General features: G+C 47.9%; 2 protein-coding genes across 3 annotated transcripts in view; both read left to right on the top strand.

The window, feature by feature from the left end:
* Positions 1 to 694, top strand: part of LOC136772083 (SH3 domain-binding protein 5-like) — an 8,081-nt gene extending 7,387 nt beyond the window's left edge. The window contains exons 5-6 of the mRNA XM_066724775.1: positions 1 to 3; positions 173 to 694. The exon at positions 1 to 3 is cut by the window's left edge and continues 171 nt beyond it. Coding sequence (XP_066580872.1) covers positions 1 to 3; positions 173 to 694 — 525 coding nt within the window. The remainder of the gene's footprint in view (positions 4 to 172) is intronic.
* A 27,812-nt stretch (positions 695 to 28,506) lies between these two features.
* Positions 28,507 to 67,988, top strand: gabbr1b (gamma-aminobutyric acid (GABA) B receptor, 1b). 2 transcript variants are annotated; one of them, XM_066724148.1, is made up of 22 exons: positions 28,507 to 28,588; positions 29,108 to 29,311; positions 30,761 to 30,946; positions 31,349 to 31,366; positions 40,577 to 40,737; positions 55,217 to 55,351; positions 55,509 to 55,679; positions 55,838 to 55,939; positions 56,286 to 56,351; positions 56,690 to 56,881; positions 56,977 to 57,222; positions 57,677 to 57,740; positions 57,993 to 58,070; positions 59,498 to 59,648; positions 60,367 to 60,499; positions 60,661 to 60,777; positions 60,894 to 61,001; positions 62,732 to 62,825; positions 62,925 to 63,052; positions 64,635 to 64,763; positions 65,014 to 65,157; positions 65,507 to 67,988. In XM_066724148.1, the coding sequence occupies exons 1-22, from the start codon at positions 28,510 to 28,512 to the stop codon at positions 65,759 to 65,761; spliced, it is 2,961 nt and encodes a 986-aa protein (XP_066580245.1). In that variant the 5' UTR covers positions 28,507 to 28,509; the 3' UTR covers positions 65,762 to 67,988. The 2 variants fall into 2 exon arrangements, with proteins under 2 accessions (XP_066580245.1, XP_066580244.1); XM_066724147.1 differs by having other exon boundaries at positions 60,891 to 61,001.
* Positions 67,989 to 71,520: the final 3,532 nt, after the last annotated feature.

The following is a 71,520-nucleotide window of genomic DNA, read 5'->3' as shown; positions in this document are numbered from 1 at the left end:
GAGGTAAGCATCTCTCGCGCTCTCTCTCTGCCTGTCTCTCACTCTCGCTCTCTCTCTCTCTGTCTCTGTCACTGTCAATTTCTCTATCACTCTGTCTCTGTGTCACTCTTCCTCTGACTGTCTCTCTCTCTCCTCTGTCCTCTTTCTCCCTCCCCATCCCTCGCTCCCCCAGGAGCACAAGTCCAAGGTGATGGAGCTGGAGAGCCGGGTGTCCAAGGTGAAGACGCGCTACTCCGTCGCCCTGCGCAACCTGGAGCAGATCAGTGAGCAGATCCACGCCCAGCGCCGGCGCAGGGGGCGGCGCCGGCAGATCCGCGCCTGGGAGGGGGGCCGCAGCTCGCCGGTGGGGGCGGAGTCCTGCGAGGGAGGGGTGGCGGCCAGCGCCTCGGCCTCGCTCCCCCTGGGCACGGCCTGCGTCGTCAGCCCCTCCCCCTCAGGCCTGGACCAGACGGACTCTCTGTCGGTGCTCAGCCTGCAGACCATTGCCTCCGACCTGCAGAAGTGCGACTCGGTGGAACACTTGGGCGACATGACGCTGCTCGGGGACGCCAACAGCCTGTACGGCGATGAGCTGTCTGGGGAGGAGGGGTCCGCCAGGGGCGGGGGGGGCGGCTCGATCGGGGGAGGCGGCGGGCAGAGGAGGGAGAGGAGGTCCACGGTGTATCTCAAACACCACCGCAGTGTGAGCTTGTGAGGGGACAACACGCACGCACACACACACACACACACACACTGTGTCTGTGTGTCCCCCACATACAGACGCTGACCCCCTCTCTCGCTCTCTCTCCTCTCTCTCTCTCTTGATTAATTAACGGCATTGTACAGGCACTTTGTTTCCGTCCGTGTTTGACACCGTCTCCTCCGTGTCTGTTCCTCTGTCTCCAAACAAGGCATTTTACAGACATCACCTCAATCGGACTGACGCTGCGCAGACCGTCTCCGCACCTCTCTGTCTGTCCGTCCGTCCCTCTGCGATATTGTGAGGACGCCACCTCTTAGTCTCCCTGCCTGTCTCTGAATGGACCAGTGGTGTCGTACAGACACTGAGTTAATGACTCTGTAGGAATTAATATTGTACACACTGGTGGAAGGAGGTAGTGTACAGAGACTGTCTCTCTCTCTTGATACAGACTAGCTGACTGCGCAGGCACTACAGTACCTTAACGCCCGGCAGCACAAGGGTTTCTGATACAGACAGTGATGACCTGAACAATATGGCACGCTTGAACTGCGCCGGTAGAACGAGAGAGACAGAGGGAGAGGGGATGGGACAGGGAGGTGAAGGGATAATATGAATATGTATATGGATGTGTATATAATCTGTTAATAATGTGCAAGATTGGAGTTCCTGCCTGTACCGTCATTACCAGTTGACTCCAGTTCAGTTCACGCGGTGTCCTGGGTCCGAGTGGACAGGGGTGTCTGGCTGGCTCTTCTGATTTTAGTACCGCGGACTCAAAATCTCACATTCGTTCTGTTCAGAAATCATAATCATAATAATAATGTGACCCAGGACTGCAACAGGAGTCCCATGGCCCGGGTCCGGCCCGCCTTGCTTCCTGCGCTCTCATTGTCCAATTGTTTTGTAAATGAGGGAATTCCGCACTTTTCCTGGAGGGGCTGTGACGGGGGTCCCCGAGAGGGAGCGGCTGAAAAGTGCACTCTGAGTTTGATGGCTTTTTGGCAGCGTTTCAGCTCCATTGAGGCCCGGGGGATGTTGGGGAACTGCTGACGTAGTGCTTGTTTTTGTACAAAGATTCAGTTTCAGTTATGTAAATACTCAGTTCAGGTCAAGTCTCTAAAACTGATTTTTTTCCAAAACTAATTTGAGAACAGTTTAGGCCTCTTGACCGTTTTCTGCTTTGACTGCAAATTATTTATTTGCGAACTCGTGCAACTTGCAACTAATTTTGCTGTCATGGGTCACTTTATTATAATAATAATAACAACAACAACAATGACGAACCCACACTGCCAGTGGGTTCTGATGGAGTAGATAAACGATCTAATGTGTGAAGCGCTCATTAACTTTTGCCCCCTTCACCCAGACCCCCCAACCCGGATAGAGCGGGTTGGCCTGGGTCCGGGGGTGCTGCTGGGTCTGACCCGGGCTGGAAACTGTGAGTGAAGGGAGGGAGGAGCTCCGGAGGTATACAGAGGCATTACGCACAGACCCCCATTCTGATCCAAGTTATGAAGGTGTGTTTTTTGCTGCGTTTTACACTAATGTCCCTGGCTGTCTGTGGATGCTCAATGTCTTTATTGTGCTTTCAGTGCGATTTACTGAGCTAGCCTGACATTATTATTATTATTATTATTATTATTATCATTAACAGGTTTTATTTTAATATTTTTTATGATTGTATTTGTTTTATTGTTTTTAATTTATTTGTCTGATGCTGTTATCCGAGGCAGCTCACATTAAAGAAGGGAAAAAAAACATGAGGGCATTATAAACTGACTGGGAAGTGCGTGGCTGCACGGGGCAAGAGTCATGGTGTAGGGGGGTTCAGTACAGGATCGCATAGTACAGCACAGCAGTTGAGAAGGCAGGGACTGGGGTACGGCACGATACCGCACAGTGCAGTATTATACAGTAGAACACAGTCGAGTACAATACAAGACAATACAGTATACGGTGCAGTATATTCCAGTACTGTGCCATGCCTTTGCTGTACTGTATAGTATAGTTCAGTGAATATAAACCGGACCCTACAAGACATGCTGCTGTGGCGATTGAGAGTCCTTAGCTCTTTGCGGAGTTTCCAGACCCAATTAATTAGTTGCCTAGGGAACTGGGGTGTGGACGGGGGGGGGAGGTTTGCCTCTGCCGTGTTCTAACGATGGCCTGGGATTAATTAAAACCCCGAAATAAAGAAATGAATAAATAAATACATAAATTGGAAGATCATTATACTGGTGTTCTCAGATCTAGCTGGCGTTTGAAATCCGGGACGTAGTCGGGGGGATTATTTTATTTATTTATTTATTTATTTATGTATTTATTTATTTATTTATTTATTTATTATTTATTTATTTACTGCATGCGTCTGATTCGTAACGCAGAGATGAACGCTGTGGTTTTGGGGGCCCGTGTCAGTATAAGATGCACATACGTGTGTAATCCGCTGCTTGTGCGCACCATGCTCTCGGTTTAAGGTGCTATGATGCTTTAAAAAATCCCCCCCGCCTCCCCTGTTAGAATGTGAATGTGGATCTGTGAATGTGCAGTGTGGACCCTCTCGCGCTCTGGAGAGAAACGGAGGGAGAGGGAGAGCAGCGTGTGGTCTAGCCTCTACCGTGCTGGAGGGAACACAGTGCTGACTGCTGGGCTGGGTCTGACCGGACTGGACCTGTCCCACTACTGACTGACTGACTGACCGTCTGTCAGTCAGTCAGTCAGACAGACAGACGGCCTCGCACACACGCATGTAAACACAACTCCAAGACTGACTGACAGACAATGTTAGAGACAGATGGACATAGATGAGCTGACAGACTGCTGGTGTAAATGAAGTTTGTTTTGCACCCTGTACCACAATAGGCTCCTTCTATAGAGCACCATGTCTGAGCTATTCCTCTGCGACTATCTATCTATATCCATCCATCCATCCATCCAATCTGTAACATCCCTTCCCTCTCTCTTGCTGTCACTCTATATCTTTTTTGCTGCTCCCCCTGCCTCTTTCTCTCTCCCTCATTCCCTCCTTCCATCCATATCTCTCTTCCTCCTCTCCTTCCCTGCTTCCTGCTCTCATCCTCCTTTGCACCTCTCTCCTTTTCATTCCCTTTCTCTATCCTTTCTTCCATCTCTCCTTCCCTCTTCCCTCTGTCCTCTCTATCCCTCTCTTCTTTCCTACTCTCACTGCTCTCCTCTCCTCTTCTCCCACCCTCTCTGCCCCCTCCTTTCCTCCCTCCCTCTCCTCTCTGCACCCCCCTCTGACTCTCCTTCCCTGTCATTATCTTTCTCTCCCCACTGTTCTCTCTCACTCTCTCCTATATCCCTCCCCCCCATCCCTCTCTTCCTTGTGATTTCTGTACAGACCCCCTGTCTGAAGTAGACTTGTGTGAATATTGTATTTAATATACTGGCGAGAAAACCAAAAAAAAACAAAATGCATACCCATGAACATTGACAATAAAATGTTTATTTAAAAACAGTTCTGTGGAGGAGAAAGTCACCTCTGAGAGAGTCGCCTGCTCGTGATTAGCAATTCACACAACAATAATAAAGATTATAATTATAGTTCACATGCTGAAGCACAGAAAGGTACTGACTGAAGCACTTACACCTATACACAATACCCACCGATGCTCTCACACACACACTTGTACCGAGAGAAGAGAATCGATAATACACAATACATTAATAAACTGACACGCACACCTTGCTATGCCTACCAACACATTCACACTGATGCACCCGAACCCGCTTTGTACACAGACACACGTACACTAAAACACAACACTCGCACAGCGATAGTGACACACACTTTCTAAAGATGTGCCGAAGCACTCTCGCATATAAATACACTGATGTCTGCCTGAATAGAAACTTAACCACAGAAACGCACAGTGAGGAGTTTGTATAACAGGTGTTGTGATGTGTCGACAGCGAGACACACACACACACATGGGAGAGAGGAGGTAAAATACAGAGTGAAAGAGTTAGGTGGGTTTAATTGGCAGAGACAGGGAGAAACGACAGAGACGGGTGAACCCAAAGAGAAAGTGCTTGAGATTAATTTCGCCCGAGCCAGAAAACGTGGGGTTAAACTACAGAGAGGAGGGAAGAGAGAGGGAGAGAGAAGGGGGTGGGGGTTAAACTGCACAGTGACAAAGAGAGAAGGGTTAACTGCGAGACAAAAAGAAAGGTAGCGAGGGAGGCAGCCCCTATGAATTGATAATGAGAGACCATATTGGCAGTGGGGAGAGAGGGAGGGAGGGAGAGAGAGTCACTCTGTCTCCTATTGCACAGCTTCAATTATTCAATGGTGTTAAATATAGACTGGGAACAGCGAACAAGAACAAGAATAGACTGGAGACTTTGCACTCACCTGCTCCAGCCCAGGTCTGGAGGAGAAGAAGGGAAGAAGGAAGGAAGAGAGAGAGAAAGAGAGAGAGAGGGGGGGGGAGGAGGGGAAAGAGTGGGTCCAGATCTATAGGCTTGTCACCAAAGACATTAGGTTTGCTGTCGGTACTGGACTGTCTTCTCAGATGGGGTTTTCTTGTGCGGAGAGTTTGGAGGTGTTGTGTAGGGGCCCCGTTACCAGCCAGTACTGGACCAGTGGGACATCGGGACAATAGTGTGACTGTCCTGTCCTGTCCTGAACTGTCCAGCACTGATGGGAGTTTTATTTCTTGGTGAGGGGCCTCCATTCATCCAGCAACACAACGTAACAAGAGCACGTGCCCTGCCACAACACTGGCACGACAACACAGTGGGTGCAAGGAGAAGAGTGTAGTATAGTCCTGCACAGTATAGGACAGGATTTGTACTGTGCTGCAGTGAGGGAAGACACACCACACACACTTGGGGATACTAACATAGTCAAACACACACATTGAGAGACGCAAAGAATGAGAGACACGCTGAGAGATGTGCCGAGACACGCACGCATACATGGACACCAACAGAGAGAGAGACACACACAAGCACACACACACTGAGACCCACACTGAGCCGGCGCTGTGTGTGTGTGTCAGGCTGTCGTTTTGGCTTTGATGTGAACACAGAACTATTAGAGACACATTACTGAATCATCACTCACTGGGAAATCAATACTGCACTGAGAGGGAGAGGAGGGAAGGAGCGGAGGGGGGGGGGAGGTTTTAAAATGGAAAGACAGCGCGACCGAGGGAAAGTGCAGAAAGGAAAAAAGAGGAGGCAGAAGGAGGAGTGGAGAGGTGGGAAGTGGGGAAATTAATAGATCTCTCTCTCTCTCTCTCTCCCCCCCATTGTGTTGGGTTGTCTCCCCAGCCTGGTCCCTCTATCTATAGTATCTGCACATCTACCTATTGTACAGTCATATCTATACCGTCTGCTGCAGCTGCGTGTGTGTGAGGGAGAGTTAACACTATAACCCAAAGCAGTGACGTCTACCTAAGTGAGTGAGTGAGAGTGTGTGTGTGTGTGTGTGTGTGATGGAGAGAGAGAGAGAGAGAGAGAGAGAGAGAGAGAGAGAGGGGGCCGGGCCGTCTCTTCTGTGCTAAACGAAGGAGCGTATATACATTTTGTGCACTTGGCTCTGCCCGCAATATATTGGAGGCTGCGGGAGAGGCCGCGTTGACAGCAATACAACACACACACACACACACACACAGGCGCTGGTTGTGTCTGGGCTCTGGGGCTGCGCGCAGGAGGATGCTCTCTCCCCGGAGGATTTTACGCACAGAAGCGACGCGCTGCCTCCCGACCCGGCGGCTGTAGGGACCCGCGGTGCGGCCGGCTGGAGCAGCGACTGTCGCTCCTCGGCGCTTCGGAGGATTTGAAGACGATTTTGATTTATTTATTTCTTCATTGAGGGTAACTGGAAGGAGAGAGAGAGAGAGAGAGAGAGAGAGAGAGAGAGAGACAGGGCTCACCGTCTATCGCGAGTTGTATTTGTACACTAGCAGGGCAATAGAAAGCGCACACATATATAACCAGAGCTATAATAAGAAGGAAAAGCAATATATTTTTGTCCAAAACACGCTGTTGTGTTATAACGGGGCTACTGCCTTTGGCGTCTGGTCTTCTGATTGGGTGCTAGGTTGTTGTACGTTTCTAATTTTGTTTTCCGAGGTAAATACAATAAAAACATTGATTTTATTATTATTTATTTTGTCAGACATTGTAGCCAGATTGTATTCCCACCGTTAGAAATGTATTGAGTCATAATTGTTTCGTAATATATAGATATAGTATATTATATTCCATACACTGTTTATTTTTGTTCACACACAGACGCACAGGATATTATTTTGAAATTGACTATTTATTTTATTTGTTTTGCTCTTTGGTTGTCCGAACCTGGACTCGATTTAACAAAAAGGTAAGTGCAAATTATTATTATTATTATTATTATTATTATTATTATTATTATTATTATTATTACTGGAATCCCAATAGTAGTAGTAATAGTAGTGCTATCGCGACAGCTATTAGAGAGGGACCCAGTCAGTCGCTGCATTGGTCGCGACAAACCGACTGAATGATCGGTTACTGTATAAATAAATAATAAAAACGAGTGAATAAATGGCCGTTAACTGTACAGTAGCTAGACAGCTTTCGGTTCATTTTAGCGCCCTGTCGCTCCAAGCTGGGAAGGGGATGATTTAATATGGATTTGCGGTGTTTGAGTTTGGGGGAAATGTTATGTAAAAGACATGGCCTATAGTAATACAATTGCACACACCAGTACACACAAAATGTGCTTCACAGTGAGCAGCATAATCGTATGGATGGGGAGAGGCGTTAAAAGGCATGCATTATTATTATTATGATGATGATGATGATTATTATTATAATTCTGATAATATAAAACACATATTGTCCAGGTTATTGCATGGCAGGTGAATGATGTAATACACTGATGTATGCAATGTCCAGCAGAGAGTGTGTGTGTGTGTAAAATACAGATTGTGTTAATAATTGTGTTAATATTCTGGAGGTGGCTGTTGTCACTCAGTCATTATAAGATTAAGCAGGCGCTGGAGCACAGACACGCTCACCCACAGACATTACAACACTACAGTGCCAAAACAACACTGCTACAGCCGGCTGAGGTACAGTCCGCTAACACACTCACTACACTGCACTACACACTCCAGTGCACAAGTCAGTGCATTACACTTGCTCACTGGAGTCCACTGTAGTGCAGAACAGTGCAGTGTGCTTGAACAGCAGAACAGTTTCCTGCAGGAAAGTAATGTCAGAAGGCCCAGTTGAGTGTAGTAATGTGTGGTACAGTCTGCAGCGCTATTATACATGGTGTTATTACAGTAGAGTACAGTACAGATCTCTGTGGGATGCAGTTTAATACAGTGCACTGCTTTACATACAGAAGCCCCCAGCTCCTGTCAGTACAGTGCAGGGAATAGGAAAGTTCATCGCAGTGCTTTACAGCAGCGTTCAGTGCACAGGAAGGCACATTTGTAGGGGAAGTACAGTACCAGGCCAGTGCAGTGCAATCTGTTACAGTCCAGTGCAGCAGAGCACTGTTCAGTGATTCATTATTTATGTCCGTTGTTGTGCCTCGGTGGGAATCAGATGATTTCTCCTGCTATCAGTGATGCCTCTGATTGCATATCACATGGGCAGACCTTGCCTTTTACATGTGTGAGTGAGTGTGTGTGTGCGTGCCTCAGATGTGCCAGTTGATCTGTGTCTATAGAGATGGCAGAGATGATCACTTCTACTACTAAGAACTGCTTTTTCAATTTGGATCTCCACAGTGCTGGGCTTATGTGTAGCTATGAGAACCTTTTTTTTTTTTTGCATCAGTTCCCTCCAACATTTTTGCATTTAATATGGTAGGATGATGACGGATTGTATTACAGTGCTGCTGCTATTGGTAATCCCATTATTTTACTTTTCGTTTCGACAGTGCTAAGCCTATGTATGACTGTGTGTGTGTGTGTGTGTGCGTGTTCTTGGGTCCAAAATTATTTGCATTATATGGTGAGAATGATTGCTAAACACCTTCTATCATCCCATACCTCAGTCTCCAGTGTGAGGTGGCAAGGTTTCTGTGCCATGTTTAACTAGCAGCCGTCATTATTATGTGTCCGTGTATCGCAAACAGCCAAACTGGAGTTAGGGTCCCAACACTGAAACATAAAAGTCATGCACAGGAACATACATGCCATCAGAGAGCCGGGGAGACTGTTCTCGGGATTTGTCTGGATGTGTGAGTTGCGAATTGTATGACAAGAATATCATACAGGAGCGAAAAGCACCGTACGGGACAAAGAAAGTGTCGTGGTTGACAATGGTGCTGCAGCTTTATTATTGGGCCCACGTGTTGTACCAGTTTATTTCACCTCTACTCCACTGTGTGTACGTGTTTGTCATTCAGTGTGTGTGTGTATTGACGTCTGGTTTGCCAATTGACACTCTCCGACCTCCCCCCCGCCAGAGTACAGTGCGCACAGCGGGCAGAGGACGGGGCTCTGTGCATATCGCTGTCTCTCCGCAGTCGCTTTGTCGCTGTGGAATCCATTGCAAAAGGCCAGCGCTGTGGCAGGAGATGGAAGGAGGATAAATGCCTTTGTTTGGAGGAATAACTTTATTCTCCGTGTGACCGTTGTGTCATTGTATTTACAACCATGGTGTTTGAGACCATTCCCTTCGTTTTGTTGCAGTTTCATGTCAGTAGAGTTACAATTCCAAGTCCTGTAAGTAGCCAAACTATACCCACCCACTTTTACATGGTGCTTTTAATTGTACACGACCTGAGTGAAAGCGGAACAGGACCGAAAATGAAAACGTTTAATTGAAGCACCTTCCTTTTTAGCACACAAGTTGGGGCGCTTCTGACGATACATCTAACAAGATCAATTAAATCCCTCGGCGTTCCCAGGTTCACTCAATAAGAAGTCTGGCAGCGTTTCACATAGTTTAATATAATCCCATAATCTACTTATATGTTCAACTTTACATTACGTCAATAGCAGCAGAATTTTAAATGCTTGCTATAGTCATTCATTCACAGGAGATCAGGTCTGTTCATTGTCACAGCCTCAGGTGGGGTTATATAGCTGCAAATAGGTGTATCCTAAGTATAATTAAACAGACTCGTTGAAGGAGAGCAGGGCAGGGAGAATGAAAAATCAATAATTATTAGTGTATCTGTGGAATGGATGGAAGGACTGTATTTGACAGTGTTTTTTATGGGGAAGGGCTTTGGGTGCAAACACAGGGCAGCCCTCCAGTGTGTCTCCCTGACTTGGACCTGAGACGGTCATTTGATTGATATCTCTACACAAAGTGTGGTGAACAACAACTCGACAGGCAAACACAGCAATGTTTAACGAGGCTTTTTGTAGGTTGATTGGTCAATAAGTTCTCTGGAAAATAGGGCACAAATCAAAGCTGAAATTGTATCTACTTTTAGCTGCGTCTGCAACTGTTTATTAAGAATAGATTGAATGAAGTAATGTGGTTGTATTTTGGGAGTATTGGTTAAATTTCCATCTGAACAAGACACAGTGGCTTAAGTATGAGTGGGAGTCTTCACTAAAAGATTTAAGTGAAGGATGCTTTAATTCTACAGCCGTTAAGGAAATATATTTTAAAATAAGAGCTTCTACTCCGACGGCTATAAATCCTTACTGATGTCCCATCGATTGCATGACTGCTGATTGGGTAGCGACTGTATGACATCACAATTCGCTATGTAAGGAGTGCTATTCTAAGCGTTGCTTCTGAAGTAGGGCCTTAATGTGCTCTCAATAGTTTGTTTTGGTCGTGTAGAACAGCATCTGAAGTAGATTTGCTTGAGACTTTGCACAGTTACATTACTGCCATTGTTCCAATAAATGCTGTGTATTTGAAACTGTTTTCTTCCATAATTGAACTTGTGAAACCATTGCCGGGACGCAGGTGTTTCCAGAGTCCGGTCCAAAGTGATTCTGACTGTTAAAGTCTGAGAGGCTGATGAATTTTCCCATTTATGAGCCAAAGCGTCTGCTTCACCAAAGTTTTCGGCCCTCTATATTTATATATTTAATAATATATTCAAAAATTATGTGTGTGTGTGTGAAATGTTTGTATCATTTGTCTCTCCCTGTTCTGCATTAACAATGAACCGCAACGAGGACGGCGCCAGCTGAAAACACACGGCACCAACACACGCATCTGCTCACCTCATTTCTTGCATTAGTTGCCTGCATTGTATTCGCTGTAATGTGCTGCTCCTGATGACTCCCCTCAGTACCGCTGCCACTATTATTTTTAATGTGTTTGATATTGCTTGTCTAATGCGTGTGGATGTATGGATTTATATGCATGCTTTTGTTGCCGCCCTCATTTTGGCAGTCCCAGAGAGGCACAGACGCTGATGATGATTGCTTTTCTCATGATGATGATGATGACGATGATGATGATGGTGAGGATGAGAACAACACAAACAGTCTGTGCAGCGTTGTGTCTATAGAGCTTGTAGCTGCTGGTCTTCAGGATTGCAGTGACGTGTGATGAAGGACAACGGGGCGTGTGCTGAAGCCACTAGACTCTCTCTCTCTCTCTCTCTGCCCATCCCTATCCAGAACGGTTGAGTTCCCGTGCCATAGCGGCTCTGTTTATTCTCTCTGCTCTGGGGTCTGTACTGTGGGTTGTGCGTGCTCGCTAGATTGTGTTTTGACTGCGAGAGGTCTTTGTTATCGTAGACGCCCCGTGTGATCGAGGTACAAAGCTACGTACACACAGGGAAGCGCTGACTGACTGATTGGCACATTGACATCATAAACTACATCGGGGGCCCCTGAGCTGAGCTGAGCTGAGGCGACGGCTCGCTTTATCTGAGCTCTGCTGGGTGTCACTCTGATACCATCTCCTCCCTGGGTTGCCTCCGTTTTGCTATCTTTGGTTTCTGAGAAATGCCTTGTTAGTGTACATGGCGGTCGGCCTTGTTTACGACACGATGTGGCACTGCGGGGCGCAGATAGCGGCGCTGGTGACACTTTGACTGACGGATGGAGGGGAGCGCTGACTGACTGACGCAGGTAAATCAGTCGCATCCACTGCTGTTTTGGTCAGTCAGTCTGTGTGCTTCTCTGTGTCAGTCAGTGAGCATCGCAGTATCAGTCAGGATCTCGGTGTCAGTTAGTGTCTCCATTAGTCAGTGTATGTGTTGTTAAATAACTGTCCATTGGCCCCCAGGCTGTAGGGCCCCATCCTGCAGGGCAAGCCTGTCTTGCCATATAGATGTTCCTGTCATATTTTTATTGAATAGGCTGAGAATATATATTGAGCTTAATTTCTTTATAAAATGAATACATAGATTACAGACCTGAATCTATTTAAAATGTTGAAAAAGGGTCTCATTGTGAAATTTGAAGAATAGAAGCATCTCATGCTTCTACCAGGTATTACAAATTTGTTACAATATATTAAATATTAATTAAATAATATAATATTCATATAATATTAAAATATATTTGTTCTGTCTGACATACGGACACGGGCATACGGACTGACTGATGGGTCTTTCTGGCTGTGGAGTTGACTGGGCCCTTGTGTGCATTAATCGCAGGCATCCCAGTTCAGGAGATGGGGGAGTTTTATTGGGGCCTATTGACAGACTTACAGCTGTGTGGCTGCTCAGGTCTAAATCACCGCTTTTTTTTTTTTTTTTTGAGAGCCGAGGAGTGTTTTATAATGCCAGGCCGGATCAATACAGCCAAGGCCTGGCCATCGCTCTTCAAAGCGGTGCGGTAGTGTCAGCCGCACCCCCCCCCTCTCTTATCGGCTCCTCTGGCTCCTGATTGTTATCTGCAGAGCTCGCTAAGCACTGCCTCCTTGCTCTGAGCTGCCAGATGGATCACTGACACACTGACACGCTGACACACCGACTGACTGACTGGCTGACTGACTTGACTGGCAAACTGTCTCAAATGTTGACCAATGGACAGATTCACAACAGACTGACTGACTTATTTATAGGCTGACTGTCTGATCAGTGGACACGCATACAGAAGACCAGGCTGGTTGACTGACTGACTGACTGACTGACTTCTAGGCATTGGCCCAGTGTCTTCTCCTTCTGCCTTACCCACCCAAGTGAGTGGCGTGCCGTGGCATGCCGTGCCGTGCCGTGCCTTGCCGCAGTGGGAGAGGCGGACTGGGCTGGCGTGGATTTGAGATGCAGATGAGAGATCACTGCTCTCTTCCCTGCCTCACTGGGAGCTGACTTTCCTTGGCTCTGCGTCCCAGAAGACTTCTTCTTGATAATTAAACACCTCGCACTGCGCAGAAACACCAATTAACGCTGGGACTAAATGCACACACAAGCACACACTGCGCTTGAAACACCCTCTCGCACTTACAGATCTGAACGTTGCCAGGAGTGTTTCTGTGTTGTTGTCTGTCGACTTAAGGGGCTGAGTTTCTATAGTATTTTACAGCCCTATTGGCGTCGAACAAGAAGTGGTCTGAGATGGATAGTTTCTGTACCCTCTTCTATAGATCCCGTCACGTTGGGCGTGTCAGTCGTCTGTGAGTTAGGATGGGTTTGTGTTCAGTGCAGCTCCGGTGTCGCCTGCGTGTGCGTGGAGTTGTCTCCGGGCCAGACTCACTCCCTGCCCCCCGCAGCACGGTGTGCCTTCCTGACTCCGATAATGACGCTGATGGGGGCTTTAATTCGAGACTGTGGCGTAAGCGGGATTAATTTGAATTTCATCTCCTGCGAAGGTTGCCCCTGTTTATCAGCGCGAGGGGGCCGGGGTGAGACAGGAGAGGATGTATAAACTGCCTCACAGGGCTGTATGAATATGGAACGTTATTCGAGAGAGACGGTGTATTATGAATGCATGGAATAAATTGCCGAAGCCTCCCGTGTCATGTTGTAAAGGGGAGCTTTGATAATCCAGTGTGACGCTGAGAGAGAGAGAGAGAGAGAGAGAGAGAGAGAGAGGAGAGGGTGAGAGTACAGGTGAATATGCGGAGGGACCAGGGCGAGGGTCTACAGTAGTCTTCTGTGTCTGTTCTGTTCTTCTAATGCTTCAGGGTAGTGTGACCACCCTCGAACCCCACCCCCACACTCTTCTTCTCCGTGAGGAGCCGTGTCGAGTTGACGGCAGGCGGTCAGTCCGTCAAAGAGGCGTCTTTTGTCGGTGCGTCAATGTGTCAGGCAGTGTCTGTGTCAGGCAGTGTCTCAGCCAGTCAGTCACTCAGTGTGTCGGTCAGCGTGTGTCACTCATTCAGGCGGCCAGACACTGTGTTAGTCACGCCGGGAGAGTGGGAGAGAGGTGAAACCAGCATCCCTCAGTAATAAACACATACAACAGGACATGGAGGGGGAGAGAGAGAGTGAGAGAGAGATGGCTGACTACAGAGTGCCGTGCTGGACACACCTCCCCACTCGCTGACACTGGCTTCACACAGACCACTTCACCAGCTAATGGGCAGAAGTGCTTTTTTCCCTTTTTGATGCTCTCTCCACCTCTCTCTCTCTCGCTCTCTCAATCTGGTACATCCCTTTTACTTATCTTCAAAGAAAACCTAACGAGCTGCAGGACTTTTAGCTGTGTCTCCACTGGGGAGCTAATAAGCTGATCGGCTAGCTGTTGGAGGGACCGTGGAAACATTTCTTATTCATGTTTGGCTGGTCGATCTGGAAATGCCCTTGCAATCAAGCAAACACACAGTCAGAAACTCAAATGAACCAAAATACAAAACAAAAAAGCTTTCTTCACATTTCCGACCCCGATATGGCCTTCAGTGATAATCCGAAAGCCGTCAGGAAGCCGGCTTTGTTCTGACAGTGCAGCGGTGACTTTCTTGGCCCCAGTCTTTGAGCTGGGAGTTTGATGTTATTGATCCGTGGTGCTACGTGTTGGGGAGAGTGGCTGGAGCCGACCTGGTGACTGCCTGTGAGTCCGAGCAGGGTTTCATTAAGACGAGACCACGAGATCAACAGGCTGCACCCCATGCCATTGTAACCCTGACTCCATAAAGTGGACAGTGAGGGAGAGAGGGAAGAGGGAAGGTGAGAGAGGGAGTGGGATTGGCAGAGAAAGGGAGAGAGAGTTAAAGACAAGGTAGAGAGACAGAGAGACCCGGGAGGGAGAGAGAGAGGGAGAGTAGGAGGGGGAGGGAGAGAGGAAAAGGTGAAGACAGGGAAGGAAGAGCTAAGTTGAGAGAGGGAGTAAATGACGGGAGAGTGAGAGAGAGAGAGAGAGAGAGGAAGGGAGAGGGAGAGGGAGAGAGTTAGGGAGAGTGGGAGGGAAGGAGACAGTTGGGGAGAGGGAGAGATAGGGAGAGTAGGAGTGGGAGTGAGTGAGAGGTTTGTTTGGGGGAAAGGGTGTGACCTGCATCCCCAAGAGTGACGTCACACAGACGACTAGAATCTACCGATCGATCGTCGGACACATTCTCATTCTGAATGGGTAGAAAGGTTAAGCTGCAGAACCTGGTGCGGAAGAAGTAAATAAATAAATGAAATAAAACCTGACAGAAAATCCTCACAGTAATAAAACAGTGGTTAGTGGACTGCTGCTCAGTGGAGCTGTGTAACGTTTGAAAGTGTATTTGCGGTGTGTGTCGGCACGCTGCATAATTGATTGTGTTACAACATCCTTTACAGGGATCAGCTTGTAACCCTGCGAAGAAAATTGCCCACTCACCAGTGAAGTGTCAGCATCGACCGGCTTGGCCTTTCAGAGAACTAAAGAGAGCCCCTCAAAAACCCTCCCATGTGGAAAAACTTGCATTTTCATAGGTCTGTATATTCAGATTGTATTTGAAATGTATTGCCTATAATATAGTGTGCATCTGTGAGTTTTCGTTATGGGCTGCCAAGGCTAGCGTCAGCTGCCTTAATCACAGAACATGACATAAGTTTAATAACACCATCATAATAGTAACCATTTCACTGTGGCTCTGTACAACACGAACACAAGACACACAGGAGCAAATTTGAACATGTCAAGATTAAATATGAGAATAGGCCAGAGAATAGGATTAGTCTGTTATAGCTTTGGGGAGAGAGAGAGAGAGAGAGGGAGAGGGAGAGGGGGAGTACTGTAGTGTAGCAGCTCAATATGAATCTAACGAGCTTTCCCAATCCACTGACTGTAAGTGACTGCTGTTTGATAAGAGTACAGCTGATAAGTAGATGTTTGCAATGCCAGGCCCTGTAAGCCAGCAGCAGGGTTTTAAAATCAGTTACTTATTTATGCATTGATTTATTTATTGAACAGGCCGTCCGTGTACAGCAGCGATAGCGTTCTTTTCATTTCCTGTTGGTGTCGTTTGCGTACGCCGTTGCCTGGTGGACGGCTGCCTCGCTGTCCCGTCTCCGGCCACGCTGGTTAAGTAGGTTGGGTAGATTACAGTGGTGTTTAATGTTTTATGTAATCTCGCTGCTGCCAGTTGCCATCTCCCACTCGTCACCCGTTCAGAGCAAACCTATATTTGTGATATAGGGGAGAAATGTGGGATCCTTATAGTTTTCCTATGCTGCAACTGGCCCCTTTTTTGTATATGTACAATTATAGGGGATGTCTTTTAAATCTGTATTCCATCTCTAGTCACTTTCCTCCCCACCTCTCCCTCTCTCTCTTCCAGGCTAAACACTCTACTCTCTCTCCTTTAATCCTTCCACCTCACTCTCTCCTTCCCTCTCCCTTCTCTCCCTTTCCCTCTCCGTCCCTCTCCACCCCTCGCCCTCTTTCCATCCTTCACTGCCTCTCAGATTCCTCTCTCTCTCCCTCCCTCTTTTGCCATCCCATTGCCCTCTTTCATCCCTTTCTCTCTCTCCAGGCCCTCTGATCCCTCCCCCTCTAGTCTATCCATTGTATTGCCATCTCTCCTTCACTCTCCCTTCCCCTCTCCTTAATTTTCTCTCCCGGTCCCCATCCCCTCTCCTTTCCTCTCCCTCTACGCGTGTGTCTATCTCTGCGTGTGTGTGTCTATCTCTGCGTGTGTGTGTCTATCTCTGCGTGTGTGTGTCTGTCTCTGCGTGTGTGTGTCTGTCTCTGCGTGTGTGTGTCTGCTAGTGTGTGTGTGTCTCAGTGCGCTATGAGAAGGGAGATGCAGCCTGCAGATTGATTTTATATATATATTTTATTGTCGGTTCAGGCTGCCATCAGAGACGTTGACAAGTGAATTGCGGGCACTAAGTGTGCCACACGTGCTCTGGAAAATTGACAATTATTTTCCAGCATTTGAACACAAGGCCTGTTTATAGCAAAACATATTTCCAGCAGCTGCTACTGTAATTGCAATAATTCTGAAAAAAGATGTGGACTTTCCACACATAGAGAAAGACCAAGAGAGAGAGAGAGACCGGAGAGGGGCTAGGCTGCAGACGAACACACACAATATCAAGTTGTAAGAGACCCTGTACTTTGTACTGCTGGTGTCTACAACTTTAGTGGAAAGTATTCTCACCCTTCCTATGAAACAGGGCTGTTTGGTGATTTGTTTAATCCATTAAATATTGTCCTGTGCTTGATCTAGGTCATACAAATTGATTAAAGAGCACAATAACTGTTCGGTGCATCTCATATTGAATCGATCAACCAATTATTCCTGAAGTGCAGGCTGGGTCGTACCAACACTGGAGTCTGGGGTCAGTTTAAGGGGGTAGCTGGAATGTACCAAGACAAGTAATTGAACTTGAAAGAGCAACTTAAATTGTCTATATCTATTTATTGGCTTTTTATCCGTGTTTACAGATGCAATGTTGTCAAGCTACATTGACAAAACCAGTGCTTTATATCATTAGCGAGCCAATAGCGAGTGGAAAATATTGTAAACAAGCTCTCGATCACACTGTGTTCTTTGGGAGCTCAGGGGCTATTTTACCCATGTAGACCTGGGTCCCAGAATACACTGAACTCTGCCAACAGCCTGAGTTGAGCTGAATTTGTGCCCATTGCCATAAAGAGCGACAGACATTCCTGTAAACATGCCATTGAACAAAGATGGGGTATTTGAATCTGATGTATGGTTGAGGTCACAAGGTCACTGCCTTTTGGAACTTTCTGCAAAGTTTCACCCTCTGAAAAGACAAGGCCCATGTTCACATTCTTATATATATTTTTACATTCATAAATCATTTAAAACTGCCCTCCAGAAAACCAGTTATGAGGAAAAGATTGACTCATAATTAGTTATTTCAGGATCCTGACACGTAAGCATTTTTCCTCTATATTATACGGAGAGGTTTATATGAACTCCTTGAGGCAGAATCGTACATGGCAGAAGCTTCGTCTCAGGATGGACCAGTGCTGGGTTTGAATTGCACAGAGCCGAGGACCAACCCGCAGCGCTGTGCAGTACAGTGTATCTGCCGCGCAATGCATTATGTACTGACTGGGACGATCTTATGTCTTATTTATTTGTTTTGCTTGTTTATTTTATTGCTTATTTATTTATGTGCTTATTTATTTATGCATTTATTTATAGATCTCCGGGTTTATTGTTGTGCCTGCTTTATAGTCGTGTGTGCCTGCAGCATTCGCAAAGGCAGTGATCAAGTCTGCCTCAGCTCTGTGTCTAAATTCGCTGCCTAATGTGCGATGTTTGGCAATTAGCCAGTATTTGGGCTTGGCGGATTATAAAAAGAAAGAGTTTATTTGCAGTTACTTTATCAACTATCATGCTGGCCTTGCATTCTTAATAAAAGTGGCTTCTCGACGCAGTATTGAATAGCGCTGGTATTATTTTTGTAATTGTTTTTTATATATTCTTTCATTGTTTAGTGTTATAATTATTTTATGGCTGGCACTTGCATGTTCACGCAGGGTGTAAACATTTAATTGTTTGAAAATTAAAGTTTACTCGTTTAAATAATTACAGGGAAAAGCAAATCCCTCAGTTGATCTATTAATTTCTGTGGAGTGGCAGCCCAAAGTTTACCCCCCTCCTCCCCGACTTAACTCTGTTCAATTAACTGGAATCGTTACAGTTTTCTCCAGGGCGGAATCAGCATTCGACAAACCCTGTTAAGATCCATTTGACAAGTGTAGTTTAATAAACAATATTTATTGGGAGTCATGACTCACCAAATTACATTGTTTCTAATGAAGGGGAGGGGATGAGGGATTGTGTTTTACTACAGCGTGCATTTTCCCGTTCCTTGTATTGCTGCTCTGTTTTGGTTTCACTCTTTATTGGTGCCCATTAACAGTTTCCTACAGAAATCAAAACCACCACTTGCAGCTTTTCATTGTGCATCCTCTCGTTTCTATGGCCATGTCCCGAGGAGTGAGGTATACACAGAGAGAGAGAGAGAGAGAGAGAGAGAGAGATACACACAGTTCTATATTTGATTGATTGATTTTTTAACATAAACGGGTTTGGACAAGAACTGTCAGGTCATTTGCTGACAACAGAGCAGTATTCTGTTCTAGGTGCTTGATTTCTCGTTTCCTCAGAGCTTGAGTTGTGAGATGCCCTGTATTGTCCAGCCAGTTAGTGTGTCTGTATACACCCCTGAGCGCTCTTCCTCCCCTCTCCCTCTCCCTCTCTCTCTCTCTCTCCATGTCTGTACTGTAGTGTCCATTCAGTCAGAGCGGCAGTTTTCACCGCTGCTTCCCCTCCCCCCATCGCTCTGCCTTCCAGGCTCAGTAAAGCATTACTGTATTGTAGGGCACAGTCAGGGTCTGGCTCCCTCACTCCACTCTTTTTCTCCCTCCCTGTCTCTCTCATCTCTCCACCTCTGTCTCTCTCCTCTCTCGCTGTAAGATGAGCCTGGGATGCTCAGTGCCCTTCCCTTGTCCTCTCCTCCATTCACACTCTGAGCTCCCACTCATTTTCTGACCTGTCGGGGGTCCTGCAACACTTTCTCAGCTGAACGTCCACATTGACTGGCTGATTTACACCCTGCGCTGACTGCTACCTGGACTGACTTAAACGATTCAATCTGTTTCATTGATTGACTTCCTGCCATGTTGACAGACTGGCTGACACTCACTGACATTCTAACTAACTGACTGACTGACACAGTGACTGACAGACCAATGTATCGACTGGCTGACTAATTCACACACTGACTGACTGACACACGGCCGAGGCGCCGACCGACTGATTCACACACTGGCTGACTGACTGGTTCTTGAGTTGTAGGTGGGTGTGTGACAGTCAAAACTACACAATAAACTCTTATTTACAAATAGGTTTCCATTCAGAAATGCGTGCCGGCTCTCACTGGAATGATTCGATTGTCCTCATTACTCGATATGAATTCAAGGAGTTGTGGGAAGACAGTGACTTCTTCGAAGAGACGAGATCCATCTTATTACGGTGAATGTGCAGCAGTGTCTGCTCTCTCTCTCTCTCTCTCCTTCTCTTTATCTCTCTCTCAGCGCTGGAGGTACAGGACTAATGTATTAAGCAATTTGTTCCTGGCATCTCCAACTGGCAATAAAAATTGATTGCCTGTCACTAATTGACAACCGGAGCTGCAGACTGATTTCCGATCGGCAATGGAGTTGCTGCAGTGGACCGGTTTACGGCAATTATTTTGGCAGCTGTTTCGATCTGCCGGCGCAGCACGTACCGTCGGCACTAGTGTGCTCCGTTTGCATGCCCACACTCTGGGATCTGTGTTTATTAATCAGACCTGACCATGAAGAACCTGCATGGTCCAGACATGGCTTCCCCTTCCCACTGTCTGTCCGCACACAGCGCAACAAGCTGCTATTGCACTGTAGGGAGGGCTAATGCAGGTCTCATTGATAGTGCTGTAGGCATCTCAGAAAACCACAGGTGTGTGCTGTGCCAACGAGCTGAGGAGACCCTGCCCCAGACTGGAGCGGTGCTGTGTGGACTATAGGATAGGACCCAGACTGGAGCAGCGACTATAGGATAGGGCCCAGACTGGAGCAGTGCTGTGTGGACTATAGGATAGGACCCAGACTGGAGCAGCACTGTGTGGACTATAGGGCCCAGACTGGAGCAGCACTGTGTGGACTATAGGGCCCAGACTGGAGCAGCACTGTGTGGACTATAGGACCCAGACTGGAGTGGCGCTGTATGGACTATAGGACCCAGACTGGAGCGGTGCTGTGTGGACTATAGGGCCCAGACTGGAGCAGCGCTGTGTGGACTATAGGACCCAGACTGGAGCAGCGCTGTGTGGACTATAGGGCCCAGACTGGAGTGGCGCTGTATGGACTATAGGATAGGACCCAGACTGGAGCAGCGCTGTATGGACTATAGGACCCAGACTGGAGCGGTGCTGTGTGGACTATAGGGCCCAGACTGGAGCAGCGCTGTGTGGACTATAGGACCCAGACTGGAGCAGCGCTGTGTGGACTATAGGACCCAGACTGGAGCAGTGCTGTGTGGACTATAGGGCCCAGACTGGAGCAGTGCTGTGTGGACTATAGGGCCCAGACTGGAGCGGTGCTGTGTGGACTATAGGCCCCAGACTGGAGCAGCGCTGTGTGGACTATAGGACCCAGACTGGAGCAGCGCTGTGTGGACTATAGGGCCCAGACTGGAGCGGCGCTGTGTGGACTATAGGGCCCAGACTGGAGCGGCGCTGTGTGGACTATAGGGCCCAGACTGGAGCAGTGCTGTGTGGACTATAGGATAGGGCCCAGACTGGAGCAGCACTGTGTGGACTATAGGATAGGGCCCAGACTGGAGCAGTGCTGTGTGGACTATAGGACCCAGACTGGAGCAGCGCTGTGTGGACTATAGGGCCCAGACTGGAGCAGCGCTGTGTGGACTATAGGATAGGGCCCAGACTGGAGCAGCACTGTGTGGACTATAGGATAGGACCCAGACTGGAGCGGTGCTGTGTGGACTATAGGATAGGGCCCAGACTGGAGCTGGTGCTGTCCCGACTATAAGGCTCAAACTGTGGTCAGAGGAGGCAGTTAGTGTTGAAGTCTCTGGGGGCTCCAGTGTAGCTCTTGTTAATCAGCTCATTTCACTACTTAGGCCGTATGGCTGCAGACAACAGAATGATCTATTTAATTTTTATTCTCCTTCCCTAATAGAAAATGTTAATGGGATGTCAAGATGTGGAGAGCGCAGTAAACTGCACTGAGAACAGGAGGAGAATGAAAGGAAGTGGCGAATACCTCTGGGACGCCGGCAGTGGGAGTGAAATAGACAAACTGAACAACTCCGAGCCTGTTTGTGCAGCAGAGTCTATCTCTCTGGTTTATACCTCAGAGAGAGAGAGAGAGAGAGAGAGATGGTTTTGCGCAGAACCCAGTTTATCACAGGAGGGGGAGTTCAGGACTGTGTTACTGCGTGTGTGCATTTCCTCCATTTCTAAACACAGATCCCTGAACTGAGTTCCCACAACAGCCCCTCCAGGACCACAACCCCCGGCACTTAATGAGAGACAGGACTGCTGTGCTCTACTGATTCACAGAACAGCGCAGTGGGTTTAGACTTCACTGTTGTTGGGTTGTGTGCAAGGAAGATGCAGTCTTTATGAGCACGAATCCACGCAGAAGGTCTTGGCTTAAGATGGAAAGAGAATGGATTTACGGTCGAAGGGGGTGTGGCACGTCTTGTCTGTCATTGTCACATGACTGACCAGTGTTACCTCCCTTTAAGTGATATCTGTAGATTTACTACTTTTTAACAGGTTGGGAGGCAACAACCCCCCAATGCATGCTTTCTTACCGATCATAGCACACGCTTGGTTTTATCATTTCCAGAGAGAGGCTCCTCAGCCAGATCAGCACCCTGGACAGAGCTGCGCAGGTGCTCTCACTGCAGCCCTGAGCAGCTGGACTTCCTGTCCATTCTCTGTGTGCCCGCTCAGCACCGCGGAGAGCAACATGGCCCAGCAGACTGGACACTCACTTGGTCCATTGGCTGTTTCCTGGGCAGTTTAAGGCTGTGCTGCCCAGTGACGTGGGTGGAAGTGGACGGCAGCCACACTAAGGGCTGTTCCGATCTGTAGGGACCATAAAAGGGCTCTTAAAGTGGGTGTTCCCACAGTCTACTTCTGAGGAAGTATTTTCTTTCTAAGACCCAAGGGGTGTGACGTAAACTCCCTCCCAGTAATGCGTTGTCAAAGGCAGAACAAACGTCCTCTGCTCACAGCGCACATGCAGCCTGGCCGTCTGAAAGTGTAGCATCGACCAGCTGTCACATGATATACAATAATACACTCACCTGGCAAGGACACGCTCTGAAAGTCTGCGTTCTCTCTTTTTTAAATTTAGTTAACTAACCTAAAAACACCAGCATCTACTGCACTGTTTACCCGGGCCTTAACAGCTTTCAGTTCATAGCAAAAGTCGTATGAAAGTGAGGTTTTGGACATAGGGGAGGGGCTTAATTATTTGCCTTTTTAACACCAATCACCTCTGATTCTGTATTGTGATGTGCACTGTGTTCATTGTATTTCTGAAGTCCTCCTCAGACATTGCCATGGCCCACGTGACCTTTGACAACAAGTTTGGTGAAGACGTTCTCTCGAACGCACGGATATCTGCGTATTCCCCGTCGTCCTTGGCAGCCGGGCAGAGATCGGCACCGCAGATAGAGCCAGAATTGAGCCCTCCTCCGCGGCAGGAGCTCCAGACTGCAGACAGGCTGCTTTTGTGCAGAGCTGTGGAGTGCTCTCAATTAATTACTCCAAGCGGTTTATTTAGCACGAGGAGACAGGTGCCAGGAGTGCGTCCCGCTCTGAGGCAGATGGCCAGTGAGGGGAGAGTGGAGACTGCTGCAGCTCCCTGGCCCTCAGGACCGGGGCTCGCTGTCGGGGGGAGTGACAGACGGATTGTGGTGGTTCTGAATAAGGGCACACCGTTATACCAGGGAGATGGTGATGACTGGAGGTATCTTTCACAGAGATGGGTTCGAGCAAGGAGGCAGGGAACCGATTCACTGTTTGCCCAACTCTTCCACTCTCACCCTGGGACTGACACACTGATACACTGACTGACGGACATTGCCTTTGTGACTGATACACTGACCTCCTCACTTTCTTTCCTCTGTCTCCCTCTCTCTCTCTCACACAGAGTAATACACTGACTGGCTCACTGACTGATACATCGACTGACTGACAGATATGAAATAAGACAGAGTTACTGAAGTAATAACTGTATCCTTTCTGCATGACAGCTACTGCCCTGGGATAGGAAACCGGCCAGGACAGGGCAATGAATACAGTCTCGTCTCTCTGCGCTCCCCGTGGACTGCATGCTGATAATACACCTGTCTGTCTCGGCGTGCGTGTCCGTCTGTCTCCACGTGTTCCCGTCTATGTTAGTGCATCTCTGTCTGTCTAACTCGACCCATCTCTGTCTCCTGCTCTTAAACTCACACTCTCATTTCAAGAGTGATATTAACAATATTTGCCGAAGCCCTGACCGTGACAGTGCCAAACAAACAGGGAAAAAGAGATGAGAAATAAAACAATGGAAATGGAAGGCAAAATCCAACTAAGAAGAAAGCCTTTCTCACACCATGCTGTATCCCTCCTCTCTCTCTCTCTCTCTCTCTCTCTCTCTCTCTCTCTCTCTCTCTCTATCTCTCCCTCTTGCAACCCCTTCTCCATCTCTCTCCTCTTTCCCCCTGTCTCCCCACTCTCTCTCTCTCCCTTCATCCCCTCTGTCTCTCTGTGTCAGGGCAGTTCTCCCAGAGGTCTGTGTTGACAACCCACTGCTTAGCTGTAATGTCTCGAGCCACTGATTCACGACAACAGAATCCTCTCTCTCTCTACCTCTCTCTTTCTCTCTCTGGCCTGGGCTTTATCTCTTTGTTGCTCCCAGTTTCTCTCTCCCTTTCTCTCCGTCTCACAGTTCAAGTCGAATTCAAAAGTGCTGTATTGGCGTGCCTATCATTAGCACTGTTGCCAAAGTGATTCAACAATACATGCAGCCATACATCATGTGTAATAGTCATGTACATTTATTTTTCTTTTCATCTCTTTGTCACTTTGGCCCTGGTTTTCTCTCTCTCTCTCTCTCTCTCTGTGTCCCTCGCTTTTTCTTTCTCGTAATCAGTCTCCCTTCTCCCTCTCTCTCTCTCTCTCTCTCTCTCTCTCTGTCTCTCTGTCTCTTGAGGAAACACAGCGTCAGAGCGGCGTTCACACCCTGTTCTCTCTCTCTTCCTTTTCACGCTCAGCTGCATTGTACAGTGTTGTGTAGTGTGCTACAGTATTGGACTATTGTAGACTGCATTGTAATACAATGGGATGTTCTGTGATGTTATCCAGTGTAGTGCCCAGTGAGAAGTGCGACTAGTTTCATATATTTTAGTATGTCACGGTATAGTGCTGTGCACCCATATTGAACAAACAGATTTGTTTATTTTTCACATCCCAAAACTGGCCTCTTTTTGTATATTTATAATATGTAGGATATATTTTAAATGTTTTAATCTGTAATCCATGTATTTGTTGTATAGGTTGAAAATGAAGACTGACATTAATTTCTACCATATATATTCAACACATAAAATACATGTATGGATTCCAACATTGCCTCCTTTTTATATATTTAAAATACAAGAACACATATCGGCATATGAAAAATATATAGACCACACATGTGTGTGTGTGTGTGTGTGTGTGTGTACTGTTTTCGCTGCTTTATATCCATGCTTAAATACCAAAAGCAACACGACCTTCATTGCTAACAGACGACAGACCGAATCTCCCTGCCTTGCCGATCCATTTTCCTGGTGCACTAAACCTGGGATTCAGACACAATCCCAGATTATCTGACCCTCGCTCTGTAATCCCTGTCGGGGCGCTCGGCCCTGTAAGAATCTGCGTCTGTGTCCTCAAGATTATTTCTTACCTCCCGGCGGACATGTGTGTGCAGTTTGCGTGTGGGAATGGCAGCTCCAGAGTACTGCATGGTACTACACTACACTACACTGCCCTGCAGTTCAATACTACACTACAGTGCCTTTGTTTTATTACACCAGATTTACCCACGATGTGCCAAACTACACTACAGTATGGCACAGTACACTACACTCACACTGTGTTACTATACAGGACTACACTATACTGAACGTACCTAGAGACACCCAGGTGATGTTCGGAGAGGAGAAGGTATAGACAGCTGTGACACACACACCTCTATCTGTCCGTGCAGAGGGAACATGTAGTGCAGGAGCGAGAGCACAAGAGTTATTAGAAGAGTTATTAGAATTAATTAAACCCGCCGAGTTGGAAAGTGTGCTTCTGATTGCGTTTATTCATTTGCAGTGAGATGGGCTTTGAGATCTCGCCCTCTCCTCTCGCACTGCCCCCCCCACCCTCAGAACGCTGGCGATTGAAGTCAGGCTGGTAATAGACTGTAGTGCGCGGCTGTTTAGTGTAATGTGGGGTGTTGGTGGCGTGGCGTGGCGCTCCATACAGGGCGCTGTGTTTGTGTGTGTGTGTGTGTGTGTGGGGAGTCCTATAATGCGCTGTAGTGTAGTGTGGTGTAATTCAGTGTTTATGTGGGGGGGATTTGGCGCTGTGGTGTAATCTGTGTGTATTGGTGTCAGGATAAATACAGGATAGGGCTGCTTACAGCTGGAGGGGGGGTGAGTGGAGAGTGAGTGATGAAGGATGAGTGAGTGTGAGAGAGAGAGAGAGAGAGGGAGGGGAAGGAAAAGGCAGACATAGGAGATGGAGGGGATGCAGGGAGGGTGGGAGAGGGGGGGGGAAGGAAAGGGAAGGAAAGATTGAGGACTTGTAGAGGAAAGATGTAAAGGGAGAGACAGAGAGAGAGAGAGGGAGAATGAGGAAGGGAGGGAGGTGATTGGTTGCTAGGCAACAGAATTAGGCAGAGCTGCCTGCTTTCATTAACGTCTCGCAGTGAAAGAGAGAGGGAGGGAGGTAGAGAGAGAGAGAGAGAGAGAGAGCCTTCTGTTACAGTGTTTGTGTGTCTGTGTATATGTGCCTCGATAGACACACCTAAGTGTAGTTTAGTGTGTGTGTGTGAGTGTGAGTAATGAGACTGTGACTCTGCATTGCTGTTACTACAGCTTTGAACCCCTAATGCTGCAAACCAGTCTCTCTGTCACTTTCAAATTCTATACTCCTATACTACACTGCAAAAACAATACTATACTATCCTATAGTCCACACAGCGCTGCTCCAGTCTGGGTCCTATCCTATAGTCCACACAGTGCCGCTCCAGTCTGGGCCCTATAGTCCACACAGCGCTGCTCCAGTCTGGGTCCTATAGTCCACACAGCGCTGCTCCAGTCTGGGTCCTATAGTCCACACAGCGCTGCTCCAGTCTGGGCCCTATAGTCCACACAGCGCTGCTCCAGTCTGGGTCCTATCCTATAGTCCACACAGCGCTGACTAAAATCCAGCCAACACAAAATGGATAATACAAACCACATAGTGATTAAGACACATAGACAGGGAGTCACACATGCATGTACACACACTGGCAAACACTTCCACTAAGGCATTAACACAGTCAAGGAGAGAGACACGCACATAAAACACTCCCATTAAGACACACACACAGATGCTGAGAGGGAGGGAGGGAGAGAAAGGGAGAAAGGAATGGAGGGGAGGGGAGGGGAGAGTGGGAGAGAGACGGAGACGCAGACGCAGTAAGAACCAGAGGCAGTATGATTGAGGGAGTCCTGTCTTTACACTCCACTGCTCCTCTGTGTGTGTGTGTGTGTGTGTGGGGGGGGGGGGGGGGGATTCACTTATCCAGTGGTTTAGGAGAAGTCCATTGCTACCCACTGTCTGCTACACACACACACACACACACACACTCTACTTAGACTATACTATACAGACAGTTGTACCAGAGCATGATTTTTATGTTATTTGTTTTAGCAGACCCAGAGTGTCACGAGAAATGTTTCCAAACATGACATAGTGCTGTCAATAATTTAGTTTTAATATACCTTTACTATAACCCCCCCATGGTCACCACGGTGCCTTTCCTATAGCCCCATATTTAAACAGGACTCTTCTACTACACTTTGACTGCATCCCCTTGCTGTAAGAGTGCTATTCTACTGCACTATGTATATAGCACTGCAGGTTTACTACAGCCTCTGCACTTTCACCACACTCCCTTACTATAGTATTCTGCTGCACTTTGATGACAGCCCCTTACTGCAGCAGGACAGCTCCACTGCACTTTGACTACAGTCCCTCACTGTAAGAGGATTATTGTACTGCACTCCCCGTTGTAGCTGGACTGTTCTACTGCACTGTTACTAGACCTTTCTAGTGTCAGGGCTGTACTACAGCTCACCAGTGCTCTACAATCGGCTCGTCTGCCTGACTGGCCTCTCTCTCAGAGTATCCTGGTGTTTGGTGTCTCTCTCTGTTATCTGACCTCCAGTAACCCAATGACTAACCAGGAGTCCCCAGGCTCCCTCTGAGTTGTGTTTTGCTAAGCGTCTGCCGACACCTGCTGGACACTATGGGAAACTGCAGCCTCTAATTGTGCGTGCGTGCGTGTGTGTGACGGTTAGGGGTTTTACTTGAGTGCGTCGCAGGCTGAGGGCTGCTTTAATGTGCTGTAGTGTCCAGCCAGGCATGCGATTCCCACCCCAGACGTTCATGTAACAGTGAGTCACTGGCTGTAGCTCGATAATGTCTCTCAGGAAGGCTTAATGTTTCTGTGTGGTGTTTAGTAACACAGTTCAGCTGAACAGTGGATATTTGACTGTGTCTGCTATGAGGCTGTTCTGCTGTGCTTTCACCCTGGTCTCTGTTCTTCAGGGAGTCATTTACTTCCTGTACCCCCCCCCCCCCCCCCCACTGTGAGAGAAAGATGCGCAGACTCAGACATACTTCAGTGTTTCAGAAGCTGCTTCTCTTCCTGTAGAAAGTGCACTCAGCGTGTCATTAACCTGCTCCCTCTCTCTGTCTCTCCCTATCTGCAGGTGAAAAGATGGCGGGGTGGGTGCTGCTGAGTGTGCTGTGCCTCCTGCCCTCCCTCGCTGTGGCGCTACACAACATCACTACCGGAGGTACCGCCACACCTCCGTCTGTTAATCTGTCTCACTGTCATTCTGTCTGTGTGCCAGTCTGTGTGTCAGTCTGTCAGTGTTTCAGGGTGTCAGTCTTTGAGTCGTTGAGTCAGTCAGTCACAGAATCAGAGTGTATCAACATATCAGTCATTCATTTATTTATTCAGTCAGTGGGAGTCAGTTTGTCACTCAGTCAGTGTGTCACTCAGTCAGTGTCTCTGCCATTCAGTCAGTGTATGCGAGTGTCAGTGTCTCTTTCAGTCAGTCAGTCAGTCAGTGTATAAGAGTGTCAGTGTCTCGCTCAGTCAGTCAGTGTCTCAGTCAGTCAGTCAGTGTGTCGATCAGTGTGTCAATCAGTCAGTGTATCAGTGTCTCGCTCAGTCAGTCAGTGTGTCACTCAGTCAGTGTCTGTCATTCAGTCAGTGTATGAGAGTGTCAGTGTCTCTCTCAGTCAGTCAGTCAGTGTGTGGGAGTGTCTATGTGTCCGTATTATATTAACCCCCCGCCTCCCTCTTCCAGGCTGTATGATAATCCGGCCCCCTCGTGACGGGGGGATCCGGTACCGGGGTCTGACGCAGGAGCAGATCCGCAGTGTGCAGATCCTGCCGGTCGACTACGAGATCGAGTACATCTGCCGCGGTGCGCGCGTCATCGTGGGGCCCAAGGTGCGCAAGTGCCTCCCCAACGGTACCTGGACCGACATGAACCTGCGCAGCCGCTGCCGTGAGTCTGGGGCGGTGTGCGTGTGCGTGTGCGTGCGTGCATGTGTGTTGCACCTTGTGTGTATTGGAGGTGTGTGTGTGTGTGTGGGGCGGGGGGTGGGGGGGGGGCTGTGTGTCTCTGTGGGTGTGTCTTGTCTCTCTGTGGCCCTGTGTGTGTCTTGTGTCTGTGTCTCTCTCTGTGGCCTGTGTGTGTCTTCATGTTTCAGTGTCTCTCTGTGGCCTGGTGTGTGTCTTCATGTTTCAGTCTCTCTCTGTGGCCCGGTGTGTGTCTTGTGTCTGTGTCTCTCTCTGTGGCCCGGTGTGTGTCTTGTGTCTGTGTCTCTCTCTGTGGCCTGTGTGTGTCTTCATGTTTCAGTGTCTCTCTGTGGCCTGGTGTGTGTCTTCATGTTTCAGTCTCTCTCTGTGGCCCGGTGTGTGTCTTGTGTCTGTGTCTCTCTCTGTGGCCTGTGTGTGTCTTCATGTTTCAGTGTCTCTCTGTGGCCCTGTGTGTGTCTTCATGTTTCAGTGTCTCTCTGTGGCCCGGTGTGTGTCTTGTGTCTGTGTCTCTCTCTGTGGCCCGGTGTGTGTCTTGTGTCTGTGTCTCTCTCTGTGGCCTGTGTGTGTCTTCATGTTTCAGTGTCTCTCTGTGGCCTGGTGTGTGTCTTCATGTTTCAGTGTCTCTCTGTGGCCCTGTGTGTGTCTTCATGTTTCAGTGTCTCTCTGTGGCCCTGTGTGTGTCTTCATGTTTCAGTGTCTCTCTGTGGCCCTGTGTGTGTCTTCATGTTTCAGTGTCTCTCTGTGGCCCGGTGTGTGTCTTGTGTCTGTGTCTCTCTCTGTGGCCCGGTGTGTGTCTTGTGTCTGTGTCTCTCTCTGTGGCCTGTGTGTGTCTTCATGTTTCAGTGTCTCTCTGTGGCCTGGTGTGTGTCTTCATGTTTCAGTCTCTCTCTGTGGCCTGTGTGTGTCTTCATGTTTCAGTGTCTCTCTGTGGCCCTGTGTGTGTCTTCATGTTTCAGTGTCTCTCTGTGGCCCTGTGTGTGTCTTCATGTTTCAGTGTCTCTCTGTGGCCCGGTGTGTGTCTTGTGTCTGTGTCTCTCTCTGTGGCCCGGTGTGTGTCTTGTGTCTGTGTCTCTCTCTGTGGCCTGTGTGTGTCTTCATGTTTCAGTGTCTCTCTGTGGCCTGGTGTGTGTCTTCATGTTTCAGTGTCTCTTTGTGGCCCGGTGTGTGTCTTGTGTCAGTGTCTCTCTCTGTGGCCCTGTGTGTGTCTTCATGTTTCAGTGTCTCTTTGTGGCCCGGTGTGTATTTTGTGTCTGTGTCTCTCTCTGTGGCCCTGTGTGTGTCTTGTGTCTGTGTCTCTCTCTATGGCCTCGTGTGTGTGTCTCTTTGTGTCCCTGTGAGTGTCTTGTGTCTGTGTCTTTGCGTCTCTGTGTCTGCATGCCTGTCCCCTGTATTAACCCCCGCCCCTCTCTCTCAGTGCTGCTGTGTCCGCGGGTGTGGGTGTCCCTGGAGAATGGGGAGGTGCAGGCATGGCCCCCCGGGCCCCCAGTGGAAGGCACCATGCTGCAGTACCGCTGTCTGCCCGGCTTCAGGCTGGGGGGGCGCAACTCCTCACTGTGCACCAAGCTGGGCAAGTGGGACTCTCCCAAACCCGTCTGCCACTGTGAGTCTGGGGTTGTGTAGAGATGCAGGCTATACTATACTGCACTTGTTGTTCTCTGCTGTATTGCATTGTGTGCTGTTGTGCTCTGAGGCTCCACATTGTGAGCTGTGTCGGGCCTGCTGTACTGTCTGTGTGTTCTGTGGAGCTGTGCTGTATTGCACTGTGTGTAGTGCTATACTGTATTGCAGTGAGCCTCATGATTGGTTTGGCTGCCCAGTGCTGGGTGTGGCTTTGTGTTATGTTGTGTTGTGCTAAACTGTGTTTTGCGATTAGCTGTGCTATATTGCATTGTGTGTTACAATTTCTGGGATTGAGGTGTGTCGACATACTGTGTCTGTCCGTCTCTCCGTCTGATCCCGCTCTCTCTCTCTCTCTCTCCCTCTCTCCGTCTCTCTCATTCAGACGACAGACACTATACAGGTAAGATTTCACACTGCGACGCTCAACACACTCACTCACACTGACACACACTCACACACTTACTCACTCACTCACTCACAAACGCATACACACATACACACTCACACACTCACCCACCCACCTCAGACACGATGGCCTACGCAGCCATCTGATTGACCCCAGGTGTGATGGAGATTGCAGTGAATGGCGCCCCTGGATAGTTGTGTGTCTGTGTGAGGGTGGCTTGTGTGCCCAGCGCCCGCACTGGAGCCCCTGTCGAGTCTGGCCCGTGTCCGTCAACGTCCGTCCGCTGGGTTTCAGAAAGTGTGTTTGTTAATCGTACTCTGTGTCGTCAGTGCTGTTTCTCACGGTGTGTCGCGCTCCGATCCGATCTGATTCCTGTACATATAGTGACGCCATGCCCAGAGGGGCGCAGTGGGATGCCTGGGAGGCACCGTCTCTCCTCGGGTTCCGGGGGGCGGATTGAACGGCGAGCAGCGTCCTGTGAGTGGCTCCTGTCCTGTAGTACAGCAGGAAGCAGAGCGCTGTGATAGACATGACTGTTACGTGTGTAGAAAGGGGGGCATGAAAGAGATCCAGACATGAAAGGGACAGAGAGCAATAGAGAGTCTGAGCCCTGAGCCTCGGCTCTGTAACCAGCAGCCGCCGCCGCCGCCTGGGATTCCACATGAATGACTGGAGTGACTGGAGCGTTTCAGTCCCAGCGCTGGGGCTCTGAAAGGAAGTGGGATCAATAGAGATAATAGCAGTAGGTTAGTGTGTGTGTGTGTGTGTGTGCGTGTGTGCGCGACTTTGTTATATGTTCTGTGTATAATTATTGTGTGTGTCTGTGTGCGTGTGCGCATGTGAGTGTGGTTGTGTGTGCATGTGCGTGTGCGTGTGTGTGTTCAATCTCTCCGGTCACAAGGAGACCCCACAACCGACCTGAGGGCTTCCCTGCACTGTCCTGTCGCAGCTTCATTTCTGCTTAGTGAACTGGCCTATGTGCTCTACGTGAGCACTACACTTGTCCTGTGTGTCCGTGTGTGTACCTCAGTCTGGGCCCGCGCTGGTCCAGCACCTTCTGGTTTGCCGATGGTCTGATCTGAGTCTTAAATCTGTTCTAAATCATCATTTTGTATCAGTTTAAAACAAAGTGCAACCAAACGGTGGTGTGTGATTAGAATCATCTGCATCGTGTGAACACCATGTCAGGAGGAAGGATGATGATGATGATGATGATGATGGTGATGTGTTTTAGGAGCATGTATTATCATTATTATTATTATTATTATTATTATTATTAGTAGAAGTAGTAGTAGTAGTAGTAGGCTAGTAATAGCAGTAGTAGTAGTACATGTTATTGACATAGTTAAATAAAAAGGCAAATGTTGTAAAAGGAGTCAGATCAAAATAATAATAATAATTGGTAGGCTACTATATACTAATTTATTTCACATTATTATTATTATTTTGCCGAGAGCCATTATCAGTAGTATCAGTGTTGGTATTAATATCAGCAGTCAGGGCTCTGGACTCCTGAGCGAAGGGTTGTGGGTTCAGTCCCCGGTGGGGGACACTGCTGTTGTACGCTGGAGCAGGGCACTGTACTGAGACTGATCCACAGCTGAATAAACATATGTAAAGGTAATTGTTTGTACAAATAATGTGATATATTATAAGTTGCTGGATCAGGGCGTCTGCTAAGAATTCTTAGTATTTATTGATCATATCTGTACAATGTGCTATCAGCTTCATGGTGAATGGTGCAAGAACTATAAGAGGAGTTAGTCTGAATGGAATTATAATCAAAATCCACCTGGTCCACAGAGCCAAGATGGCTGCCTGTCACAATGGTGTGCTATTGCTATTTGCCTGAGATGTAAATTGCTTTGCTTGCAGGGCATTTTAGCAGATTGATAAAGCAGACTGAGTGAGCGCAGATTGGAATTCCCTGCAAATCTGCATAATCAATCTGCTAGGCTATGGGAATATATGAACATAAATACAATGCCCTTTCTACCCTTCAAAGAGTTTGGGTTTATATCTTTATATTTTACATTCATGTTTCACATTAAACTCTTCAGCTGAAGATATTGCAATATATATAACCTTTTCCACTCGCAGTAAAATAATTTGGTAGTCTGTGACATCAGTCCACACAATATAAAGTGCCATTATGTCCATTGACCACAGGGTGGCAGTGATGTATAATAAATAGTAGCTGCTGTTCTTCATTCCAACACCAGGCGGCAGTGCGTGTTATATATGGAGAGAGATTACAGTAGTGCCTAGGAATCCAGCGTCTGTTTTGGTTTCCTCTCTCTCTCTCTCTCTCTCTCTCTCTCTCTCTCTCTCTCTCTCTCCATCTTTCTCCATGTCTCCTGTTCCAGTGTTTTATGTTTATTACCAAAGTCATTCAGCCTTTCTCATTCTGTCCGCAATTTTCTCTGTTTCACAGCCGCACCATCGAACACCATCCTTCTGTCTCTGTCTCCCCTAACACTCCCTTCCCCTTCCCTCTCTCTCTCTCTCACTCTCCCTCTCTCCCCCTCTCTCTTGCAGTGCGTTTTAATAATTCAGAGTTGATCTTTAGGTATAAGCCGATGAGTGACTGACACACGCTGACATGCTCACACACAGGGAGTCTGCATTAACCTATCGCCTGCTGGGGGAGCGGTGGGATATGGAGCCTGCGACTGTGGGGAGGAAGAAAGTAAGAGACGGGAGGAGAGAGACAGAGAAAGAGGGAGAGATGGCGAGAGAGGAGGACGAGGGAGTGGCAGATGAAGAGTGTGGGGAGATGGGGTGATGGAGAGAGGAGAGAAAGTGTAGGGAGTGGGGAAAGATTGTGGGAAAGCGGGGGAGAGGGAGCAGGAGAGAGGGATAGACATTGAGGCCTTTGAACTGAACTGAGTTGAAGCCGAGGAGAGAAATGGAAAACGGACCGTAAAGATTAGGTTGACAACAACAACAACAACACAATTTCACACCCTGCACCGAAAAGCAAATCAGTGCAGTTCTGCCCCTTCCCTCCAGAGAGAGAGAGAGAGAGAGGCTAATGGAGGGTGAGAGAGAGCGCAGTGTGTGCTGACAGATGTCATCTGAGTGGGAGACGGGTTTCAGCCAGAGACCACGGACACCGACTCTCTCTCTCGCTCTCTCCATTTCTCCACTTTCTCCACGTCTCCCACTCGATTTCCATTTCTCTCTTTCAATGTTTCTCGCCCCCCTGTCTCGCCCTCTCTTTTTCCTCTTTCTCTCACTACCTTCGATTGTCCTCGCTCTCTCCTGTATTCCTTCTTCCTCCATCCCTCTCTTATCTCGCTGCCTTTCTCCATCACCCCCTCGCTCCCTCATTTCGATCGACCACAGCAGCGTTTTACACAGTATTAACTGCTACTACAACTAGTACTGCTATTGCTAATGCTATGACACTACTTCTGCTCTTTTCGCTGCTCCTTCAGCTACTGTCTTGCTACTTAAACTGCAACTTCTACTACATCCACTACTACAACTTCTACTGTAATTGCTCTTAATGTTCCAAATGCTGCTATGTCTACTCTCACTACTACGACTGCTTATTTTCTCACTTGAACTACTACTGCTTCTGCCCTGGTTAGTTACCACTGGTTTAATTGCTGTTATTGCTTTTCTTCACTATGTTTACTACTGCAATTCCTCTAACTGCTACTACTCTGACTACTTCTACTGTAGCACTGTGGCTGTGTATCCTCGTTGTCCCCGCTGCTCTGACTGCAGCCCAGTTGGGTCAGCCGTGTGCACCGTGTCCCTTGGGAGCTGGTCATTTTCACACGGAGCCGGAGAGCTCTGGCGATTATGTAAGGATGGCACAGTGCATTAGCAATATTACATTGTTATCCTGAGAGAGCGAGAGATGGAGGGAGAGAGAGAGAGAGAGGGGGAGGGAGGTTGAACAGCACAGTGCATCGGACGTGTGGAGAGAGCGAGGGATGGAGAGAGGGGGGGCAATGCAGATGCACTATTAAATTGACAGGCTGACTGGCTGGACAATACAGTACATTTACACTGCAGATAGATAGAGAGAGAGACTGAGTGAATGGCTGGACACTATGAAACACTAAGACTGAGAGAGAGAGAGAGAGAGAGAGAGAGAGAGAGAGAGAGAGAAATGGTGTATGTCTAGGTTTAAGGGGGGACGGGTGGGGGACATCCCAACCAATGTTGAGAGAATGTTATATTGTCCCCCCATAATGTGTGTCCGGCTCCACACACTCAAACACACACCCCGATTCTGAAACTTAATCTGCGCCCCTGAGAAATTGTGATAGAGAGAAAGAGAGATGATAGAAAGTGAAGGAGAAAGATAGATGGTGATGGAGAGAGAGAGAGATAGTGATGTAGAGAGAAATATATGGTGATAGAGAGAGAGGCTTTATTGGGCTTTATCAATATATATTTTCTTGTTGTTATGATGTTGTTATTATCTCCTGTATCATACATGCATTAGCAATTCCAAACATAGAGGTCATGCCAATAAAGCTCAATTTGAATTTGAAATAGAGAGAATGTGACGGAGAGAGAGAGAGAGAGGTACAGAGACAGTGTCAACAGCGAGTGTTGTATTATTGAACAGCACCTGGTTGGACATCACACTGCACTACAGTGTGGGGGGAGGGGGGAGAAACAGAGAGAGGGAGAGAAATAAAGAGGCACCGTGGATGGAGAGGGAAGATAGAGATATAGAAGGAGCTGTACAGTTAGTACTGCAGGCAGTTTGATCACATGGAAGCATGTTGTGCCATAATGCACAACATATAACTGCACCACAGGCTGTGTGACACCACTGTACCCACTGTGCCACACCGCACTACAGCGCATATTGTGCATCAGTTCCAGTTGTGCCCTTGCACACTGTGGCACATTTGTATTGGGGCAGGTCGTGCTGTGAACACCTGGAATTGCAGAGCGGAGTAAAGCAGGTGTTTATCTGTTTTAGGAAGAACCAATCAGTCAATCAGGTCCGTTGTAATTCGGTGTGGCGCCCCTGTTCTCAGCAAGCTGTCACAGAGCGCTCTCCTTCACCGATCTGAAATAAGGCAGGACAGCTAGAGTACAGCCCCTGCGACCGTGGGGTCAGTATCGCCCGCAGACGCAGCAGAAACACCTGCCTGATCAATCACACAGTCCAGCACGTTTGGACATTAGTTTGCCACGCCAGCGACTCTGCTTGCCCGTAGGCGTGCTGCAGATGGAAGAGCAAAGAACGAATGAATAATGACATCAGTAAATAAGCTGCTGTTGGCTGTAGTGTCGGAATAGCAGGGAAAGCACCTGCAGCACGGAGAACTGTAGTCGTACTAGTAGAAAGTGTTAATAGTAAGTAAGTAAGTGGTGGCAGTTCTCGTAATAACGGGACGCATTTGCAGACGCTAGAGTGGCATTGCTAACGACAGTAGATTATATATAGAGTATAGTGGGGACTATACTGGTAACAGCCTGCTATGCCAGCGCTGCCGGTGCAGGAGATAAGACCTTTATCCACCTGCTCCACTGTGAAACCCTGATAGTGACCCAGAAAACTGGGACATTTCACAAATTGTTGTTTTTTATATAATAATAATACTATTAATAATAATAATAAAGCTGTTAACAGTGTGATATGAAGGGACAGGTGCTGCTTTTAGCTGGCAGGGCAGTGGCGGCCTGATTGTAATGGGCAGGTGTCTCTCTCTCTCTCCACACTGATGAGAAAATACCCCCCTCCACCTGGCCCCAGCTTACAGAAATTGGCTGTTGGGTGTCAGGCTGCCCACGGTGCCGCCAGCTGCCCCCGCACCCGTGAGAGAGGACAGGTCAGCAGCACAGACACAATTGGGCTCCGACTCGCAGCTTTAGACCCCGGCGGAATTGATCTCGGTGCTTTAATAAGTGCACGACAGCCGGACAATACAATATACTTCCAGCTTGTTTTATCGTTATTATTATTGAATCGTCTTAAATTTACTTTTATTTAATAAGAAAAAAACTAATATTTACATCACTCTATATATTCATACATTGTATCCCTCTGATATGTTAGGAATGATAGTTTACCCTTAACCTTTTCTCGCTTCAGTTCAGTAATCCCCATCACTATTGCAGAAATGCTGAGGCCGGGTTACACTACTGACCAGGACAGAGTGTGAGGCCGAGCGAGGGACGTTTCTGATTGTGTATGTAAGAAAGAGAGAGGGGAGGAGAGTGAAAGTGTGTGTGTGTGTGTGAGAAAGAGGGTGTCGTCGGGAGACAGCTATCATTGTCAGCCCATCACTAGCTGCTGCATTATTAAACACACTGGAGACACCAAGACACACACACACACTAAACACACACACACACACACCGAACACACACACACACACACACACACACACACACACACACACACACACACACACACACATACTCGGTGCTGCGAGAGGAATTTATCTCTGAAAGATTTCCAGCCTCTCAAACGCACGTGTCCCTCGGATTATTTTCCAAGGGAAGACTCTCGAGTCTTGGGGGGTGGGGTATTAATGTTCAACGCACAAGTAGGGTCTGACGTTCTCCAGGGTTGGATAGGATGTCCCCCATTGCGCAGTTTTTATTACATTAAGAGCGGGAATGGATGGATTCAAAGACACTGTAATGGTAGATAAACATACACTTTTCTTGCTAAATCAACTTTCTGCTCCTCTTCAGTCCTGGGCATGAATCAACACGGAGACCACTGTGTGTGTAAAAGGACTTTTCAGCCGTTCACTTCGGCAGTCCCTAGTACAGCGCCGTACATGACCGCGGCTTCAATTGCAGTCGAGCCACACAAGTTACTCTCACCTAGTTTAGCGGAGGTGTTCCGGTTTTGAGATGGAGGTCAGAACTCGGAACCAGTGAAATGTTTTCAGTTCTATACTATAGAATATTACACTACACCACAACGTATCCACACTGTGCTAAACCAGGCTCTGCTCTACTCTAATTGACTTCACTTTGCTGTGTGCTTTGTTTGCGTTGCGTTATTTCCCACTGATCTGAGTGCTGAGCGGGGGTGGGGGGTGAAAGAGGGAGAGACAAATCAAAGAGTGGGGTGGGGACCCTACAGTACAGTGGCCCCTGCAGTGACAGAGACGGAGCTAAATACCGAACACTACAGCACATTAACACTGCATCAGAGAGAGGGAGAGAGAGAAGTCTTTATGGGAAGGCAGTGAGTAAGAGCGAGATGAAGAGAGAGAGAGAGAGAAAGGTGCTCATAGGATGAGTGTGTGAGTGTGTGGGAGAAAGAGGGAGAGATGGGGAGAGAAGTGTATTGATAGAGGGATGTGGGAGGCTGAGTGGGAGAGAGGGAGAGCGGAAGCCAGCTTTTCATTTTTATAGGACTTTGTTCTTTACTTGGCTTTTTAAAATCAAATGATTTCTTTAATTAACTGATTTGAAAAGAGAGAGGGAGAGAGAGCGGCAGGGGGGGGAGAGAGAGAGAGAGAGAGAGAGAGGATTGCGAGTGCCAGAAAAAGGTAGAGAGAGATTGAAGAAGTGTGTGATTGTGGGAATGTGTGTGTGTGTGAGAGAGGGAGTCTGAGTGTGTAAGGCAGAGAGCGATAGGAGAGATCCTATGGTAAATGAGAATGTCTTCTCTATTGACTTTTATAATGAAATGACTTATATAATTAAATTGACAGATTAAGAGAGAGAGGGTAGAGAAGGGGGAGGGAGGGAGAAATTGGAAAGGAGGAGTGTTCCTGTAGGAGAGAGAGAGATTTAAAGGAGGTGTGACAGAAAGGAGGAGACGCTCTTAGGGGATTGAAAATCGAAAGGGGTTTATGAAACGGATCTGTAGAGAGAGAGAGAGAGGAATAAAAACAGTCCCCCTTCTCTCGCTCCCCCTCCCTCATCCCTCTCTCTCTCTGGAAAACGGTGCTTACACTCACTCTCTCACACACATACATTACAGCACACTGCCGCACTGCACTGAAAAATATTCTGCCTTTGCTTTTTCTTTCTCTTTTTGAAGGGGGTGGGGGGCTCGGTGAACCTCATCTCTCTCTCCCTCCATCTCTAGCCTTTTCCCGTCGTTCTTCTCTATGTAACAGTGCTGTGGACGTCGGTGTGCTAGAGAGGGAATGGTATCGCCGGGCCGATCTCGCAGTGTGTGAGGGGAGCAGGTGCGATCGTGTCGCTGTCTCTGGCTTTTATCTGGTGGTGTCGGGCGGGGGGGGGGGATTTTTCTCCTCCGTTTTTTTCATCCCCCCTTTTTAAAACCGTCTCTCCGTTTCCGTCGGCTCGCTCTAGTCCTTTAACAGCACTAATTAAACACAAAGCGCCAGAGAGAGGGAGAGGATGCCGTCTCTGGTCGGTGCGAGTGCGGGGGGGAGGCGCCGGAGCCGAGAGACTCCGCGTTAACCGGGGGGAGAGAGAGAGACGGGGGGGCACTCTGCAATTTAAATCGCTCTCCTTTTAGATATATAATTCAATTACCGCTTTTCTAACCCGTGTTATTATTAATTGACCTCAAGTTAATTAGACCGACCCCCCCCATCATCCCCTCTCCCTTCTTCCCTCCTTCTCTCGCCGACACTAACCAGCATCCGACCGCCCCCACCCCCCCCTCCTGATCAATACCGCCGAGCCGGAGCCGGAGCCCCGCAAAAGCGGACGCGGAGAGCGAGAGGCGGCCGGGTCCGGCGACCTGTTCATCCCGGCTGTTCTTGGGACGCGGCGCCCGGATAATAAAGCGCTTTATTGACGGCGCTTGTGGAGACTCGGGCTCCCTGTCAGAGCTGAGCTGAATATATAGATATATATATATATTAATCGTTACACACTTTCACCGCACAGTTATCGTTGTGATCATAGTGGAGGCACGCAGGACAGCTCGACTCTATATTTATTATAAGCTATTTGCATCTTTTCCAAAAACGGTTGTACCTGGCAATACGACATGAATAGTTCAAACGACACGTAACACTGATGTGCTTTTGTATTTCTTTTTCTTTTCATGTTTTATTTATTCTAATACAAAGTAACTGAATCGGGTCACCTGCTGCGTCGTTTTCGGGTTTCCACTCCCACCTGCACCTCATCTAACCGGAGTCTCCCAACCAGCCCGAGCCCCCAGGATGGCGGCGAGCCGGCAGGAGCTCCCCGGACTGCGGCGCCTGTCCCGCGGCCGGCTGCTGGCGCTCGCCTCGCTGACTCTGCTCCTCTCCTCCCCGTCCCCGGCTCTAGGGAAGAAGACGCTGTACATCGGCGCGCTGTTCCCCATGAGCGGCGGCTGGCCCGGCGGGCAGGCGTGTCTCCCCGCCGCCCAGATGGCACTGGACCTGGTGAACAAGCGGCCGGACATCCTGCCGGACTACGAGCTGCAACTCATCTACCACGACAGCAAGGTACTGCGGGGAGAGGGGCTGAGGAGTGCGGGGAGAGGGGCTGAGGAGTGCGGGGCTGAGGAGTGCGGGGAGAGGGGCTGAGGAGTGCGGGGCTGAGGAGTGCGGGGCTGAGGAGTGCGGGGAGAGGGGCTGAGGAGTGCGGGGAGAGGGGCTGAGGAGTGCAGGGAGAGGGGCTGAGGAGTGCGGGGCTGAGGAGTGCGGGGAGAGGGGCTGAGGAGTGCGGGGCTGAGGAGTGCGGGGAGAGGGGCTGAGGAGTGCGGGGAGAGGGGCTGAGGAGTGCGGGGCTGAGGAGTGCGGGGAGAGGGGCTGAGGAGTGCGGGGAGAGGGGCTGAGGAGTGCGGGGCTGAGGAGTGCGGGGAGAGGGGCTGAGGAGTGTGCGTCTGTGCTCCGTGTTTGTGCGTTTCTGTGGTTCTTGGATACTGAGTCGAAATAAAGTTGTTATTGTTACAACTGCAAAATCATATTATTAATAATAATTATAGTGATTTGGAGGACAGTTTGGTCTCTTGTCTGTTAACCACAGGCTTCCTCTCTAACATGCTAATTATTCAACTGTCCCTGGTGCCCTTGCCTGTCTCTCATTACAGTGTGTGTGTCCTGGGTTCGGTCACATTAAGGGCAGCTGGACCACCATGACTCTTGTGCTATAAATGAGCGTGTGGTTTTCGCTCCCGGCCCCACTGCCATTATAGCGGTCAAATAGTAACTCCCATTGATAGTTTTGTTTCCCCAAGACCTGTCATTTTATTTACAGTGAGTCTGCCAGGCATTTCTGACAGCGTGATCAATCACCATGTCACCAGAACATCCCTCAGCTGTCAACCGGCTCCCCCTGTAACAGACACACAATAGGCGCGGAGACACGATGGGTGAGGAGAGAGAGAGGGGATAACAGAAATTCACAATAGGGCTGTTATTAATTAGCACTCACAATAGGAGTGGAGGCACAGCGAGAGAGAGAGAGAGAGTGTATCCTTTTTTAATAAACGCTCACAATAGGACAGGAAAGGGTGAGAAAAAGAGAGAACGAGAAGGGGGTAGCAGAATCCTTTATTAATACACTGACAATGGATCTGGAGACGCAGTGAGTGAGAGACAGAGGAGATAACAGATAATTCCTCCGTTATAAACACTAACAATAGGAAGGAGAGGAGGTCACAGAGAGTAATAAACAGGACAGGAGGCGCATGGGGAGAGGAGGCTGCTGGGTCAGGTGACCGTACTTTAACTTGCGGTCTGCGCTGCTGTTTACTGCTCCCCTGTAACATCTTGTGCAGCTGTGATTTATTGCGTCGGGTATGAATAGACTTGATATTGTGTTATGGAGGAGACTTTGTGCGCTTGTGTGTGTGTGTACACAGATCTTGCCGTGCTGTTTATTGAGTTAGTTACAGAGCGCAGGGCCGATCGATATTCTGTATTCACACTGAAGCAGAAATTACAGAGAGTGCCTCGGACTTGCTCTATGCTGCTTCCCCCTCCTATTATCTCCTCTCCGTGTCACCGTGTGCGTCGGCACACATCGTACCCACCGGCCCCGTCACTGACACTCACCGGCTGCTCGGCTGGCTGATTGCCTGACGGGCTGACACACCTGCTGCACCGTGATTATGTCCCTGCGTGTTTGTTTGCTTGTGTGGGTGTGCTGTTCCTACTGTACTGCACTGTAGTGTGAGGCGTTTGTCTGCCTGCCTGTTTATCTGTTGCTTATTACTGAGGACTTCTCCGATTCCTCTCTGTCTCTCTCACACACTCTCTCCTGTAGTGTGTGTATTCATTACTGAGGGCTTCTCTGCTCTCTCTCTCTCTCACTCACTCACTCACTCACTTCCTCTGTATTATTAGGGGGGTTCCCTGTTTGTGTTCAGCTTCTGCTGTGTATGCCTTCTGGACTGATGTACACACTGGTTCTCTCTCTCTCTTACTGCCTGCCTGACTGACTGACTCCCTCTCACTTTTCTTTTACAAAATCACTCCCACTGTCTTTTTCTTTCTCTCTTGATCTCACTCTCCACTCCCACAAAAAAACAATTCGGCCTCTGGAGGATGTATAAAACGACGCACGCATGGGAAGTGGGCGTGGGGGGAAGCTATCTAATGTCGCACACAGTGCATCTCTGAAGCCCATTGAGTTTGATCGATTTGCAGGCTGAGGAGAGAATCCGCTTGTAACGCTTCATGTGAGGGATTCAGTCGGCGATTCAAATGCAGTGCATGTATAGACTTTGTAATGTTTGGTAATTCAAGATGGCTGATCCATAGGAGGTGCCTGGGGATATACAGTTACAGTGTGGTATTTGAATTCAACTTCATTGGAAATAGTTGTTTGGCGGTTTGTTTAGGTAACTGACTTGATTGGACTGAGTTAAGAGATTGTGTAAACCGTGGACTACCGCTGTGCTGAGGTCTTGACAGAAGGTCACAGAGTTGTTGTTTGTAGTGGTAAACAAGATGTAAACCAGTTCAGTTCAAAGGTTGAGTAATACACACAGGCCAAAGGTCATGCACTGATATTCTGTAGAGATCAACAGTTATGTAAAGGATGATAAATAGCCATAAAGTCATTCCCATGAGCTGTAGTGCATCATCCAGAAGCAGTTAAATTGCCATGGTGACAGTCACACCATGTCTAAAATTTATTCCAAACCGAGATGGCAAGCCCTTAAACAGACATGTCAGTGCAGGAGCTTTGTGTGTCTGTCTGGGAGCTGTTTTATCTCGCTTGATTTGAATAAATTGGACAAAACGGCCAGAATGTCACGCTGGGCAGACTCGTGCCTTGTGTATTATGTTGCCAGTGATGGCTGCAATACTGGTGCAGGTGTAAAATGAACACCATACTTTAATTTGCAGGCGAATTGTGGAATTAATAACCAGAAGTTACCAGTTACTCTTTCCCCAGTTTGACACTAAACAGCTACACTAATTCTGCCAGATTCAGCACATGGACAAGGACAATTAGAAGCTCTGTTGCTAATTGGCTGTTGGCAGTTACACAGGGTTGCTGGTGATAATTGCTCAGTGTAACAGTGCCTGCCTCCCCCTAAATCCCAGTCCAATAGGAGCTTCATCCCCATGTACATTTCACTCCTGCCCACCTTTTAATTACCACGGTGGACTAATTAGTGGCTTAATTGGCTCAAATATCCATCCCCCCCATCTCTGTGTCTCAGTCAGCCTCATTAAAATATCACCATAATTAAGCCACAGTGAAGATTTGGCAGTGTTGGTTCCCCGACAACCTGGTCTGAAACCTCTTAGTGTCGATCGGGCTCTTTCAAGAGGCGCCGATGTATTTAAAGTACTTGTCACTTCTGTCACTGTGCTAATTATCCAACACCTCTGTCCTGATTAGAGAGGCTGATTCTACAGCTGAACGACAAAGGTGAAGCACGGCTCAGCTCACAGGCTAAACAGTGGATTGGGAAGCTGGCTCTATAGTCAATTCGCATGACGGATAGCTGTGGAGTTGTTTTCCGAGTTGGTTAGTTGTTGACTTCCCAAGTCTGTCAGTATTTATATTGTTTTGTAAATATATGAAAAACATTTACTTTTGTGGCTGAATGTTTTCAGTTTGAAAAGTCTGTGGAGCATTGATTCAATGTCTCGGTGGATTTAAGACGGAGTTGAAACTGGGGATGTGTACAGTTTGACTGCCGCATTAGATAGTTCCCTTTATTTATTAACCCTGTGCTTTTCATTTACATCTGGTGTCCTGGTCCTGCAGAGACACAGTCCAGTCCAGTCCAGTCCAGCAGGGTCTCAGCCCTGGTCCTGCAGAGAGACAGTCCAGTCCAGCAGGGTCTCAGCCATAAATCCAGAACTATCACGTCCCGTCCCCCCACAGTCCTTCAAAAAGGATGATGTATGTGGTAATAAAACTACACTCGTATGTCCCTTAAGTATCCAATAGCGGCACACGTGGGTCCGCTCTGTCAGTGAGCAGTCTGGTCTCAGCGTGTCGAAATTAGTGTTTTGAAAGGTTGAGGACACTCAGCGATGGCCATATGATTGCAGTGCCTTTTAAATAAAAAAAAATATATAATATGGTTCGCTTACTGACTGTAAGTCTATTTTCTATAAAGACAAAGGTGTGGGAATCTCCCGTCACGGTGAACGCAGTGTCACCCAAATTCTGCCTCCTGCTCAAATTGTAAACCGTTACTGACCCGAGTCGCCCAGACAGACAGTCGGGTAGTCGTTCATCATTAGGTCCTTCACCTCAGACATCTACAAATTCAGAAATACAGTCACTGTGGCCATAACAGTCAATATAGCAATCAGATGGAGAGCATAGCAAAGCAAAGCCCCAGGAGAAAAATCCAGCTCTGGGTGGTGCCAAGGCTAGAGAGTCTGCCACCCCTCCGGGCAGCTAGTGAGAGTTAAAGAAAGAAACTGTTAAATCTGTGTTAAGTGTGTGTGTGTGTGTGTGTGGGGTGGGTCGTCCGAATGCTGGAGAACCACTGGCGTTAGCCGGCAGCTATCAAACAGTTAACTGTGCGCTGACTGGTGGATGATTCTAAAAGGGCCCCTGCTATTGGCTGACACAGCTCTGCATTGAAGAACAGATCAAAGGAGAGAGAGAGAGAGAGAGAGAGAGAGTGAAAAGTGTGTGTGTGTGTGTGTGTGTGTGGGGGGGGGCTGTTGACATGGCAACGGTTGCCAGAGCAATGGGAGAGTTCAAACACACACATTGGTTCCTATCTCCACTAATGGATAGATGGATGGATAGATACAGATAGATAGGCAGATAATGAGCTTGATAGAGGGATACAGAGAAGAGAGGTGAACGCGTTCCGTTTCAACTGGCAACTTTGACGTCAAAGAACGAGGGGGTTATGGGGCCTGCGAAGGAGTGATTCACCCGTCACTTTCAGCTGTGTCGTGTTGCCTAAAAGTCCCTGATAAATTGTTTGAGATGATGTTTAGGGATGCTGTCTTACTGTGTTTTAGCCATGGATGAGACGGGGTAGATCGGCCTTCTTGGTGGATATGATGTGAAATGTATTATAGAGAGAGGGAGAGAGTAAGGGGGAGTGAGTGTGTGTGTGTGTGTGTGTGTGTGTGAGGGAGGGAGGGAGGGAGGGAGTGAGTGAGTGGGAGAGATGGGGGCAGTAAGAGGAGGAGGAGGAGGAGGAGAAAGGGAGAGAGAAAAAGAGTTGGAGATGGAGGAAGAATAAGGGGGTGTGTGAGGGGGACAGGGGAAATGAGAGAGGGGTAGAATGGAAGAGGGAGAGGGAGTAAGTGGTGGAGTGAGAGTGGGAGAGTGAGGGGGAAGTGAGAGGAGGAGAGAGCGAGAGAGAGAGTATAGCTCCCATTGCAGCTGCTCTGTAGACAGATGGATGGATTGATGAAGAGAGAGATGAACAGACTCGATGAAGATTTGGCTCCCACTGCCTCTGTGTAGATCTGCAGACAGAAATGGATGGATAGGTGCGCAGAGGGAGAGTTGGGGCATGTAGAGATGGATAAAGCTTCTGGGGTCATGACTGTATCCGCTCTATAGTCCAGCAAAGTGATGGATTGATGTTCAATAAAGCCCCGTTTCATTCCTACTGACGACTCTTTTCTCTGGTGCTCTCTCTACCTCTTCTCTCGCTCTCTCTGTCTCCCCCCCTCACTCTTCCTCTCGCTCTGTCTCTCTCGCCCTCATCTCAATTCAATCCGGTCCAATTTCGCTTTTATTGGTCTGACACGATTTTCTAAATTTGGCCGTCGTAAACAATAGCATCTTATCAACACACACAGCACGCTTGCTGCCTGCCGCCTCCCTCTCACTCTCCTCTCTTTCTCTCTCTCTCCCTCTTCTTCCATTCCTCTCTCTCTCATTAAGGAGGTCTCTGTATTATTGGAATGACCTCTATCGATCTTAATTCAGCCTGAGAGACCGACAAACTGAGACAAATCTCATTGCAGTCTCCTTCTCTCATGCTTGCTTTTTCCCCCCTCTTCCTTTTCTCCATTCAGTGTGCCAGACAGCCAGTCAGTCCGTCCCCGTGCCAGTCAGTTAATACTTCCCTGTGTCAATAAGTGCGTCCCTGTGCCAGTCAGTTAATACGTCCCTGTGCGAGTCAGTCTGTCTGTCGGTCTGTGGATCAGCCAGTGTGTCAAGTAAATCGGTCAGTGCATCAATCAAGGCAGCATGTCGGTCAAGTGGCACGTCAGGCCGTCAGTGAGTGTCAGAGAGTCACTCAGGCAGCGTGATGATCAGTGAGTCATTCAGCGTGTGTGCATGTCCAATTACACATTAATCACAAAGTGCAACAAAGAATCCCTGGGTACTAAACACTCAAAACAGGAGAGAGAAAGCGAGAGAGTGAGTGGGGGTAGGGGAGACTGCACTGTGTGGGCCTGTGTGCCATGGCGTGGCCTGTGCCAGTACCGTCTTAATGAGGAGGTTTAAAGCTGCCGTGGGAAGGTGATTTAGGGGCTATAGAGGGAGGTCAGAGACTCTGGGGAAAGGTTAATGAATTCCTCTGTCTCTCTCCGACTCCGAGACTCACACAGACACATGCACACACTCCGAGATGCACGTACACCGAGACACACACTGCCACTCACTCCGAGACGCGCACACACTCTGATCCCGAGACGCACTCGCTCTCGCTCACACTGACACTCTCGGACAGAGAGTGTCAGTGTTAAACGCTTGTGATCCGGGTGATTAAACCCCAAAGCCATTTTCTCTCTCTTCTCTCCAGTTCCTCAAGAGCAGTCCTGTAAAGCCACAGAGTGTCATGTGATGATTTTAATTATAATTAAAGGAGAAGATCTGATGCCCTGATTGGCTGGCCGATACACGCACCGACTGACTGATCTAAAGCAATGAATCCATATAGCAGCACTGGGCATGTTAGTTTTGTCTTCTGTGGAGAAATCAAGTGAAGTCTTTCAGTAGGTGGTTAATGTACTTTTTTATGGGCTGTTTTACTTCCGTTTTGGGGAATTAATCCATCACGAATTCTTTTTCTGACGTACAAGTGGCTCAGAACACAGAGAGGAACCCTGTGGATTTAAAAATAAATGCGTTAACTGCTGCGTTTGTTTAATCAGTGCAGTGGTTTTCCTTGTGTCCTTGTTAATGCCAAACCATTGTTATTTGGCATTTATGAGCGGGCAAATGCAAAAATACTTTCCCCATCTTATAGTTTTTCTTGTTCTCCATTAATCCCACTGCGGTTGATTTTGACTTATGAGTGTTGCGATGCTGCCAAGTGAAATAAAATATGATATCCTCATGCCTTGTGATAAATTGAAAGATAAAAAATATAGAACAAATAAAGGAATGGAACTCCCCCATGGCTCATACCAGGACACTTGATCTCTACAGACCTGTTTCTGCTCCTGGAAAACACCCTCTTACTGGACTTGTCATATTCCTGGCTCATCCCATCCATCTGAACTGAGTGAAGGACGAGGAGAGGCTGTAAACTTTGCACTGCTCCTCTAAGTTTTGTTATGTCTTTAACTTGTCTGAACCGTCTGCAATCTCCGTGGTTCTCTCCAGGCCGAATTGGCGCCCAAGCGAACTCGGAAGATTTAATTGGGAAAATTACCAAAGTTTAACTAACATTTACTCAACCCGCTGCATCGCTGAATGGTTTTGTTTCAAGGGAAGGACGTGCGTGCTTTAGGAGCAGGGCCTTGCATCTGGCTGAGCTGGGATAAACGGGCTCAATATCCCAATTAAACGAGCACGGAAGCTGGCGAACGATTTCTCTCGCACGGAAGCGGACAAATCCATGAGTTAATGAGACGGGGGAGAGTTAGAGGACCACATTTGTTTTAGGAGGCCAATTGACTGGGCAAAGTTCAAAGCAATCACTTGTTTTTCATTATTATTATTATTTGTTAATTGGGCTGATTTACGTGAGCCTGTAGGAAATCTTTACAGAAAGTAACATCCGCTGGTGACTTTCCTGACAGCGTCTCCTAGTCGTAGGTGTTTTTATAATCAGACGCTGGTGGACTGTGTCGATGACAGCAATCCTTCAGGTCTGTCTGTATTGGAGTTGACAGCTGGGCTGACTGGTGGCTATTAAGCATTGACTGATTGAGGATTCAGCCTGTAAACCTGGTCTGTCATTTCCAGCTCCCTAGGGTCCTCATTGTGTCTGATTGACTGTGGCAGCATTCTGATTGGTCAAGCCACTCTGTGTGTTCGTTAGAGTGCCACACTTAACTTCTCAGGGCTTTAATTCTAGGTGATTAACAGCTCACTGTTTCTGACTGTAAACCCAGCCATGTTTGATTCCCCCCCCCCTGTTAATTCTTCAGGGTTTCAGTCATGGATGATTGAGGTTGCTAGAATTCCCCTGTTTATTTCCTCAGGATGGTTGAGGTTTCTGACTGTAAACCCAGTCTTTTCATTCCAAGTACCCTGTGCGTCTCTGAGCCTCTGGGTTCCCGTGGCTCTGACTGTAAATGTAGCCTGTTTGTTGGTTCCCATTCCCCGCGGTGAAGTTGTCCAGGGCCCTGACTGTTAACGGTCTAAACTGCCGAGTCAGCGCAGTTTGGGGGGGATTACAGGAGATTACAGCGATCTCCTCTCCAATACCGTTCTTCTGTGATAACGGCTAATTGGGAACTGCAGAACACGTCTCCATCTGATAAAGAAGAAAAGAATGAAAGGATAGGGGATAAAAGTGTTTATTTAATTTAAAGACGGACTCATTTGCCATTTGGGAGTAATTAGCTACGCCTTGTTCTTAGAAGTCCAAGTTATAGAGGGGGGGATAGAGGTTTGGTGGGACCAAATAAAACCAGAAAGATTAAAGATGTGTACCTAGTAGCATATTAATTTATTTATTGTAGGTTTGTGTTGTATCTGTACTTTTCTTTCTGAAAATGAGCCCAACTTGGGAAGCAGTGGCTTTCATGAGGGAGGCCCCTGGGCAGCCCTACCCCCACAGGGCTATCTCTTGCCTCTCTATAACCAGCAAGGGTCCTAGTCTAATTGCCGGCAACGTGTCTGTGTGAATGGAGCAGGAAAATGATTGTCGGCAAATTCAGCATCAAGTCCTTGCGTGTTGACACAGGGTGTCAGCTAACTGCCATAACCAATCAGAATTGGGGTGCATTTGAGACCACAACACAAAGGTTAAGCCACCTTTGACCAAGAACTTGTGACCAAATGGCAGAGGTTTAAAATAATATAGTTGTAGCAATTCTGAGTGATATTGATGAACCAACAGGTTGCTGTATGTAATGCTAACTATTGTCACACTTCAGAAGTTATGTACCAATAAATCATGCAAACTTTATTATCTCTATACAGGCAAACGTGCTACCCCCCTCACACTGGGTTAGTTTCAAACAAAATCGGTTCAGTTTGTTTGCTTTGAAACGATGTATCCGTCAGTGCGCTGCTGTTCACTGTCTTGTGTACAAACTGCTCCGTTCGTAACTCGGGTTTGTTTTCATGATTCACGTGCGTGTTTTCTCAGGACTCCGATCGTATTGCAATAATAAAGTGAGCTTGGTTCCTTTTGTATTAATTAAACACCGGATATTAACATTTTACATGATTAGTGCATATGAGAAATTGCAGCATAACACATACAATAACAAATACATATGATGGCAATAAAGTAACAACATCCAGTAGTCTTAACACATTTGACAGTCTACTTCTGATACAACCAAAAAATACATGGGTGTGTTCACATTGTGCAGGATGTGCGCAGATCTGACCAGCAAAGCAATTCATTTTCACGAACTTTGACGTTTATGTGTATCATGAATACATACAATATTGACACTGTATGCAGTTACTGAACACAACAATATGCTGCTATACTTGTGAATATTATAATCAGTGCACATTGCGCTGCTGAATGGTGATTGTTTTGCCTGTATAAAAATATACAATAACAGTGTAAATATCCATATCTAGGAGTATTTTACTGCTACTGCCATACCTTTAAACATATCGTGCTACTTTACATAATACATTAAATGAAGGGTTTTTATATCAATTTGTTTATAGCAAACCTTTTTAAACACAAAGTACAAATAAGCCGCAAAATGATTGAAAAATTACTCGCTCGCAAGCAGCATCTTTAGATAAAATTGTACACGCTGATTTATTGATGTATTACTTTAATTTGCATTATATTCCATTTAGAAAAAAGTTAAATGCCTTTGTAACACCCTTGATGAATTTACCCCAATATCCAATTGTCGTCAGATTACTGATGTTACCATTAACAATAAGTAAATGAACAAATACAAATGCACGTTATCTTAACTGGTACTGTACATGCTTTTAGGTGTCACATTCAAGTTTTCCAGTTGAACTGAACTCGGTTATTTTGCCAAACGGACCGAGACCAACTCTTTCATTGTCTCAGTTTGTTTCGGTTTGTTTGCCAATCGAAATTAGTTGTTTAAATGCTCTGTGATTGCTGGTTCCAGTGCCATACCGCAAAAACGCAACCATACAGCCTGATTAAGTGCTAATGGTGCAATACACACCTAGAGTGACGTGTTGTTCCCCTTTCCCTCCTGACTAGTTCTTGCTAGTGAGTCCGAACCAAACCGGCACCCAGTAAACACAATGGAAGGAAACTGGCAAAACGGGGAAATGATTGCACTTGTACAAATAAATCCAGAGTATGGGGTCCGGGTCTCCTCTCTGGATCCACAGGCTTCTGCAGATACAGTGTTCTTGCTGGGAATCTGTTTTCAGTGTGAATGGATCCTTGCTGGCAATTTTTCAGCATTTCAGTGTGAATGGGGCTCAACTCTGAATTTAGGCCTTCGTTTGAATGAAGTCATTGACTTCATGTCCCCTTTACTCCATGGTTTCGTTGTGTGTTTGCGGTCCTCACTGTTGCGGTGACAGGCTCCCGTGCCCATGTTTTGTTCCGTTTGTTTTCCAATGTGAGGCAGTGGCAGTGGCGGGGGTGGAGGGCGAGGAATGCAGCACAGGGAATCAATAAATGATCAATGACTGGGGAAACCTGCCTCTCTGGAGTGGAGCGGAAAGTTGTGAAGCTACCCTGACCGGTGAACTGTACCAACGAACAGCTGGTCTTGATTCACTCGCCGTGGTACGACGCACTGTCAGCGGCAGGGCTATGTATAGATATGGATACACACACCAGATACAAATGTATATATAGAAGTGCCTATTTGGGTCAATTGTTCTATTTTTTTTTTACTTTTTGTTGGCGCTGAGATAGAGGAGCTGTGAGACTGTTGGCAACATTGGGGGGGGCTGTTTCTAGAGCATGAAACTGCCTTTGTGCCTCTTCATTTAAATCTACCTGGACTAGAAAGGGCCAAGAATGACCCGAAACAAACGAGCAGACTCCTAGTGAGCAGAATAAATTTTCATTGTGGAGAGAGAGGGATACCATGAGGAAGAAGGAGAAGGGATTTGGGGAGGAGGAGAACAAGAAGAAGGTGAACTGGAAGATGATGATAATGGGAGAATTTTGTGGAGACCTTCATCTTTCATGTGTCTGTCCATCTCATCCATTCATCCATTCTTTCTATCTCTCCATATGTACTAATATATCTGTATCCATCCATACATGTAGGAAATGGGGGCTTTGTCCATCTCTCCCATCCATGTGTCTCTGTCCCTGTCGAACCATTCATCCTTGTATACAAAACATGTATATACACTCACCTAAAGGATTATTAGGAACACCTGTTCAATTTCTCATTAATGCAATTATCTAACCAACCAATCACATGGCAGTTGCTTCAATGCATTTAGGGGTGTGGTCCTGGTCAAGACAATCTCATGAACTCCAAACTGAATGTCTGAATGGGAAAGAAAGGTGATTTAAGCAATTTTGAGCGTGGCATGGTTGTTGGTGCCAGACGGGCCGGTCTGAGTATTTCACAATCTGCTCAGTTACTGGGATTTTCACGCACAACCATTTCTAGGGTTTACAAAGAATGGTGTGAAAAGGGAAAAACATCCAGTATGCGGCAGTCCTGTGGGCGAAAATGCCTTGTTGATGCTAGAGGTCAGAGGAGAATGGGCCGACTGATTCAAGCTGATAGAAGAGCAACTTTGACTGAAATAACCACTCGTTACAACCGAGGTATGCAGCAAAGCACGTACAACCTTGAGGCGGATGGGCTACAACAGCAGAAGACCCCACCGGGTACCACTCATCTCCACTACAAATAGGAAAAAGAGGCTACAATTTGCACAAGCTCACCAAAATTGGACCGTTGAAGACTGGAAAAATGTTGCCTGGTCTGATGAGTCTCGATTTCTGTTGACACATTCAGATGGTAGTCAGAATTTGGCGTAAACAGAATGAGAACATGGATCCATCATGCCTTGTTACCACTGTGCAGGCTGGTGGTGGTGGTGTAATGGTGTGGGGGATGTTTTCTTGGCACACTTTAGGCCCCTTAGTGCCAATTGGGCATCGTTTAAATGCCACGGCCTACCTGAGCATTGTTTCTGACCATGTCCATCCCTTTATGACCACCATGTACCCATCCTCTGATGGCTACTTCCAGCAGGATAATGCACCATGTCACAAAGGTCGAATCATTTCAAATTGGTTTCTTGAACATGACAATGAGTTCACTGTACTAAACTGGCCCCCACAGTCACCAGATCTCAACCCAATAGAGCATCTTTGGGATGTGGTGGAACGGGAGCTTCGTGCCCTGGATGTGCATCCCACAAATCTCCATCAACTGCAAGATGCTATCCTACCAATATGGGCCAACATTTCTAAAGAATGCTTTCAGCACCTTGTTGAATCAATGCCACGTAGAATTAAGGCAGTTCTGAAGGCGAAAGGGGGTCAAACACAGTATTAGTATGGTGTTCCTAATAATCCTTTAGGTGAGTGTATAGCTTTGTATGGTCATGACCAGCACTGTAATGAGAGTTTAATTAGGCGAGGGAATGGGCTGACAGTGTGTTACAAGGCACCGCGTTGGATCCACAGTAAACCCCAGGCCTGCACATTCACACAACAGATCGGTCCGCCGTCTGTGACGAGGCACGCTGGCCTCTCAAATAAGCAGACCCTGAAATAAGTTGACTCAGCCCTGGGAATGAGTTATTTCGTCTCCCTTTATCCAGGTAAGTCGCTTGAACAAATGCTCCCTTTCGATAACCACCTGGCCCTGAAACTTGGTGCCGCTGCAGAATTGCGAAATACAGCCCAGTGTGCACAAACTACAATATACGCGAAGTCCGACACAGTGCAGAGCAGAAGAAATAAGGTCTGCAGGAGAGGATGGAGATCGATATCGCATCACACAATGATCAATTATTTGAATTAATCGGGATTAATGGGGAGGTTCCTCAGCCAAGCATTTGACAGCATAGATCCTGGCTTTGAACGCAGAAGGCCTGATGAGTGAGCGGCCGACATTGCAAGATCCTCAGCCCGCAGCTCTCTCCCTCTCGGTGCCATGTTGATGCGTCTGTGTTAACCTCCCTCTTTCTCCATGCTGCCAGTGCATATTACACTTAGTTTAAAAGGGATATAAGCCAGATGTGTGAAAAAACAGGTACGGTAATGTTTAAAAATAAAGCTGTGAACCTGTTTCTCCCTCTCCCCCCTTCTCACTTTCACTCTCTCTCTCTCTCTCTCTCTCTCTTTTAATCCTCTCAGTGTCTCTGGGCTCAGTCAGTGGCTCCTCACAGCCAGCGTTGCTGTGGAAACCACAAAGCTGGATATGGTGCCTTTGATAAATTATTAACACTGACATTTCACTGAGAGAAAGAGAGAGGGAGAGAAGGAGGGAGGGAGATGTCATGTCAGAGAGAGGGAGGGAGAAGTAAAGTCAGAAATGCAGAGGGACAGACAGAAAGATGTTAAGTCGGAGAGATGAAGGGGGGGAGAGAGATCTGAAGTCGGAAAGAGAGAGAGAGAAGCTCTTGGTCAGAGAAATGTTGAAAAAGAAAGGAAGAGGGAGATGGAGGGAGAGAGATTCACACAGGAAAAGGGACGTACTGTAGATCGAACTGCATTAAAACCGAGAGTTAGAGAGAGAGAGAGAGAGAGCACCATCTCAAGCATCGCTCTCCTCTCCCACACTCTCTCTCTCGCTCCCTCTCTCTCTGTGATGAGAGGTGTCTAACTGCATTAAAATCCAGACACAGCTGTGATGTACTGAGAGAGAGAGAGAGAGAGAGAGAGAGAGAGAGAGAGAGATGGGCTAGTACTCTCTCTCCCTCCCTCAGCCACTTTCCCACTCACTCAGTCTACTTCTCCCCCTCATTTCTCTCTCTCTCTCTCTCTCTCTCTCTCTCTCTCTCTCTCAGTATCAGACTCGAGATGTCAAAGTCAATTAGAAAGCACACCTGCTGTATCTCTATGAGTGGGGCAGCTGCGCGGCTCTCCATCACTCACAGCCGGATTTTGGACGGCAGGGGGTTCCGATCACGCATTGTCGGAGATGAGAGGAGCAATCAGCCCTACGCACTCAGTGTGTCAGAGTGTGTGTACGGTGTTATATTATCCCTCTCTCTCTCCCCCGTCAGTGTGACCCGGGTGAGGCGACGAAGCTGCTGTACGACCTGCTGTACACCGAGCCCATTAAGATTGTGCTAATGCCCGGCTGCAGCTCCGTCTCTACACTGGTAGCGGAGGCGGCGCGGATGTGGAACCTCATAGTGGTGAGAGGGACTGGACTCTGGACACTCGGACTGGACACTGACCGCTCAGTCCCGCACCCGCTCACTGTGTGCCTTGACTGACGCGGGCCGACGCACCGATGCAGGGCTGGAATGAGTCATGTGCTTGTGGTAACTTCTTCATCCCTCTCCCTCTCAGTTGTCGTACGGCTCCAGCTCCCCCGCCCTGTCCAATCGCGAGCGCTTCCCCACGTTCTTCCGCACGCACCCCAGCGCCACCCTGCACAACCCCACCCGCGTGCAGCTCTTCCAGAAGTGGAAGTGGACCAAGATTGCCACCATCCAGCAGACCACGGAGGTCTTCACCTCGGTGCGTGTGTGTGTGTGTGTGCATCTGTCTTAGCGTGTCTCTGGCATTTTCTGTTTCAGTGCAGGACTAATCGACTTTAGTGTCCAGTCATTCAGGCAGGCAGGCAGTTTTGACCTCTCTCTCTCTCTCTCTCTCTCTCTCTCTCCCTCTCTCCGCAGACCCTGGATGATCTGGAACAGAGAGTGAAGGAGGCTGGGATTGAGATCAGTGTCAGACAGAGCTTTCTGTCGGATCCTGCTGTCGCTGTCAAGAACCTCAAGGTGCTCGACTGAGAGCAGAGTAAAACTGAGCTTAATGCAGTACAGACAGCACAGAAGTAGTACAGCACAGTGCAATACTGTTAAATACAGTACAGTTTAATACAGCACAGTGCCCCACACTTAATATTCGGTACAGTGCACAATCCAGTGTACATATATTATAAATGTACAACAGTGCAGCACAGCAGAGTGAAATACAGAGCAGCACACTACAATGGCGTAATCCAACAGCCACGGTACTCTGTAAGGAGCAGTTGGGTGAGAGGGTTTGTCAGAGCGGAGATGTAACTCTTTCGTCCCCTCTTTGTGCGTCTCTGTGCGTGTGTTTGTGTGTCTGTCTGTGTAGCGTCAGGATGCTCGGATCATTGTGGGGCTGTTCTACGAGACGGAAGCTCGGAAGGTGTTCTGTGAGGTAAGAGGTTATACACTGCCCCCCCCTCTGCAATACACCACACCTGAAAGAGACAGAGATGCAGAGAGAGAGTGTGAATAGAGTACTAATACAGCGCAGTCCAGACAAGACAGTGTGTGTGTGTAGAAAGAGAGAGAAATGGAGAATGTGTGTGAATAACAGAGTGCTAATACAGCACAGTCCAGACACATGGACAGAGAGAGACGGGGGCAGTAACACACTATAGCACAGTATGTTATGATTGGGACTGTCAGGGTCTGCTCAGCAGTGTGCAGAAACCTCAGTGTCCTGCTATATCGGCAACCGCTCTGCCGACTAACCCTCTCTCCATCTCCCAGGTGTTCAAGGAGAAGCTGTATGGGAAGAAGTACGTGTGGTTCCTGATTGGCTGGTACGCCGACAACTGGTTCAAGACCAAGGACCCGTCCATCAACTGCACTGTGGAGAACATGACCGAGGCCGTGGAGGGGCACGTCACCACAGAGATCCTCATGCTGAACCCAGAGAGTACCAAGGGGGCATCCAACCTGGTACGCTGACATGCTGACACGCTGACACACTGACGTCACGCCACATTAACCCCCTGCCCTCCCCTCACATTTAACCCCCTGCCCTCCCCTCACAGACGTCTCAAGAGTTCCTGGAGAAGCTGATGTCACGGCTGGGGGGCATGAACCCTGAGGAGACGGGAGGCTTCCAGGAAGCCCCGCTGGCGTACGACGCGGTGTGGGCGCTGGCGCTGGCACTCAACAAGACGGCCTCCGCGCTGGCCAAGAAGGGGCTGCGGCTGGAGGACTTCAACTACAACAACCACAACATAACCAACGAGATCTACAAAGCCATGAACTCATCCTCCTTCGACGGGGTGTCGGTGAGGAGACCGCAGTGGTAGGACAGAGGAGGAGAGGGAGGGAGGAGGCCAGGGACTTGTCCTCTGTAGATGTGGATAAATCATGTATAGGCACGGAGTGTGTTTAATGTGGAGGTTTGTTGTGTAAACGCCTGATGGAGCTGCCCCTGGTTCAAGTGCCTGTCCAGTGTCCAGGGTCCAGCTTTTGGGCTGTGATATTATGTCTTGGGATCATAGTGTCTTGAAGGGGGTGGGTTGTGTTTTATTCCAGTTCTCTTGGTACTTGTTGGGTGACGATCTGGACATTGTTCACTGTTTGTGTATCGCTGTAGTGACAGATACGCCAATGGCCATGAGACCGAGGGAAGGAGCAGTGAAAGTGCATGAACTCATCTTGTGGTGGGCATTAATATACACACTAGCAGACTGGGTATAGCAGTACAGTAACTCTCTCCTCTCTCTCTCTCTCTCTCAGGGTCACGTCGTGTTTGATGCTCAGGGGTCTCGAATGGCCTGGACTCAGATCGAGCAACTGCAGGGTGAGGATCAAAAAGTACAGTATTGAAGAGTGTAGGACTGTACAGCATCAGAAACACGATGTCCATGTAAAGCTGCTTCGGTCCTGACCTCACTGGCATATATAGAACACCCCTGGGATGGACTGCAACTGTGAAGTCACTATACACTCTCTCTCTGGCACAGAATAGTATACGCTCTTATACAATCTTTGTCGACAGGAATTTCTAAGGAATCCCCTCTTCATACGTGTGTGTGTGTGTGTGTGTTCACAGGTGGGAGCTATAAGAAGATCGGATACTACGACAGCACCAAGGGCAACCTCTCCTGGCTGGGCAATGACAAGTGGATCGGTGAGTCGGCGCAGCCCGCTGGGACATGCCCCCATTGCACACCCGTCCTCTCGGGATTGAAAGAGACTGTATACACAACACTGCACTGCACAACACTTTACTACAGTACACTGCGCTACACTGCACTACCTTATTTTTACACAGTAAACTAAGCTATAGTACACTACAGCACTACACACTGCACTACAGCACGACACACCACATATCTCCATCTCCCTCTCTCTCTCTCTCTCTCTCTCTCTCTCTCTCTCTCTCTCTCTCTCTCTCTCTGCCTGCCATTGCCTGCACTCCCTGTCACCCTGGCAACCACTGCGGCTCTGCTCGCGTCGCCACGGCAACCGCAGCCGGGCCGGAGCAGTGCCTGGTGGGAGCCCCATCTCCATGGCAACCTGTGTCCTGTTACTACCATCAAGGACAAGAGAGGGGGAAAGAGACAGACGGAGAAAGAGAGGGAGAGGTATAGGCTGGGGTAGATGTGTAAGATAGAAAAGGAGAACTGTATCGAGATGAGCGAAAAGGAGGCGGAGACGGAGACGGAGAGAGTGGAAGGAGAGCAGATGCACACCAGTGAGAGAGAGAGAGAGAGAGAAAAGGGCTGAGTGAGAGGGAAGCGGAGGGAAAGAAATGAATTGGGAGCAGCAGAGGGTGACAGAAGGAGAGAGACGGAGGGGGAATTCAAATTGAGAGTGAGAGAGAGAGAAAAGGAGGTGGGTGAGAGAGAGAGAGGGAGGGAAAGGGGAGGTGGTTAGCAGGAGAGGGAGGTACAAGGAGAGAGGAGTGCTGAGAGCGAGAAGAGTGACCCAGTCTGTGTACTGCAGTGTGCTGACAGAGAATTTCACATTGATCCCAGTTTCCCACCATCAGAGCTGTGGAGTCACTGCAAGAAGCTGAGGGACTTACAGACACACACACACACACAATCTCTCTCAGCAATCACTCACACGCACACAGATTGCTGTATAGTGTGTAGTTTGGTGGGATTTGATAATTCGTGGAAGTTTTAAATATTGCTCATGAAATTGTACTGCACTTGAAATATATTTTTTAAGGATTTCTTGCCACGGTTTTTGAGCCGTGACTCACCCTGGAGAAAACGCTATAAATTCCAGTTGTGACATGATTTAGTGTGTAAACTTTGGACTGGCGTGCATTAGAAGTCAATTTGAACAGTATAGACTTGCTGCCGCTGCTGCTGCATTTCCTGTGTGACAGTGACCCCTCGTGGATATCTGTGGAACTGCAGCTTCAGCACTATTTTAGCATTAGCTGATAATAAAATACCAGGATGCTGGAAGAAGACAAGTCTGTATATATCTATATTAACCCTGCCCCCACTTTGTCTCCGTCTCTGTCTTGGGGAAGTTTTAATATGAATCCTGTATCATAGTCTCCAGTCAGCCAGTCTGTTCAATATTATCCCTCCCTAGGCCTGGCCCCCCCCGCTGACCAGACAAAGGTGATCGTGGAGTACAGGTTTCTCTCCCAGAAGCTCTTCGTCTCGGTCGCGGTGTTCGCAGGCCTGGGCATCTTACTGGGCATCATCTGCCTCACCTTTAACATCTACAACAGCAACGTCAGGTATGGTACACCGCCCTGCACGTTTGTCCTTCATGTGTACGACACAGCCGGTCTGCTGTCTCTCGCTCAGTGTGTTGCTCCGCTCTCTTTGTGGTCTGCTCTCCTCCCCCCAGCTGGGTGGCCGGTCTTTTGAGGTCAGGGGTCGGGCCTGCCAGTCTGCGGAAGGGGGCGTCCCTGATGGCAGTGGATTTGGGTCAGTGCAGCAGGAAGTGGGCCTCGTCCTCCCCTTCCCCCTGCCCACACTCTGTCCTCTCTGGACTCCCACGGCTGGCAGTGTCCCTGTGGGCCCGTCCCAGCCGGCGGGGCCCTGATGGATTATGTTCCCATTGAGGTTGGACTGGAATTTGTGTGCCTGGTTCTCGTCTTTCTTCTGGAAGAGCCCGTCTCACTCCCGTCTCGCTCCCTGGCCCAGGTGGAAGAGTTCTACCCTGCTGCTGTCCACCGCCATGCTGCAGTTTTCTAGCTCCTTGTCGTGCTGTCGGGACCCAGAGGGGTTGTCTGTCTTTAATGACTCACTCTAGAGTGCGCAGCTCCTTCACTGTCAGTGTCCCGCTGTCAGTGCTGCCTCGGGGACTCCTCTGTATGAACCCCTCTCTCACTCGCTCTAGAGATGATGTTGATGATTGATAGTGATGATTTCATGAGCAGAATATATTTATCATCTTTTTAAATTTGTAACAAAGGTGTTGAAATGTTCATATTTCTCTCTCTCTCTCAGGTATATCCAGAACTCACAGCCCTATCTGAACAATATGACTGCGGTGGGCTGTATGATGGCTCTGGCCGCTGTGTTCCCTCTGGGCATCGACGGGAACCACGTACGCCGCAGCCAGTTCCCCTTCGTCTGCCAGGTACTCAACACACCAAGCATCCCTGAGCGCAGTAAACGCACTGAGCGTAGTAAACGCACTGAGCGCATTGAGCAACACTGAGCGCTCACTGCACACTGAGCAACACTGAGCACACTGGGCATTCAATACACCAAACGCTGAGCCCCCCCTGTCTCTCTCAGGCTCGGCTGTGGCTGCTGGGTCTGGGCTTCAGTCTGGCCTATGGCAGCATGTTCACCAAGATCTGGTGGGTCCACACGGTCTTCACCAAGAAGGAAGAGAAGAAGGAGAAGCGCAAGGTAACGGTGGCAGGGATGGAGGGGGTGGAGACTGACACACCTGACTGACACAGACGCACTGACTGACAGATATGTTGGTACACTGATGTACTGTCGGTCTCCCTGTCTCCCAGCAGCACCTGGAGCCGTGGAAGCTCTATGCCACAGTGGGTGTCTTGCTGGCCGTGGATATCCTCTCTCTGCTCATCTGGCAGATTGTCGACCCGCTGCACATCACCATAGAGGTACAGCGGCCGCACACTACTGCACTGTACTGTAATGCACTGCAATATACTACACTTCACTGCACATCACCATAGAGGTACAGCGGCCGCACACTACTGCACTGTACTGTAATGCACTGCAATATACTACACTTCACTGCACATCACCATAGAGGTACAGCCAATGCACTCTACTGCAATGTACTGTAGTGTAACAGACTGTACTTCAGTGCCCAGTTACCCTGCTCTGTACCCTGCTGTCCTGCGCTGTACTGCGGGCTGTCCCCGGCCGTGGGGTTATTATTATTATTATTATTATTATTATTTATTTTTATATTTTTATCCAGGGTGACTTACAACATAAGTGCAAAAATACAGAGAAGTACAAGGCATCAATCTATACAAGTTCAACTAAAACATAACAATTCAAAATAATACATTTTACAGATTCCAATTACAATTTACACAAGTACAGTAAGAGACTTCCTACATCCTGGACGGTGAAATCTAAGTGCTGTCAAGATGTAGGGTTACAGACTAGGGCTACGGGAAAGGTAGCAAGGAGGAGAACAATCAAGAACGCGAGGAGCGTAATAAGCTGAAGTGCTATCTAGCAGAGATAGAGGACTAATATTACAAGTGCTGTCGGAAGAGATGCGTCTTGAGTAAGCGCTGGAATGAGGTCAAGGACTCTGCTGTTTTGACTTCGGTGGGCAGGTCGTTCCACCACTTAGGGTTCAGGGATGAGAAGGAGCGGCTCTGGAGGAGGGAGAGTGGAGAGGAGGTAGAGTTAGTCTTCTGGCACTGGAGGAGCGCAGTGGTCTGGTGGGGATGTATGGAGAGATGAGTGACTGAAGGTAGCTTGGTGCAGTGTGGTCGAGACAGCGGTAGGTGAGGGTCAAAGTCTTGAACTGAATGTGTGCCGCTATCGGGAGCCAGTGGAGGGAGAGGAGCAGTGGAGTAGCGTGTGCGAATCGGGGCAGAGAGACACCAGATGAGCCGCAGAGTTCTGGATGAGCTGGAGTGGCGGGTAGTGGATGCAGGCAGGCCAGCCAGGAGGGAGCTGCAGTAGTCCAGGCGGGAGAGGACCAGAGACTGGACGAGCAGCTGAGTTGAGTAGTCGGTGGGGAAGGGACGGATCCGGCGTATGTTGCTCAGGAAGAATCTGCAGGTCCGCGTCAGCGTGGTGATGTGCTGGGAGAAGGAGAGCGCAGGATCGAGGGTGACTCCTAGATTTTTAGCGGAAAAAGGAGAGAGTGTGGTGGATTCCAAGGGGATCGAGATGGGGAGGTCAGCAGAAGGTGAGGAAGAGTGGGGGAAAAAGAGGAGATCTGATTTGGGTTCAGAGTTTACACTGCAGTGCGTCTCCCAGTGTTTCTACAGCTGTCTGTATTGTATCCAGCAATGTGAGTTACAGCTCCATTGTCCAAATCACAGCCAGGTGTTCATATGGACACTGTAGCTCAGCCTGTCTCCCCACCATCTCCTTCTCTGCATGGGAAAGTGGCAGCTGTGTGTAATGGGGCTGGTCATGTTTATGAGCTCGTTACAGGTGACGTCACCCCTCTAAATCAGTACAGTGATCAGCCGTGTCTGGACTTCAAACTTCATTTGCATCAGAGTAAAATGTTTCTTTATAGATTAACACAGTTGATTTATTAAGCTGATTGTCAATGATATGTTGTCAGAGTTTGCTGAACACGGATTCAGATCATCCTCCCTCACCCCCTCCCTTCTCTCTCTCTCTGCAGGAATTCACTAAAGAGGCCCCCAAGGGAGATATTGACGTCCTGATTCAGCCCCTGCTGGAACACTGCAGCTCAGAGAAGATGAACACGTGGCTGGGTAACCAACCTTCTCTCTCTCTCTCTCTCTCTCTCTCTCTCTCTCTCTCTCCCCCTCTGTAGGTCAGTGTGGTGCATTAACCCTCTCTCTCTCTGTCAGGTGTGGTTTATGGCTATAAGGGGCTGCTGTTGCTGTTGGGCATCTTTCTGGCCTATGAGACCAAGAGCGTCTCCACTGAGAAGATCAACGACCACAGAGCTGTGGGAATGGCCATCTACAATGTGGCTGTGAGTCTGTCTGTCTGTATTTCCATCTGTTTTTCTTTGTATGCTGTAAACATTTCTCCCTGTCTTTCAGTGTGTCGGTCTGTCCTTCTGTCTCAGTCTGTCTGATCTGTTTAGTGTGGTTTGGTGCCCTGCTGTCTGTCTGTCTGTCTTGCCCATGTGACTTTGTCTGCGTGTCCATCTGTTGTCTGACTTGATTTTTGTGCTGCTCGGACTGTCTGCCTGCATTGTTCGCCCACCAGTGAGTGTGTCGGTGTATTGTCTCCGTGTGTGGAGGGCCGACCCTACCATTGTGGGGGCCATTGGTGAAATTTTGATTGTGGGGCCCCCCACCTCGCTGCAAAACATTTTAGTGGTGCCCATCTTTATGGCGTAGATCATTTTTGTAGGTAAAACTAAAAGACACACAGACATTTGTTTTACATTTAACATACACTGTATATGTTGCAGAAATAGATTTGGTAATACTTACAAATAGGTAGTGTACCATTTAAATAACAGGAATAACTAATAAACAGTTTGGGTAAAAAACACCCACACCAAAAATACTCGGTACTGAAAATACAATATTGCACAGTGCACATACAAAAAATAATAACTGACTGAATAATTAACTGACAACTGGCAAACTACTGTAGTAGTTAATCATTATCATCATTTGGATGGCAACTGACTGTAGGCTAGATCAAAGTGAAGTGACCCTCCACCACAAAACCAGTCACATCACCAAATTAGATGACTTCATCTGATTGAGCTGGATTATTGCTTTATACATAATGTTAAAATGTTAATGACAGTTATGACATTTTAAAGTCCCACTACTTTGTATTTTGCAATACACAGAATACCGCACACCTCAGGCACTCGGAGCGCCCCAGTACTGTTACGATTGTTTAAATAGCAGAAATAACACTACTGATTTAGTCGAAGGGTTGTCATTTCATGTGCTTATATTACAAGTGATATTCAATGGTTAAAACTACTCAAAACATATTTGTGCTCCACTATGATAGGAGAACGACTAGCACACCTGTACATAAATAATGACCTCAAACTAATTTATGTTGATGTTATTGATGAATTCAGGCATCACAACAGGAAACTTGCATTCACATAGAAACTCCTACATCAGAGGAAACAGCTGATTTCCAATGAAGACGTATTTCTTGCAGCGCACACATCGAAAGTTGTGCTCCTCACCCGTTTCAATTACACACCTCCACCGAAATAGATCTGTGATGGACAAGCACCAGAACCGCATCTAGTGTGTCTGCATAATGTCGGTTAATGTGCGATTTCTCACTGGATGTGTCCCATATCTGCCCGTTTCATGGATTTCATAGAGATTTTAAAGAAGTGTTTAGACTATACTCTGATATGACTCAGAATCACACATTTCAGGTATTTAATTTTCAAAATGTTTTGGGGGAGACTCCCAGAGCCCCACTGATAATTGCTCATTATGTTTTGCCTCATTGTGCGCCCCCTCCGTATATTCCTGGCTAAGCCACTGTAAGTACATATCTCTAGTGTGTGTGTGCGGCCATTTACTCCATTCAGTCACACTCTCTCTCGCTCTCTCCAGGTCCTGTGTATGATCACGGCTCCAGTCACAATGATCCTGAGCTCCCAGCAGGACGCATCCTTTGCCTTCGCCGCGTTGGCCATAGTCTTCTCTGTGTACATCACTCTGGTGGTGCTGTTCATCCCCAAGGCAAGGCTTGCACCTCCTCCCCTCACTCCTCCTCCCTGTTTGTGTCTTTTCTTTCTGACACTGTCAGTCTCTTTCTCCTTCCTCTTCCCCAGTCAGTGTGCTGCTGTGCTTTGCTCTATAGATGCAGCACTGTGTTGTAGATGCAGTGTGTCAGTGTGCCGAGTTCTGTCAGTGTATATGCAGTCTTTTCCTGTGTGGCTGTACTGTGTTGCTGCAGTGCGTCACACCTTGTCGCTCTCTCTGTGTGTAGATGCGGCGTCTAATCACACGGGGCGAGTGGCAGTCGGAGCAGCAGGACACCATGAAGACGGGCTCCTCCACCAACAACAATGATGAGGAGAAATCCCGGCAGCTGGAGAAGGAGAACAGAGAGCTGGAGAAGATCATCACCGAGGTGAGGGATGGAGAGAGAGACAGGGCTGGAGCCCGTGTATGAATCCATCAGAGCTTTTGCTGCTCTCGGTCTTGATTTTCTATCCAGTGAGGGTATCGGTCAGTGCCTGTGTCAAGCCCTCTCTCACCACTACTCCCTATACTTGCTGCTGCTGTATTTCCTGTGTGACAGCGTCATCTCGTGGTTATCAGTGGAACTGCAGATTCAGCACCATATTAGCATTCGTTGATGATGAAATAAAAGGACACTGGGAGAGGACAGGGAAAGAGAGTCTGTATTAACCATGTCTCTCTCTGTCTCTCTCTCTCTCTCTCTCTCTCTCTCTCTCTCTCTCCCTCTCTCTGTGCAGAAGGAGGAGCGGGTGTCAGAGCTGCGTCACCAGCTGGCAGAGAGACAGGCCCTGCGCTCTCGCCGCCGCCCCTCAGCCAACGAGAGCAAGCCTCACCCACCCCCCGGCTACCCCCTGCCCAACCCCTCCTCCGACAACCACCAGGCCCCCTTCCCCAACTCCTCCAGCCTGGCGCCACTGTACCAGGCGCCACTGTCCGACAAGATCGGGCGCAACAACTGCCATGCCAGCCGCCTACACCTGCTGTACAAGTGAAAGGAGCGTGAGGGAGGGAGGGGGAGAGAGGATGTATGTATGTGTGTATTTATGTATGTATGTATGTATCTGTGTGTGTGTGTGCGTGTCTGTGGGCACGTTCCTCTCTCTCCTTTCACTCCATCTCTCTCTCTCACTGTGTACACACTTCTCCTGGGGAAAATACACTCCTCCCTCGCTCAACTGCTCCCACACCCCTCAGCCACCCCCCCCATCCCGGTCTCTGTGCTCTACTTGGCTGCTTGTGTGACAGGACACCAGGAGGACCCGAGTCTGCATCGAGGACGACGGTGGGAACAGGATTATTGATGGGCTCCGAGAGTGGGGTTGGGGACCCGGGGCCAGGGTGTGGGTGTGGGAAAGTTTAACTGTGGATGTGCCCCCTGGTGTTTAGTCCCTTCTTCACTTCCTCCAGTCTGACCCGGATTCCTGCCCCTCTTGGGCGGGGGTGCCATTCGGCCCACTGAAGCGCCAATTTAATTACTTATTTACCTGTGTTTTTTGCTGTGATGGAGGAGGGAACCCATCTCCCGCACTGCTAACTGGTTAGTGGAGACGAGGACGGGCATCAACAGCGTGCCAGAGGAGGGCTGGAAGCGCAGGGGTCCGTGTGTGGCCCCCTGGAAAGTCCTGCTGGGTGCATCACTAGGCCGGCATCGGAGCCTTTTTGCTTCCAATTGAGCTTCCTGACACTTCCTGTTCCCAAGAGCGGCACAAACCTGGCTGGTGGGTCGCTCTGGAATCCAGACACCTGGATTTATCCAAGAGAGGCAACTTTTAAAACAATTATCCCTAAACCCTCCCCCAAGCTGCCCCACCTGTGCTGGAAAAGTGACCAGACATGATGAATCAGAACTAGACAGGCAGTGAACTTTGCGTTGGTTTGTTTTGTTTGAGCCACAGTGTCCGACTGCCCTGTCGCTCTCAGAGCCCATGCCCCATCTGCAGTTTCCTCCTCCTGGGTTTGGGAGGCCGCCTCTGTCCTCGAGGGGTCGACCACTTCCCGCGGGTTTTACCGGGAATTAGCAACTGATGAAGACCTGGGGAACAAACTGGTCACTTCAGTCTGGGAAGTCATTTGGAAGGCGAGGTGGAATGAAATCCAGAGACCCATTCAGCCCACGAGAGCCAGGCCAGCCCAGGCCAGCCCAGCCCTGCTCTGCAACAGGGGGAAGTGGAAACAGGGACCAGAACGGGACCAGAACCAAATTACTTGATTAGTGCGAGGGGAATAAAAAAGGTGCACTATTTTTCCCATTTTTATTAATTTTTTCAGTCACTGTATCGGCCGACGGATGAACGGGGACCAGTCCCTGCACCCCACTTCTCCGTCAGCCAGGAGAGTGTCCGACTGGTTTTAATTTCCTGGTGGGTTTGCGTTTATTCATCCCTGTTTATTATTACACACCGTGGGTGTCTTTCCCTTCAGTGGTGGAAGGGGGAGGTAAGAGTGACACTGACATGTTTCAATAGTTATAATTTCCTGAGTTATTAGCGGTGTTGAATCGCGTCATGTGTATATAGGAACACATGAATATGTATCTGTTTTGAAGAGCACGGATGCGAGAGGCTGACCACAGGGGATTAACTCGATGAGGTTGGTGTGAAGGGCCTGGTGACCAGCTTATTGCTATTTTGCCCCCTTTGGAAATCACCTTCTTACCTTTGGTAGATTTCCAAGTTAAGTTTATTTGGGAAAACCACTTTCAGTCAGTACAACTTATGTTGTAAGTCGCCCTGGATAAGGGCATCTGCCTAGAAATAAAAATAATAATAATAGATAAGCTGACAGCGTGACATCAGTCCTGTAGATAGAACATATCTGAGATCAACTGGAATTAAATGGTGGATTGGGAAGGGAACATGAAAAGATATATATACAAAAAATCATGTGAGCTTGTATGTGAGGAACTGGCTATTGCAACTGATTAGCAGCACAGATTATATCAGTAGAGGCCTGCTGTGTCAAAACTCTCTCTTTCTGTCTTTGCTTTTCTGTGAAATATCAACCTCCTCTCTCTTTTCTATATAGCCATTCTGTATTCTCAACAATATTAACAATAATATTTATTATAATCATGAAAACCATGATCTCTAATAATAAGTGTTCTCACTGACTGTCCTCTATCTTGTGTTTAAAAAAAAATATTTATATTATTATATGTAATGATACAAAAGATGATGCATTCATGAATAATTACGATAATAAATTTGTTTTACACTACTACTGCCGAGTCAGTGTCAGTGGCTTCTGCCGTAGATTCAGTCATATCTGTCCAGTCCAATACAGTCCAGCACAGCCTAGTCCAGTCCAGTAGTTTATAATGTAGTAGTCCTGTCCATTACAGTCCTGTGCAATATAGCGCTACCCAGCCCAGTCCAGCTGGCTCTCCTGGTGTCTGTGAGAGTCTGATTTGCCCAACTTAATGAAAAACTGTCCAGTGTCTTAGTCCTGTAAGCCAATTGAATAATCCTGCATAGTGTCCATATGAATGTCATGTCATTACAGGCAAGGTCCAGCAGGTGGCAGTGGGTTACAACAACACAACACACCACACCTGACCTGCAGCCCTAAACACTATACCCATTTCTAAAGACAGATGCTTTAGGTGCAACAGGTCCAGCTCTGGTCCTTGTTGGGCTGATGGGTGTTCAGGTGTGTGAGTGACTCAGCAGCCTTTCTGATCAGAATTAAAATGACTAAATGTGGGCTAGTCTGTAAAAATCAGTATCGGGGTGGTTATAAACATTTGAGCTTGTTTTACATTGTTTGCCACTAGAGGGGGCTGTATGACTGGATTCCACAGGCTGCAGCAAGGGGATCTGAGTGGGAGCTGGTTAATTCAGACAAGACCTCAATAACAATAAATCAGTCTCTTAATTTGATTGTTTTCCTCTAATTGGATGATTTGGCTTAATTGGATGATCCCCCCTAAGAGCCTGAGATGAAGCTGGTGACAAACCATTGTTGATGACCACTGTGATCTGGTATTGCAACGTTGTCTACTGTGCTTCCGTCATTGGGGTGAAGGCATCTCGGAGACGGGGATCCTGTCATTCAAGGAAAACCGAAATGCTGCAGAGTTTCCATTCCCAGTCAGTCTGCACTACAGCAGCTCCCGGGCAGGGCAGTTCTTCAGTTATTAGTGTTAGTACAAAGTGATGGGGACCATTTTGTCTATTGATAATCTGAGCTGACACTGAAAAGCCTAAATACTAACACAGACCACAAGTTTGGATAAAGATTTGGAAAAAAACACTCCAAGTTCAGAAATCAATGTTAAGTGGTTTCTTAATTTTTTCCTATATATATATATATATTTCCTATATATATATACAACAATTTCTTCCCATTATGTTATATTTTCCCTCATAAAGCTGCATCTCTAATATGCCTCTCAATTTGGCAATTAGAATGAGAGAGAGCGCTGTATTGTATGTTTTTCTTTCTTGGTTTCTTTATTTACTGCCTACAAACGTTTGATTGTGATATTTTGCCTTTTCTGCAGCTGTCCTGACCTGTACTGCACTGGAGTGGACATGACTGTACTTACTGCACTATACCAAAAGTTACTGTCCAGAGATGGACCGTTTTGGACTGGACTGGACTGTACAGGCCTGGTCTGTGTGGAGTCCTAGACTTGTCCTCTAGTGTGTTGCTAGCATAGGTAAAATAAACACAAGACGAGAGTCTGAACTAGCTCCTGTGGAAGGCAGCTTCGGAAAGTGAAAATGACACAATCGGAGTGGAAAGACCAGAGTTCACGCTGACATTTCAGAAAGTTTCTTCACTTGAAGGGAAAATCCAGATTCTGCCCGAATTCTGCTGCTCTGCCCTTCAGTCCCCCCCCCTGCTTCTGTCTCAGTCTGCTGTAGCGCCCAGTTAATCAGAACATCTCTGTTACGATCCCAATCTCTGTCTCTGTCCTCCCAGTGCATTGTAAATGTAACCCAGTGTGGTCAATTAGTCACTGTGTCTTTAAAACCCATTCTAACCTTACTTCTCACCACTCTTTTCTCACCATCTTGCTCTCTATCATTCTACGCCCCTCCCCTTCTTTACCCCTTTCTGTTTCTCTCTCTCTCTTTCTCACACATATTACACCTTCCCCATTCAAGTTCTCTCTCTATCGTTCATCTTCGCACTGTCTCTATCTCTTGCTCTCATCACTGCAGCTCTCGGTTTCTGGGCTGACATTTGTTTGCTGTGAATGCCCCCTAGCCACTTCCACCCCCTCACACAAATGCCCACTCACCTATTCTATCCATTTAATCAATTACCCACTCACACACACCGATAAGGATGTAGAAGATCAAATAAGACAGATGTTCTGGGAAAGTCCACTTCGTATCTGGCACACAAGACCGCAGATTCGAAAATTCAAGAGAATCGAAAAAGGAAAACAAAAAATGTTCCCTTCTTGCACTGGAATATTTAGTGCGTATTTTGTGTTGTGTCTTCTGACTTAGCAACCGTACAATAACTCTGAAGCTGTAGTCCAGTCAGTGACCGCAGCAATGCATTACAGGCCAGTCCAGTCAGTGACCATAGCTATGCATTGCAGGCCAGTCAGTGACTATCACAATGCATTACAGTCCAGTGCAATCTGTGACTGCAGCAATGCATTACAACCCAATACAATACAATGACTCCAGACACATGGGGTGTTGTAACATGACTGTGTGTTCCTCACCGTGGCTGAGTCAAGGGTAAGCATGACAGTTCAGCAGTTACAATTCACTCCACTACACCACTCTGTATGTACCGCACCGTGACAGTGCTGATGAGTTTATGTTCAGTAGATAGCGTTGCCAGGGGTGACCTAGCCAGAGACAGGAAGTTGAGATCAGTGTTGCAAACCGAAGGGAGGAAGCCACCGCTTCTAAATATGTGCCATGGTGCGTGTAGGGGAAGGGGGCTGGAGTGAGACCATGGCGTCTCAATTGGAACAAGTGACAGCAGGAGGCTGTGGGGAAGATGCTGCTTTATCAGGACGCTGGCTGGAGTCTGGCATGGCTGCGGGGGGGTTGTGCTCGGGCCCTGGGACGACCTGTACCTGCACCATAGGAGAGTCCGACACTAGTTTAGACCAGCTGAGCTCATTACTCACCATCAGCACAGTGAAGTCGATTACAGCAAAGTAAAAGTTCAATAAAGTCCAGTACAGTATAGTAGTAAAATAACACCCAGTGAAGTACAGCATACTACAATACCATCTTATATAGTACAAAATAGTGTAGTTTAGTAGTAAAATAATACAAGCTTTATAGTAGTATAACATAGTTCACTGTGTTAGATTAATTGTACTGATATAAAGTACAGTATAGTACAGTCCACTATAGTAAAGCAGTAGAATATAGTAATAAAATAAACTACAGTATCGTAACAAAATAGCAAAATGCAGAACAGGAGCGTCTATAAGATCTAGTACACTACAGTATAGTGGTGAAGAGTAGTTCAACCCAATACAGAACAATATATTAGAAAACTATTGCACAGGATAGAAGATATTTTGCTGTACACAGTCCAATAAAGTCAGTCCAGTAAAATGAGGCCCAGGGAAGTGCGGTGCAGTCAGGACAGTGCAATGTAGTACAGCACACATTTTGGTTACAGTATGAATGCAGTATACTCTCACCAAATACAATATCATGACCAGCTGTGGGAGTGTAAAACAAGCTACCACTATTGATCCTGCAGCGAGAAAGGACTGTAAGGCATTCCCAGGGCACCAGATTGCGGAGTGACATAACGAGAG

Source organism: Amia ocellicauda, chromosome 15, assembly GCF_036373705.1.
Source record: "Amia ocellicauda isolate fAmiCal2 chromosome 15, fAmiCal2.hap1, whole genome shotgun sequence".
In the NCBI taxonomy this organism is placed as follows: domain Eukaryota; kingdom Metazoa; phylum Chordata; class Actinopteri; order Amiiformes; family Amiidae; genus Amia; species Amia ocellicauda.
The sequence above is the reverse complement of the archived record's forward strand: the minus strand, read 5'-3'. Positions and strand labels throughout refer to the sequence as shown.

What these genes read in the sequence shown, in the direction of transcription:
- gabbr1b (XM_066724147.1), top strand. Translation starts at nt 28,510, where the DNA reads ATGGCGGGGTGGGTGCTGCTGAGTGTGCTGTGCCTCCTGCCCTCCCTC. An exon ending in GGATGTGGAACCTCATAGTG is followed by an intron (nt 55,352 to 55,508) that starts GTGAGAGGGACT and finishes TCTCCCTCTCAG; the next exon opens with TTGTCGTACGGCTCCAGCTC. An exon ending in CCACGGAGGTCTTCACCTCG is followed by an intron (nt 55,680 to 55,837) that starts GTGCGTGTGTGT and finishes CTCTCTCCGCAG; the next exon opens with ACCCTGGATGATCTGGAACA.